The sequence below is a fragment of the Nuphar pumila genome, chromosome 6 (genome assembly GCF_984573655.1).
Source record: "Nuphar pumila chromosome 6, dmNupPumi1.hap1.1, whole genome shotgun sequence".
Taxonomy (NCBI): Eukaryota; Viridiplantae; Streptophyta; class Magnoliopsida; order Nymphaeales; family Nymphaeaceae; genus Nuphar; species Nuphar pumila.
Window position 1 is genome coordinate 17,393,777 of NC_143254.1, and position 68,126 is coordinate 17,461,902.

At 36.9% G+C, this 68,126-nt stretch overlaps 1 protein-coding gene and 1 long non-coding RNA gene across 5 annotated transcripts; one reads left to right on the forward strand and one right to left on the reverse strand.

The window, feature by feature from the left end:
• The first annotated feature begins 9,533 nt into the window (after positions 1–9,533).
• On the forward strand, positions 9,534–13,504 carry LOC149834149 (uncharacterized). The gene is made up of 2 exons (XR_016432511.1): positions 9,534–9,932; positions 13,219–13,504. It is a non-coding gene; the product is annotated as an uncharacterized LOC149834149 (long non-coding RNA).
• A 6,361-nt stretch (positions 13,505–19,865) lies between these two features.
• On the reverse strand, positions 19,866–59,751 carry LOC149834150 (two-pore potassium channel 3-like). 4 transcript variants are annotated; one of them, XM_090011248.1, is made up of 3 exons: positions 40,222–41,591; positions 20,252–20,349; positions 19,866–20,176 (listed from the first exon to the last, which is right to left on the reverse strand). In XM_090011248.1, exons 1-3 carry the CDS (start codon positions 41,331–41,333, stop codon positions 20,133–20,135), a joined length of 1,254 nt encoding a protein of 417 aa, XP_089867374.1. In that variant the 5' UTR covers positions 41,334–41,591; the 3' UTR covers positions 19,866–20,132. The 4 variants fall into 4 exon arrangements, with proteins under 4 accessions (XP_089867374.1, XP_089867376.1, XP_089867373.1 ...); XM_090011250.1 differs by lacking the exon at positions 40,222–41,591 and adding an exon at positions 58,727–59,751 and having other exon boundaries at positions 19,866–20,349; XM_090011247.1 differs by having other exon boundaries at positions 19,866–20,349.
• Positions 59,752–68,126: the final 8,375 nt, after the last annotated feature.

Consider the following 68,126-nt stretch of genomic DNA (forward strand, 5'->3'; position numbering starts at 1 on the left):
GTGTAAGAGGCATCATTGTGTAGGTCCAAAGTTGTTCCATTCTCTGCTACCTCTTTTGAGGGATGGAGTGAGAAATTTTGGTGATATTTAAAGGGTGGGCGAAGAGAGAGAATTATATCAAGTTGGTGAACTTCTCACGACCCCCCACTGCCAGTTAAGCCGTCCCTATAAAATGGAGCAAAGCCTATTATCGATTTAGTTTGGGCTCTCAGCATGTAGGGCTTCACGTGTGCATCTGAATTCTCAAGCTTGACGGTCTCTTCTTCAATATGCAGCAAGAGCTAACGTGAAACCTGAGCTGATAGTGGGACTGGTTCTACGTTAGACCGCGAGCTAGGCGTGGTTAAGTGATCGGTTCCGAGTACTGAGTACTTTACAAACTACTCGAGCCACACAAAACACAGGAAATCACTACCCGTGCAGCGATCTTCTGTAAAACACAACATAGAAAACAACTGGTCTAGTCAAGTACTTGAGCCCATATAGTCACAAATCTTCCTTCTGACGTTGGACTACAAACTAGACGTGGTTAGGTGATCGGTTTAGATTATTTTGCAAAGTACTCGTGCCACACAAAACATAAAAAATCGCTGCTGTGTAGCGAATTTGTGTAAAACACAACACACAAAGCAATTGGTCTGGTCAAGTACTTTAGACCATATGGTCACAAATCTCCTTCTCACTTTGTTCAAAAATCTTGATTTCTTGGAGAAAATATCAGTATATAAAAACTATAAAGTATGTAAAACTGCATAGTAAACATATACAACTAGTATAAGAAATATGCAAAAAAGAAAAGCCATTTTTCGGACACAGTATTAAAGCTCATTAAAAGATAAAATATTATCAAAATGGACAATGTGTTGAAATTATCGTGTTTTAATGGCAAAATAGCGGTCAATGAGTTTATCACATTAAATTCATGATATTTCTAGCTACGCTTTAGAAAATAATTAGCAACATTAATTTAAGCCATCTTTTTTCAATAAAACTTTGAAAACCAAAAAAAAAAAATCTCTTTGCCAAAATATCAGTAAAATTACTTTTTTTTAAAAAGATGTTTAGAACATGAGCAGTTATCCATTTTTTCTTTTCGTAACAGATCTAGGGGAATTAGGGCCCTTTTCCATTTACAGACAGCCTTTAGCCAACCCAAACAGGCCAGAGGCCTGTTTATATACTACCAGGCAGTTTTTTAACCATCCATATACCAGTGGGGTTTGAACTTGCAACATTCCATCACATGGTGACTTGTACAAACAGCTCCTATCAGATGGTCGGCGTTGGTATCAGAATTTGTCTTTATAAAAAATTAAATCCCTTTCAAAAAGCACTCAAACATGAATTCAATTTTATCTTAGCTGGGGTTCAGATCACATTGACTTGAACTTCTCATACTTATACCTTACCTTGATTTTCAGAGAAAAAACTCATAAATATATCTTTTTTTTATTTTTTTGTAAAATTTAAAATGAATTATATATATATATAGAATTTGTTGAGTTTTTGTAACCCCATGTGTTGAGGTGTACAAGTTTAGACCCAAAAACTTCTTACAGTTTCCTATCAATGACAGGATCATGATGCAGTTGTCTTGATTTTTAGATTGTGCATGCAGATGGCAAGATTTTTTTTTTTAGGGCCCCCCATATATAGTCCAAACTTATATTGGTAACATAAACAGATTTTTATTTTTAGGGCTCCCCATACCTATTACCGCTCAATTGAATGATGAAGTACTCCAAACATATCTAGTGACAAAAAGTTTAAAACGGGTAAATAACATCAATGAAAATCTCATGCAATTTTGGTATTTTTTCTCGTTTTTATTGGTAACATAAATAAATTAAAAATTAGAACAAAAAACATGCAAAAAAAAAGTAACAACAAAATAAAATTACATAAAGATAAAACATCCCATATTTTTGCAGAATATCCATGGAAAACATAATATCAAGATAAATTCTTGATATTTTCATTAAAATTATATTATTGTAATATATTGAAAAATATCGCAACAAATTAAGCATTTAAAACGGTGACCAATAATGCACGGCAATATTTCCAAAATATCCAGCATATTTGTAACCGAGTACAAATATGAAATTTGGTGTAGAGGAGCAGCATGCATGGTCAAGCATCTTGGATGAGGTAGAGAGATGGAATGCCAATCTTGAGACCTGAGTTCCACCGTTTGTATGGAGGTGAGCTCTCTATCAATCTTGCTATTATATTGAAACCCAATAACTACACTCACTAATAATAACTCGATATCTTTTGTATTTAAAGTGTGATACAAGGGGGTGAGTAATGACCTTCACTATGATGGAAATCAAGGTCACCTTCCGTCATATGGCTGATAAACAAGCTGAACAAACTGAACAGGGCATGTTCATGGTTGACTCATTTACCAGTGGATTGTGCTTTTGCTTGTGTTTAGCCAAGCCAAGTTCTAGCTTGGCTCATCCCTGAGATGAACCGAACATGAGCTGTCTAGTGTAAAAACATTTCATGTTTTTTATACATGGAATATATATATATACTGTGAAAAGTGGTAGCTGCCTCACTTTTCTAGCTTACTACGAGCAAACCATGTTTTTAGGTTGTTTTTCGCTAATCTGACCCTGCAGATGTGCTCAGCATGTTCAATTTGCTAGGAAAAGACACTTAGATCATGCTTTGTTGATAAAAACATGTTTTTTTAAGCTTTGAATATTATGAAAATCTTAGACCATTGATTTTAAAACATTATAAAAACTGCATATCGAATTTGGACAATCCAAGAGTCTATTCCTATAAAATCAAACATGTAGAACACATTTCTATGATGGACAGATTTAAGTAAACCATGAAAAAACCCTTCAAAAACCTGGTAGGTTGGCAGTAGACCAGAAAAGTGATAGGCACACACTACAAGAAAATAGGTTATTGCTGACTATATTTATCATCGACAATATATGATTTATGTTAGCTAATGACATAAATGATGATAAATATTGTTGCTCGCATCATCAGCTTTTTACAATCATTTATACTATTATTTTCAATGATATTTATATATTGTCGTGTATCTAAACATAAATTTGACGATATGATATGGTCAGTATAAAATGGTCAGCTCTAGAATATTGTCGATAATAGTAATTAAAGGCGACAATATTTATCGTCAACTATATTAATTAAAACTGATGATAAATATCATCGCCTATATATTAAAAGTCGATGATAATTATCGTCCTCTATATATTAAAAACTATATATATATATATATATGTGTGTGTGTGTGTGTGTGTGTGTGTGTGTGTGTGTGTGTGTGTGTGTGTGTGTGTGTGTGTGTGTGTGTTCAAATAGTTGGTGATAAATATTGATGGTTATATTAAGAAAACTGATGACAAATATTGTTGTTATTGACTTTGATATAGCTGATGATCAATATCATCGGCAAAAGTCGCTTTTTTTAAAAAAAATATTTTTAATGGCCCAGCTTTTGCATGGAATCGTGCAAATTTGTATATAACTTCTGCATAGTTTGATGAAAATTCGCTCAATTAAAAGAAAAATAGTATGAAATTGTGTGAATTTGCATAGAACTTTCGCATAGTTTGATAAAAATTTACTCAATTAGAAGAAAAAATTCAAGAAATCATGCAAATTTGCATAGAACTTCTGTATATTGAGAAAATTGCTTATAAATATCGTTGCTATTAACTTTGATATAGCTAGCCGATGATATTTTAAAGTCTTTTTTTTTAAGTATATTTTTACTAGCACAGCTTTTGCAATGAATCGTGTGAATTTCCTTGTTCTTACATAAACTATTTTCAATTATTATAGAATACTTTAATTATTACATAACACTTCAATTATTACAGAAAAATATAACACTTCAAACTCTACTATTGTAGAACACTTCAAACTTTAATTCAAATTTTAGATTTCTCTGTTATTATATATAAAATTACTCTTTAATTCAAATAACCATGCATACATAATTAAAAACAGTTCATAACAATAATTATTACAATAATTTTAATAGTGCACAATAAGAAGTTTCATTGATAACCAGCAAAATATAAAAATGTGCACTATATCCTTAGACACAAACATCTTATGTTTACTCAACAAAATAGTTTGTTTTTGCTTAACCTAAATGGTAGAAATAAAAATAAACTTTGATTATTACAGACTCCAAATCATCAATCAAACACTAAAATACATCATAAACTTTTTTTCATTCTTTCTTTTTATAAAGAAAAAACAAGGACAATGCAAATGCATCTAAATCTAGGCAGAGGATCTCCATACATGTGTCCACACCTGCATAAAAAAATGAATATGAGGATCTCAGTGCAATGTTGCAGGTTGTCTCCATTTTTCTGTGGTATAATGATGTGCATTAAAATCCATGTTTCTCTGTTTAGTCTACAGAGATTCAGAGTAGAGATGACCTCAAAAGATCCGATGAATATAAGACAATAGAATAAAAATATAGATATCATATTTCTTTGCCACAATAAGGATGAAAAATCCCAAAAAAGAAAAAACAGAACCCTAAGAAATCACATGAGGAGGGGGTGAAACCTTTACTCTGATTAGCGGAGTTGATGGATTACTCGAACTCCAAGTTGTGGATGTGATGATTGACGGTGGAGAAGAGGTCATCTAGAGCAATGGAGGGATCAGGCTGAGACAGAGATCGATGGTGACTGAAGAGAGCTGGTCATCGATGCCAGTGACAGTGATGGACGAAGGGAGCTTAGAAGAGAGAGAGAGAGAGAGAGAGAGAGAGAGAGAGAGAGAGAGAAGGAGGGTGAAGAGAAGTGGGATGTGAGGTTTTCAGGAGGAAATGAAAAGAAAAAGGGAGGGAGGCCTCCCGCATGCAAAAATCTAAAATTTTAATATTAACGATAATATTTATCATTATTAAGAGTGATGATAATTATCATCGATTTTAGATTTATATTAACGGTGATAATTATCATCGATTATAGATTTATAATTATCATGCATTTTCATATTTTTTTTTTCTAAAATTTTACTGTACGGTACGATCTAGATGCATGATTTTATAGAATCAAACTCTTGGATCATCTGATTACAATGTATAAGAAAGATCTCTTAAGGCTTGAAAATCAACGACTCAAATTTTTTATAAATATATAGAATCATTAAAAATCACATTTCTTGATCTGATTATGGTGATCCAATATTCAATTCCAAGCAAGTGGACCATGTCGAATGCATCCGCAGGGTTAGATTTACAAACAAACCCATGAAAATATCGATTCATAATAGTTTACATATTTTGTTTGTTTACGTATTCTAATTTTTCTTGATCCAAGGTAACTAAAATTTGTAAAATGGTATGCACTGAGATTTTTATAGGATTTTTTTTTTAAATTTCAGCATACAAATGCGATCTAGATGCATGGTTTTATAGAAAGAGACTCTTGGATCATTCAATAATGATGTATAAGAAGGATCTTTTAAGGCTTGAAAATCAATGGCTCATAATTTTTGTAAATATGAAAGCATAAAAATTACATGTTTTTATCCAATTACGGTGATCCAATAGTTGTTTCCAAGAAAGTGGACCACGTCGAATGCATATGCACAGTTAGATTTGTGAAAAAAAAATGTATGAAAATCTTGGTTCATACCAGTTTACATATTTTGTTAGTTTACATATTTCACTTTCTCTTGATCTAGGGTAACTAAAATATGCAAACTGGCACGCACCGAGATTTTTATAGGTCTTTTTTTATTTTTTTCTAAAATTTCAGCATACAAATGCGATCTAAATGCATGGTTTTATAGAAATAAACTTGGATGATCCTATTACGATGTATAAAAAGGATCTTTTAAGGCTTGAAAATTAATGACTCAGAATTTTGGTAAATATGCAAGCATAAAAAATCATATTTTTAATTCGATTATGGTGATTCAATAGTCGATTCCAAGCAAGTAGACCATATTGAATGCATTTGAAGGGTTAGATTTATAAAAATATCTAGTAAAATATCGGTTCATACCAGTTTAAATATTTATTTTAGTTTTCTTTGATCCAAGGTAACTAAAATATGTAAACCAGTCAAATATGTAAATTGGCATGCATCGAGATTTTTATAGGCTTTTATTTTTCTAAAATTTCACCGTACTAATATGATCTAGATGCATGGTTTTATAGAAATAGACTCTTGGATCATTCAATTATAATGTATAAGAAGGATCTTTTAAGGTTTGAAAATCAATTACTTAAAAATAATCAGCATATTGATGACGGTAATTATCATAGTTAATAGATTACAAGTAATCAATATATTGACGATGATAATTATTGTTGCCGATAGATTATAAATAATTAGCTTATTAACAACGAATGCTTGTGAAAATCGTAAAATGTCACATAAGTTGATGCAAAATTCATTTTCTTCGTGAGAATTCCATTATAGTATGCATAATTACATTATAGTGTTCGCAATTTCGTTATAGTGTGCACAATTTTGTTATAGCATGCATAATTTCATTATTGTGTGCGCAATCCTTAAAATATTTTTTTGTGAAATTCATGAAGATTTTTGCATATTGTCGACTTAAAGCGATGTACAATTCCGTTATAGCATGTGCAACTTCGGTTTAGTATATATATATAAGTGATCTGTGCAAGTCTAGATGTAAGGGATTTTTGCAAGGATTGTCATGATTTTAGTACTATATGTGCAAAAATCATGAGAGTTTTGCAAAGATTGTCGAAAGTTTTGCATCGGATATTGTGCGAAATTAGGAATTTATGCAAAAACATTGTATGCATTTTGTTTCTAGTGATATTTATTGTACATGATCGTCATTTTTTGTTTAAAATCACTCTTAGTTACTCAATGAAATAAATTATGTTAATTATTTATAATATATCGATGATGATAATTATCGCCGTCATTATGTTGATTATTTATAATCTATTGACGGCTATGTTAGTTTAAAATCGATGATAAATATCATCGGCATCTTATAGCCCGACGATAATTTATCATTGGTTTAAGGAATCACATGCCAGGTGTTGTTCTATGTGCAGTATCATTGGATTGTTTCCTTTTGGTTTTCATATAGTCAAGCTAGCGGATAGCCCATGTGAGATTTGGACCCCTGATGACTATGATAGTGCTATTTCAAAGTGTGCTGCTTCATTTGGTGCATGATTTTTTCCTATTGATCGGGGAAAACCTAGCTCAAGTCAAGTCAGAGATTAAGATCCTGGTTTTGGCGCAGCTGAAAGACCCTTGTACGGGCTCTCCCTACCCTTGAGATCAGGTGCAATGTGATTGCATTGATCCCCCCACATGCAGCTGACAGGCGGTATCTCAAATATGGCCGGTGACTAGGTAAGCAAACTAAAAGTGTGACCTGGGTACGCTTATTGTGAGGGATCAGGTGCAATCACATTGCACAATTGCAGTGTGCAGCTGCACCTGATCACCATCCATCGGGTGTTGGGGGCCACTCTGACAGGTTGTATGGAGGGTGATTAGGTGCAGCAGCACATTGCATTTATTCCCTTAGTTGTCTCATAACAGGTGAAGACTTTTCAAACGATGGTTACCGAAAGCAGCTCCCTAAGGAGAGAAGCGCCATGCTTTTCCCAAGAAGGGAAAGTGTGGAGGAAACTCACTTTTCACTTGAAGAAAGTGTGTTTCCCACTCACTTTTTAAACCGCTTTCTTATAGCATTATTTTTGTTTCTCACTCATTTTTCCTTCTCTTTTCACTCTTCTCCCTAGTTGTTCCTTTACATTTTCCTTATTTTTGTGTTTTTCATATTATTGTTATTATTATTTTTTGGCTTCTCACTCGTTTTCTCCTTGTTCCTTTCATGTTTTCTTTTTCACTTCTCAAAGATAATTTTTGAAATAATAATTCTAAATCATTATGATTAACAATATTAATCCAACTTGAAACTTTGTTTTGATCAATGGCATGTTTAAAAACAAAAAACATGAAAGTAAATACAAAATAGATGATCAAGATCACAAAATAAATAAGTGGAGGAACTCCATATTGATTGTGTTTGACATAGGTATAGCCCTTCCCATTAAGTGTCATGATGTTGTTGTCATGACCAATGCCATGTGTGCTTTCATGTTTTAATTCAAATTTGTACTTAAAACATTTATAATTCCAAATTATACCTAATTTTATCTTAAATATCAACAATTCATACCTTGGTAATTATTTGCTCTTTAACCATATTTAATGGTTAAACTACACTAGTTTGACCCTCCTTTTTTTTAGGGAAAGAAAAATATTTCATTTCAAATCTCTTAAGGGAGGTGTAGATCATACATTTGCGGCCCCACTGGTGGATTGCCCACACTGTCTCTCAAAAAAAATCATCCAAACCGATTGATCACATTCATTTAACAGATCCCAAAGCCAATGCTTTGGCATACTGGGATGGGGCCTAAGCCGCCAGGTAGGCGGTTTAGGTTCAAATCTCATGGGTGTCACCCTTTGCGCAAGCCAAAATGTGGCGACTCTCTTGAGAAAAGGGGCAAGCCCACTGACTTTTGCACTAGCAAGACAGTGACCATAGCCAGTGCGGCTAGGTCTCTGTTTCTAGGGGCAGTTTCTCCATGTAAATTTAAAAAAAAAAAATCCCTGAACCGTCGACACAGCAGCACAATATTCATATTCCCAATATTTGTAACCCTCAACTCGTCTTGATGGATCGGTTGAGTTACCAAATCCTAACTAACCAAATGAATCCTCTTATTGTCATTCACCCCGCAACATAAAAAATATCTAAAGATCGCTTAACAATTTTCATGGGCAGAAGAGAAACTAACATAAAAAATGATGGCATGGCACTCCAACACAATCTTTGCGATTTGACCTGCCCAATAAATATATATATATATATATATATATATATATATATATATATATATATATATATGTGTTGGTGGGGGGGTGGGGAATGAAAACCTCTCCAATGAAAAACCTCTCAAACCTTTTCAATAGAATTTTTTGGTGTTTATTTCAAAATTTCAGCAAGATTGATTTACTATAAATTGACACTTGGATCATGAATTTTAAATAAAACAATGGTATTTTGGAGCCTCAAAAATTTGTAAAAATTGTACACCGGTGATTTTGAAACTTATAAAAACCTAGCCATGCATGGGAATCAAATGCTCCAAGAATTGATTCTTATAAAAATAAACATATAAATCACATATGTACGGTAAAATTTTTTAAAAAAATAACAAAATTTCAATAAAACCTCCATTGTGGAGGTTTTGAAAGGGTTTTTCATTGGGGAAGTTTTTATTTCCCTATATATATATATATATATATATATATATATATATATATATCGTCCTTTTAAGACAAATTTGCCAATTTGACTGAAAATAAGAAAGGCATGCTTTTGGTTAACCAAAAAATAAATGAAGTACACATTTTGAAGTACAAAGTATAAGTCTGAGCTGTTCGTTGGTGTTTGGTGCAGTACCCAAATGGTAAACCTAAACGGAAAACAAAAAGGGTTCGTTTTTTAGAGAGAGAGAGGGTGGGGGGAGCATTTCTCACGCTGCCCCTGCCGTTACAAACCCAAAAATACAACATTTTGCTGAACGTTTGGTCGTGCTCCGAAGAGATTATCAGACTGCGTTGTTCCTGTAAATGGGGATGATACACCATCCACCATTATGGGGAGAAATTAAAATCCCTATAAGCTCCCTTCTACTTCTTCTTCTTGTTGAATGTGGTCAGAACGAGCGAATAGTGAGGGAAAAACTGGGGTTTTCGAGGTAGCGACAATGGCATCGTCTCTGGCTCTCGGCCGCCGGCATCGGTCGTCGCTCCTTTGCCTCGTCTACTGCTGCTTCTGTCTATGGAAGGGACGCTTGGAGGAAAAACTGGGCGTTGATGATGATGGTGAGGTTGATTGGAGCCTTGGAACTTCGTATTTTCTTTTCCTTTCTTAGGGCTTTCGTTTTCTGCATTTGGAACTCTGTACCTCTTTTTGCCCCTTGTGTTTGTTGTTGAGTTTTTGGATTTCGGTACTTTTTTTGGGTTTATTCTTGTGTTGTAGAAGCTAAGAACTGAGTTGAATGTGGAACATGTTCAGAATGGTTGTTGGAGGCAATCATATTGTTCTGTTGTTGCATTGTCTGCTTTAGTGCATTCTTCTTCACTAGGGTTTCTTGTGTACATTGAGATTGGCATGTTCTTTTCGCGTTCTGGGTGTCGCAATGCGATAAATAGCATAATGCAGAGTTTGTAGAAAGGCAAATTATTGTGACTGTCGAGCTTGAACAACTCCTCGGAATGAAACCCGAACCGCGGAACTGATTCTTACAAGGAATGAATTATTGAACCAGAAATTCAGACAGAAAATGTGCATCAGAAAAAACATTTACTGAGGCTTATACTAGTGATGCCTTCAGACCTACGCATTCTTCTGCTGAAATGCTGGGTAATTTTTGCAGAATTAGCTTGGCGTCTGTCTTTTGAGTAATGTGACGCAAAACTTGTCGGTCAAACCTCTCTCCTAAAGGTAACCCAACATCATTTAAAGGTGGACTTTTGGACCCTTTGCAGCATCTTCTAAAATTCCATTTGGTTTCAAAATTTCTTAGGCTAATATTAGTGGAACATAGCATAAATTGCCCATATGTCAGGATGAAATAATTAAAGGTGTGCATCTCAGACTGAAAATCTTGGGAATGTGAAGACCGTGTTGGCCATCTTCAGACAGAATTTTTTAAGCAATGAAAGTGTGATCCTTGTTGGTCATTAAGAACATCACTTCTTCTTCATGTTTGTCGAAAAAAAAAGTCAGGCTTATTATCAACTGGAATGGAGGTTGAAAACCCCTATAAAACTTAGGCTATCTGAGAAATGCCACGTTCCTCTGATCTTAAGGTTTAATGCCTGCAAAGAATGCAGGCCTATATTCGCTGATTTCTTTGCTATTTAGCACAGTCTTATTCTTCTTGTCTGTTAACCAGAAGGAATCAATTTTTTTTTGTTTGGGCCAGCATTTCCAGGAACTAGTTGACAAACTCATGCAATAGTTGGCACATTCTACCTTGCTGCCCTCATGATTGGTCGAGATATGATATCTTGAGGGACTGTGACAGACCATGAAGCTGCTTCTTTTTCAGATTGAGGATCAATGTTGAGAGAAAATTATGTAACATTCATTTGATGCTAACGAGTCTAACTATATCTAGATGACGCATGTGCCTCATTCTTTGGTCTATGTTTTTAATCCATCTAAAGGCTGCCTCATTATTTTCTCGGGCCTATGAATAATGTCAACCTATCTAGTGTTCTCTTTTTAATTGTTTGTTAATATCCATAGATGAACTTTTTATTTGGAAAGAGTCATCAAAGTGACTAATAAGAAGTGGATGGTCCTTGCTGCACTTTAAGATTTCATCACCTTTAGGGATTTTATTTAATTTTGGCACATTATAAAACTGTTCTGATTGCTGTGGGTTCATGTAAATTTAGTTTCTCCTTTCTAGGGAAGTTATCATAGTGGCTCAATTATTCGGAAGTAGGAACTACTAATTGCTATATATTTGGCAGTTTCTCAATATTCTTGGAGTTCCTATTAGGTTTTTACAATATCTTAGTATGTAGTTTCCTATATCGAGGTCCCAATTTTCTCTATCCCACAGGAGTTTTGGACTCGGGCGTTTTGGCATTCCTAATAAGGATGTCAATGGATCGGATTTTATCCAATATCTGATCAAATCTGGATCCGTTTAGTTGGATTTGGCTAGCCAAAACCATATCGAATTATAATCGGATGAGGACTGAAGAGAGCTGGCATCGACGGTGACTGAAGAGAGCTGGTCGTTGGATTGCATACCCATTCCATTTGCAGACTTGTATGCTAATAGAATTTAATTTGATCAAGCAAGAGCAATTCGAGTTGGAAAGTTAACCTTAATGGCTGCAAAAGGCTGTGTGTAAGTCTTGAAGAGAATTTCCTTGGATTCAATAAAAGAAAATATTTGCACTGGCATGATACAAAATTGATATTTAAACCAATGATTGCATTATTTCTAAAAGTTTTGCTTTTTATATCTTTTAACAAGTTATTCTTGCTTGCATTTCTGTCTGATTTACTTTATTCACTCAATCATGTAACTTTCCACATATTGTCTATCTGCCTGATATCGTGGTGTTTTGTGTGTAAACTAGCGTAACATATTCTACTGTAATTCAGCATGCTAAAGGTGTGCAACATCCTAACACCTTGGCTTTGACTTGTTTTCAAAACTGTCGCTTCTCTTTCATGTCACTTTCTGCATATTCTGATTGCATGTATTGATCTTCTTTTGAATGTCACAGACTCCCAGTTGTTGAGTCAATCTATGCAATTCTGCTATGTAGATGAAATTTTGCTTGTTATGATGTTGATATCATCACCTTGTTAACAAGTTCCTATTATATATGTTTCCATGCAAACTTTTCCCTATGACATTAATATGATGATGGTATCCAACCTTGTTTCCTCTCATGGTATCTACACATACTCCTTTGTGACTCGGTCTGTCTTCTCCAGCAGGCTAGTATGCACTATGCCTGTCCTCTCTATTTAATCTTGCTCCTTCAAAGATGTCCTAGTGTTGCTGCAACTTAAGTTTGCAATGGTGTATCATATTGAGAAAATAATTAAGCAATTCCTGCCGACTTTTTGTACAAGTAATTTTCGGGGTGAGCTAATTGGCAACCTAATTATATATCAGGAACCACACCTTATAACTGCATCCAGATTTTGGTTGTCGCATTTGTTTGTTTAAACTTCTAGGAAGTCCTTAACTTTTCCTTGTCGTTGCTTGATTTTTGGCTGTTAATGATTGATAAGCTTGATCAGTTATGGGGGTTGCTGGCAGTTCTGTTGGACTCTACACACCATATTACCAGTCTGCTCCCTATATATAAGTAGCAAACGCTGAAACAATGCACATTTATCGACTCTGTCATAGTTGAAATTAGCTGCATTTTTCATGTCATTATGATGCACATCAAGGGTTTTAGTTGATATTGCATTGTTATTAGTATGTGTCATTCATACCGAATGCTAAGTGAGATGATTGATCTGTAAGTTTTAAATAAGGAATTTCCTACACGTGAATCATACATCACAGACTGTTTTCTTTGCATTTATGATGATTGTTTTCTTTTTGTCATCAAATTGTAGGATTGAAGGTGAGATAGACGGTTCCTATGAAGATTGCTCACATATTGCATTTATGAAAGAATTATGTAATTCTTTCTAATATGGAAATGTATTAAGGGGGAAACATCATCAAAGTGGGAATGAAGCCATTGGTCCGGAGCACTTTTATACTGTACGATAGTAAAAGTTACTTCCATTATTGTGGGTACTTTTGAAATATAGAGGGTGACGAGTGGAAGTACCATAAGATATCTGTCCGTCCTTTTGATTCTTTTATAGTTTATGATTAAAACATGCTTTTTTTTTTAAATTGTTCCTTTTGTGTTCTCCTGATTGTTTCAATCACCTTGCCTACCATACTTGAATGAACTGCTGACTGCTTTCAGGAGAGGTAATTTTTCACCTTTGCTTTTATTTCCTGAAACACTGTCATGGTCAGGAAGGACATGGTTAGTAGGTTCATGACATACTGTTAGTATGTACTTTGTAGTTACATGATTATTGAAGCATAAAGCAGGTACCACAATGAAACTTTATGTAAACTTGTTCCATTTTGTCAGATGTCAAACTTCAGATAGTTTGCCTGTTTTTGTATGATGTTAGAAACGTGAAACTCAATGTCCAAACCGTAACCTTGTATCTCCATCATATTAGGAACATTTGGCTTGAGCCAGCTTCTATCAGGGAAAAAGTGGAAACAGAAAAAGCCATTAATCCATCAGCCTTTATCTAAAATTTAATCCAACGACTCTAATGCTCCGCTGAGATGTGTTTAGTATTAGAGAAGGATATATATTTGCTACAATTGATTGTAGTGCAAGTTGTTTTAATTCAATCTAACCTCATCTATTCAACATGGTTCATTTTAGTAGGAATCGACGCTTGGGTAAGTATGGTTTTTTGAGTAAGAAAATTTGATGCGCCGTTAACAATACGTAGAAACATCAAATTCTGGCGATCCAAAAGCTGATCCTTACTAAATAGAGGATTTATATCAATTCTATGAGGTTAGATCTGTATTTTGAATATAAGTACCATTATGCAAATCTGAATCTGGTCCAGCTCGGAACCAATTTTAAGATGCACATTGACAAAAGAGTGTCAGATTCAGATCCGATGTCTGACTGAGCCCAACCTGTTCTAACCAGAAAATTAAAAGGAGGGATTTTCTGCTGGCAGAAAATCTATTTTATGCCAATGAACTCAGTGAACAACGGGTTCTTTGTCTGAGCATTAAAAAAGTGAAATGACTGTATTGTCCTTGCAAAATAGTTTGCTTTTTGAAATGTCCAACAATTTGCAGATATCCCCCACATATACAAAATCTTCCTGTTCTTCAATTTCCACGTATTATAATGTGGGGTAGGTCATGCAACAAAGATGGGGAGGGGAATGATGGAAGAGGATTGGGTACTCAATTAGGAAGGGCCTTTTACACTACAAAGTTGTGCAAACTAACCAAAGCACATGTAAGTATACTTAAAAGTATTTGTTATGTTTTTAATATAGGATTCTAAACATGAATGAAACTTCATACTATAAGTATCGTGGTGCCCTTATGAAGACGAAGACGAGGAGGTGGATGTGGTTGTCGAAGCCATGAACCTCTCGAGAAAAGACATTTGATTACATAACATAAATGAAATTGCATGTCAAATGGTCCATCCGTTTAGGTATGCTTAGCAACAACTTTATTATCCTCTCGTAGTTAGTAGAAGTGTCTCAACTTTTTGAATAATCGGTCTCACAATTACCTCAAGATGTTTTTCTTTGAACTTGAAAACTAGCATGACAACGATGATGACATCAACTTGTATTACATGGTACGTGCTTACTAGAAGAACACAATTGCTGACAACTAACAGTTGCCAAGCAGTCCCTTCGCAAAGAGAGGCATTGAGAAAGATAAGAAACTTGGGACAAAGAGTCTAAAATACAAAAGGACTGCAAGTAGAGCATATGCAAAGTTAACTCTTGCAAGAGGTGAAAACCATATGATATATGAGCTGCTTGAAGCAAAAGAGGTTACTATACGAACTCAAACAACACTACTCACTCATAAGAATAAGGAGCTTTAAGAGCAAAGAGCAAGAGGGCAGGATATGCAGCATCCACAAAAGTCATAATCGTTGGACTTCTCGCAGTTGTGAGTTGATATAATTTGTATACACTTGTTGTAAATAATTGTAATTGAGTTAATAGTATAACATGAAATACTTTTGTTTGTATGTAGTCTTGTTAAAGGTGAATGTGTGAATGTTTAATTGTAGTGTTATAGGTGAATATGTGATTGTATGTAAAGTGGATGTGTGAATATGTGAATGTATACAAAGGTGAATGTGTGAATATTATTGTAAATTTGAATGTATATACAACTTGTGTGTAATTTTCAAATGTGATTGGAATATTGTGAATGTGTGAATGTATATATAGCAATTATTGTGAATGTGTAAACTGAGGACATTGGCACTGAGTGGTTTGTGAATATCCTCATGTCGTTCACAATCTTTGTTATATAAACCTTGACAATTGGACAACATTCATACATTATAGTGTGTGAACCTCAGGATATTCGCAAATGAGGACTTAAGCTAATCAAGTAGACAACATTTGCATATCAGAGTGTGTTCACACATGAAAGTGTGTGAATGCCCTCATGTCATTCGCATGCTCTGTTATATAAACCTTAATAATTGGATGACATCTGCAAATTTGTTACGCAAACATGCGGACCTCATCCTCATAAAAGATTTGTGGAGGTTGGTACATTCGCATCATATATTTGTGAACTTACTCTTGTATTTGTAGAGGTAGTTTTTCAACTTAAGTTATTATGAGATCTACATGTGAACTATCACTTGTATTTGTGAATTTCCTCTATTTGAGAATTATATCTGCAAATTTTCTTCATTGCGAAGTATAACTTATATTTGCATAACTTTGTTATTATCATCCACAACATAACTATACATTACAATTTACATTAATAAATATAATATACAAAACATCCAAATTGTGTGAACAATTCGATTGCATATGCATAACTTTAGTAATTAATAATTGTATTAAATTTAGATTCTAAAAACTATAAAACATTAGTAATCAACAATTTTTACAATTGTGTAAACTTTACAAAACATCTGATTAATTTACAATAGTAATCAACAATTACACCCCAGAATTATTAACAGCTCAACTTCCTTATCAAGGTCTTTTGGCACCTCTTTCTTCGCTTTCTTTTGTGCATTGTCCTCTATCTTTTGTTTGGCCTTTAGACCTTTTGTGGTGGTTTTGTTTTTTCTTGTTGCGGTTCTTTCTTATTCTTTACCTCCTATTTTGACTTTTTTTTGTGAGCAACCTCATTTTCATTCTTTTTCTTTATTTTTTCATAGAATTTAACCATATGCTTCCTGCAGTCTGTTGCATCCGCTTGAAAAGAAATATATTAGCAAAAGACCAACTAGCTTACATCTAAAAAACACAAAACAAAACATATAAACATGTACCTGCATGAAACTAAGTTTCATATTTCTATCCAAGTACCGCATGTGCAGTGTGACAAATATACCACAATTAATCCAATAACATATATATGTATATATTGAGTTAATAAACTTAAGCAAATTAATTACCTGTTATCTTGTTGAGGAACATCAGTCACATGACAGGCCATCCAATCAAAGTAAGCGTCGTAGCCAAATATATCTACGAAAAAAATAAACTTGCAACCCAACATTAATCCTACCTAGTATTTTATACAAAGGTCACATGGAACCATGTGAACTTCCTTTCTTTTTTTCTTTAACGGTCACTTAAATATATGTTTATACTTATTTTTTTGCAGTCTTCATAAAGCGGACAAGTATAATTTATGTGAACCTCCTTTAATCGTAACTTCACAAATAATGAAATAAAATCACATATTTTATACTAAAGTTGCTAGAGACCATGTGAACCTCCTTTAACCCTCTCTTTTTATGAAGTTCATATTTAGAAATAAAGTCTGCAAATTAGGTACTAAATTCGTAAATCATGTCATTGTAAATATGCTCTTTATATGCATATTTTCTGAGAAATTTGCATATTTTTTATACATCACAAATATTAGAGATGAATACAATGCAAATTTTCTTCTTATTAATTGATTTTCAAACAAACATTAAATGTGACCTTCATTGTATAAAACTAGGGTTTTTCGCACCCCAGGGTCTTTTTTGCATAAACTAGGGGTTTTATGGTCCCCAACCAATGGTCATCAACGTGCAGCCCCTTGATAATAATTTTTGGTGGACTCCAGTAAGGCAAGGAGGATGAAGGCGAAACTACCTTATATTGGAGGAAAGAGCGGTAGTAGGGTGGACAAGATGGTGAAAGCATTTTTGCTACACTTTGGTTTATACTTATTTATCGACACTGGTAAAAAGTCGGTCCATACATCATACATCAAATTGTTAGAAGAATTTGATCGCGTTGATTAATACGCATGGAGAGAAGTCATACTTGCACACCTATATGCAAGTTTGAGTAACACGAGGAGTGAAAGAAAAAACTTTACCGAGATGTTGATGTTGTTGGAGGTATTTATTTGTTCATTGTATCTAAACTTTTTTATTTATAGTTATTCTTATACTTACATATTATGTTTTGATACATATTGTGTATTAATCTTTGTTAATCATTGTTATGTAGGTTTGGATATGGAAGCACATATCCATTGAAATTCCCCAGATGTGTAACATTGCTTATGAATTTCTACTTGCAGCAATGTGGAGTCGGTCATATAATGAAGAGGGTCGGGATCGAAGATTGGTGGGTCCTCGTATGTCACATGTTGATTGCATTACATTGCTTCGTAGGCTGCCTAGGGTAAATGTAAGTATTATGGTTGATATTTCATATTTTTTTTAATAAATGCATTTTATATGACTAACTATAAAGGAAATATAAGTAAACTTGTGTCCTTATGAAGGCACATTGAAAGAAGAGAATGTCGATATGGTTGTGGAGGCAAAGGACATTGCCATAAAAGACATTTGGTTGCACAATATGAATAAAGTTGAGCTCCAATTGGTCAGTCGAGTCATTCGGCAATATGGGTTTGTTCAGTAACCAACCAATCATCCTCGTACAGTTAGCAAATTTCTATCTCACACCATGAAGGATTACCCCCACGGTATTCTTCTTTGGTAGGTTGTATGTTCTTCAATAGAAAATAGGGTCTTTCAAGAAAAGAAAAAAGTTGGAGAGAAACATAGAAAGTGCATAAGTGGATCAGAGAGAGTTGGCTCTTGCACTTAAAGAAATCGGCATGTTGAAGAATATGGTACATTCTAAAGAGGATATGATACATACTCAAGCTGGCCTTATAGAGAATGCAAATAAGATCATCGAGAAACTACGATCATCGCAATCACAACATCCTCAACCATAAAAATTTATTTGATTATTTTTTGTTTTTTGTATATATTCGAAAATCAACATTATAACTCGTTGACTTACTCATTGATTTCTATATAATGTTTTTTGAATGTTTCTATGAATGAATTTTTATATAAAGTTGTTTGTTTGTCATTCATTTGTATATAATGCCATTGATTTAATGTTTAAATGATTTGAATGTAAAACTAAAATAACTGTTCTTGCACTTTAAATTATTTGAATGCTTAAATTGAAAGCAATGTTGAATAATTTGTATATAATGTCATTGTTTATATGTTTTCAAATTATTTGAATGTTTAAATGATTTGAAAGCCTATTTGCTTACATTCGTGATTATTTGGGTTGTTATATGCAAAAATCCACAATGGATTTATATATGAATCAAGAAATTTGCAATAAATAAAAAATTTCACATATTTGTCACAATTTCATAAATATTTTGATATTTGGAGATTCACAAATAACTTCATCCGAGAGCATTCAATATATGTGAACAGTAAGATATTGGTGAAATTAGTGGTAAGTGTTTCACAAACATATTTTTGCAAAATATTAACGTATACGCAAAAGAGTATGATATTTGTCATTTTGGTGGTTTCAGTTTCACTGAGATTTTGCAAATAAATTTATGTGAATTCATTAGGTCTAAATTCACATAAAAAATTTATGATTTTGGATTTAAGTGCGTATTGAACATATTCAACGAGTATGATATTTACAATTTTTGTGGTTTCAGTTTCATCAAGATTTCGCAAATAAATTTATGTGATTTCATAAGGTCTAAATTAACATAAAAAATCTTGTGATTCTGGATTTAAGTAGGTATTAAACGGTATAATTTTATCAAAAAATGCTTAAATTCATAGTTGCGAAAGGTAAAAGTGTCCTAACGATGTTGAATATTTATAATTTTAGATATCAAATATCAAAAATTGTATCATTTTTAAGGAATCACATCAAATTACCCATACTCCTTTTAAGTGGGAATTTGTGATACTCGACAAGCAAAGTGATATATCGCACGAACTTTATGAGTTTCGCACATGCAAGGGTAAAAAGGTCCTAACAAAGATGGCTATTTACGGTTTTGGTCATTGGACGGATTTTGACAAATTACGGGGGTTTTATATAAACACATCATTTTTATCGTCCAATACGATCAATTTCTGTTTAATAATTCATTGTACCGAGACACTGCAATGACCAATCAAAGAGAGAAAAATCAACAGTAAGCGGAATTGGTTTTCTTTCATTAACTAACATATTAACAGATTACCTTCCTTTTTAATATAGAGGACTGAGATGCAACATAAAGCTACCATTGCTTTATTGTTTTTTACATGCTCTTTCCATGGAAAAGAATCAATATGAGAAAACAAAGGCTCTGTGGTGCTCTCCTTTCACTATAAACTGTTTCCCTTCTGAGAACACTTCATGTTGCTCTATTGAAGATAGAAAGAATACACATGCCGGCCGCACTGCACAAGGGGATTTTACTACAGTTCAGCCTTTTCTTCTCTATGGCATACTGGCCGTGCCTCTTTAATTGGACAGAAGCAAGATGATCAGTGATGACTCTCCATGAGATCTGAGAGAGTTATCTTGCCACAGTTACCTGTGTCGAGCTGGTTGAACTGGTTGCAGATCTGCACAATATCTTTTTCTCCAATTTTCCCCATTTCTTTCAATTTGTATATGACATACTCAGACTTGCTGCAGTTTAAAGAAAAAAATTGTAAATTAGGTACAACCAGAAAAACTACATCACGAGTTAGAGCCAGTTAACCATGCTGGATTAAAAATATATATATCAGTAATCAGCATATAGTATTGCACTGGATTGAAATTTTCGATCTTGGATACGATATCATCATGAACAATAATTTGTGGAAAATATACTCTAAGCAAATAAGGCCTATGCATTACATGCTAGGTATAATGTGTAGAAAATAGAGGATGCCCTGCATTACATGCTGGGATATAAACCATCAGTAACACAAACTCGTATATTCCTTGGCATAATGGACCAAAAGCTTTATCAATATTACAGAAGTAAATTTAAGACTAGTTGAATGGTCTTCCTCCAAAGAAAAAACAACGGCTTGCAAGAGAATGGTCATAGATGGGTTGGCCCCATGCATTGTGCGTCCTGGCTGCTAGATTGTGTTAATTAGATAATTAAAGTTACACGGAAATATGCTTCGTAAAACAAGTAAAATGCTAAGCCATTTGGAAAATGATAATTGTTTACCTGCAAGGCAAGCAGGAAAAATAGTTTGAATATCCAAATTAAGACATGGTATGGATCGCATCTCACATTGTAAACCCTCATGGTGCTTTTGTCAAAAAAATAATCAGCTTCAGGTTCACGGCTTAATCCAACCAAAGCTGGAATATTCACTACTTCAAACAATAATTAATTATAGAACCACCAAACATCTCTCTCTCTCTCTCTCTCTCTCTCTCTCTCTCTCTCTCTCTCTCTCTCTCTCTCTCTCTCTCTCTCTCTCTCTCTCTCTTATTAGTTGGTGATCGAATATCACATTCATGCATGAGGTGCCAGCCACATTTGTCCAACTCATGACGTCCATCATGAAATGTACCCAGTGATATGACACAGATTTCATCACCAAAATCGAATCATGTTGAAAGGCATTCTATCCCAACCATGAAAACAAGCCAAAATGAGATATTATGGTCAGACAAAGATCAGTTCCTCTGCATTCTGATCTGATCTGCTGACAGCCCTAAACTCAGATTAGCCTTGAATTAGGAAAAAGTAGATCAGTAATTCAAGTTCTCTTGAAATAGTATGAAAATGGGATCTATATCTATGGCATCAATAGAAAAGCTAAAACTTGAAAGAAAGCTAGCAAGTAAAAAACAGTCGAAATATGAATTTATTCAGTATGTATGCCACTGGATTAGAGTATCACAACAGTGGCAAATTGGTAAACTCTCTGTGGTACTAATCAGGATCTTCCATTTACCTTAGGGTCATTTAAAGGCATCTAATTCCTGTCTGTGATTTGCAAAAACAATTTTTAGTTTATTCCAGAACCTAGTCATTTGCATGGTAAACCAAATTAGCACACTTAACAAAACAATATAAGCTATATTTCTCCAAAATAATAGCTTTTATCCTAAATTTTATTGAAAATTATAATTTTTTCCTTCATATAATAGAGTAAAATACATCCCTCTCAATTTAGGGGTGCACACGACCTGGGCTTGAGCCGAGCCCAGGTTCAAAAAGCTCAGCTCGAATTGAGCCGAGCTTGAAAAGTTATGTACAAACTCAGCTCGAGTTTGAGTTCGAGCCGCATTAACTAATATTTTAAAAAAAAATCAATTGCATAAAGGAAGAGATTTGAACCCAAGACCTCATGCATACACAGTAATTCACATTACCCACTTGATTAAAAGAAAGTTTTGTGTTCAAAAGTCAACAAAAACAATCCATATTCTAAAATTAATCGACATATGATACAATTAGACGAGCTTAATCGGGCTAATCAAGCTTAATCAAGTTTGAATGCCTGATCAAGCTTGGCTCGTTTACTTACTCGGACGAGTTCAAGTCGGGTTTAAACAAGTCAAGCCCGAGCCGAGCTCGAGCTAACTCAACTTGTTGTGCAACCCTAGATCCATCAGCCCCAAACTCCAACCTCCATGTATTTATTCACCCCCTTCTCAACAAGCCATCTTCTCCAAAAGCAGGCAACCTACCAGGAATCATATGCAAGCAAAGGCAACATATCTAGAATCACACTGTCAAGCAATGATCATAGGGCATAGATGGACAATTAACTAAATGTGTAGGATATGAAGAATGACAAGATCAAGCTAAAAGCCCCTGAGTAGGAGATGGGTGTGCATAAGAGGAAGGTGATGCCCTAGTTTTACAGCTTGTTGTCTTTAGTGATGATATCAACAAAGAGGTAGACAAAGGTGGGGAGGGTCATGGTTTGCATTTGTATATTTGTATGTGTAGGGATGAGCAAGAGGGGGAAGAAAATGAAGCAGGAAAAGGAGAAGGAAAATTTGGATGAGTTGTATCTAGAAGCAGATCAGGTCATGTAGAACATGAGCGTTTTTGCTCATGTTGACATCGTGGCCATCCGATTTGCATTTTAAAAAGCTCAAAAGTCAACAAAACCACGTGGCATTCATCCAAAATGCAAACAGACGGCCACGATGTCAGCATGAGCAAAAACGCTCATGTTCAGCATGACCTGATCTGTTTCCGTTGTATCTAGTGACACCATTGTTGTTGAAGTAGAAAACAGGAAATGGCACAGAAGGGCATCTGAAAGACAGGGGACCACCTGTGATGATGTCAGAGAGACCTTTGTTGGGATGTTGGTGTTGAAGTGGGAGGATAATAGTTTTGATCCAGTCTTTATTTGAAGCAGAAGTTCCTTGGCATCAAAGTAATATAATATAGATGAGTAGTCAACAATCGGGAGGAGAGGAGAGAATTTGATAAGGGAAATTGTAAGTGGTTAGAGAGAGAGAGAGAGAGAGAGAGAGATCTTGCATCCAAGATTGCAAGTAAAATCATGATAAGAAAGATGGAAAAAGTATCCAGATATTTATAATCTATTTGCAACATATTACAACTACATTATTGTAATTTACAGCTCTAAATTTCAGCTATTTCATATGAATAATGGATAACTCAAACATTATCTTCCACACGAGTTTAATCACCCCCTGTATCAAACTATCCACCATGTTGGAACTCTACCTTGATCTATCAGCCAACTTTACATCGAATTTTAGGTCTGTCAACACTTGGAAGGGGTCGAACTCGCACTCTCCCTTGAACTGTCTGGTGTAAACAGAATGCAGTTTGGCGCAGTTGCTGAAAACAGACTTTGGAAAAATTGTTATATCTCTCAGTTACCAAATCCAATTGAAGCGAGGTTCATGGCACCTGAAAGAAGACACTGGAAATTATATGCCTGCCAAAATTTTATGAACTTATATGGCACCGTTTGAGCTAGGCGAGCTCGTGAAGTTCAGCAAAATTCTGTGATTGTGATACTATTTTTCTGTAAGAAATTTTCTGAGCACATACTATTTTTCTGTAAGAAATTTTCTGAGCACCCTGCACTAATCAACTGATAACTCGGGTCATACAAATGAATTTTTCACATTTCAAATTTGAAGGATCAAATAGATAAAATAAGCAATCTCTGAAAGAAATTTTGGGTCAAATTGAGCTAATATAACCCCCAAAATGATCAGATTATCAGACAACAATTTTCTGCTCCCTTGTTTCTAGTGGAAAAATAAGCACTTTTGGGAATCTGGTTAGATCTCCCACTTTCGGGCTCTAATTTGTACATTTCAAAGTTTGATCATCTAGACATCTTAAGCACATTCCAGAAAAAAATTGAGTTCAACCCAAACTATTTTGACACCCCAAACTAACTATAGAAAAGGAGTAAAATTCTATGACTGAACAGGAGACTTCGTCTCACCGGAAAATGGAAGAATTTGCAAACTCTGACGAGATCTCAGTTAATTATGATAAAAAAATCAATTTTTTTTGTTCTAAATTTTCAGATAGCACATCCCAGAAGAATCTCCAGAACAAAATTGAGTACAAAGTGACTTTGTTTACCCCATGAAAAGCTTGACACAACTTTACTGGAAAAAACCGCTTTTCTGAAAGAAATTTTCAGATAGGCCTGAACTTGATCGTGGCTAAATCTAATTTGTCTTGCAATTTTGTGCAAATTTTGAGAGCACTATAGCTTCTAACCTCATCAACAACATCTTAGAAGGTAAAATTTGATATGATCTAGGTCGATCTTAGGTCTGATCACAAATTTACTTCAATTTCACTAAGAAAAATCATCTACTCAATGGTCACTGGATTCTTGATGCAGATCGATCTTGTAGTTGCTAGATCTGATGGAATTCACCTCCAATCTGACCTTTACCACCAAAAATCCATCCGATCTGATCTGAATCATTGATGATGCAGTAGAATTCTCCATGATCTTGGCCAATCTAGCTTGTAGATGCCATAATCTTGCTGGAAATGGTTGGATCTTGCAATCACCAACTAGATCTGGATCACAACACCATTGTGTTAATTTTTGCTCAAGAATGGATCTAAACTGCTTTGATACTCTAAATGTTAATTTACCATTTCTCCAAGAAATCCCTCAAAACGCGATCTAAGAAATCAGTAGAGCAGCGAGAACCAGTGAATGGATCCAGGTTAGTGAACGGTTCTATGGCTAGGATAAAAAGATTGGAGTAGATGGTCGGTGTGCAATAGATGAGGTAAAGTTTATTTTCCTACAACTAGGGCAAAATACCTAGCTATAAAAGCCCAATTCTCCTATTTGGATGTAAAAGAGGCCTGCCAAGATGAATTCTTGGAGAATTTCCCAAATAATTTTATTAATGATTGATATCCAAAATACAAGCATGAATGGCAATTTATGGCCCCATAGGAAGACTTTCCTCACAAGCTACACCTAGGTGGCTTCCTCTAGAAGCTATAAGGACTCTAATACTAGTATAGACCACCATGTCCATTACAATGAAGTCCCAAGCCCATTACATCAACTCAAGTAGACATACACCCTTATGCAGGAGATCCAACCCATATGACCCGAACCACCCATAAGGTGTACATGTAACAATGTTTGAAGGGGGGAGGAAAAGCATACATTTATCCTTTTCATTTCCTGGAATTATGAGAATAGCAAAAATTATGTGCTCAAGAATATGTTTAGGACTTAGGCAGCCAGAATTAACATCACATCCCTCCATAGCACATCCAATGAGGGCTTTAGTGAAGCCACTGTATTCATAAAATCTCTCTAGATAGTTTCTCTGGTTCCTTGTCCATAACACCCTATATTAGGAGACAGGAATTTTTACAACAATTCTCATATCATATCCTGCTCTAGAAATTATTAAAATATATACATATTTATATATGTATATATTGAATTGTTTATGTATATGTACAGATTTATATGCTTACATGCTTTGTAATTAGTAATGTCCTATAGGGGCATTTTTGTCATTTCCTTATTATGTAACAGGAGCTGTCCATTAGGGGCAGCATTATACTTTTATTTATATATATATGTTTTTTGTTAATTTTGTATTTTGGCCTTTTCACATTTGTGAAAGGGTATTCTTGTAAATGGCCCTTGGAGCCGTTGGGGGGTTCCCAACGGCTACAATTAAAGTCGTTGGAGCACCCCAACGGCTCTTAGAGACTTGTAAAGGCCTTTTGCCTCTCTTTGGCATGCTTGTCTCAAGCATTTTCAATATAAAATATTTTTTACATTTTGTGTTCTCTTCTCTAATACTCTGTGAGTTATTTGTGCTAGCCTTTGTGGTTTATTGTATTTTGCCCATTTGAGGCATTTATGTTTGTGCACTCTTTGTAGTTTGTACTCGTACATTTGGTTTCAGAACAACTAGGTGCTTACACCCTTCAACCTTATTGTTTGAAGTGCTTGTAAAGGTTGTACTCAAGCAAATCTCTCTTCTTCATCTCTCTTCTCTCTTTTTCTCGTCATGGCCGACAAAGATGAAAAGATCAATCTTTCATTCAAATTAAATGGAACCAACTATATGATGTAGGCGTTTGTTATGAAGAACAACCTCAAAGAAAAGAAACTTTGGGGCTATGTGAGTGGCATGATTCCCGAGCCACAATTAAAGCTCACTAAAAAGAAAGGAGGTCAAGAGAGAGCTCTTAATGAAGAAGAGAAGGAAAAGACAATCCAAGAATATTAATCCAAAATGGAGGATTGATATTGACATGGTTCATGAGCAACGTTGAGCTAAAAATTTGCATTAAACTTGCAAAATTTAGAAAAGTCAATGAAACTTGGATTTTTATGAAAGGTATGTATACACAAAAAGACCTTGCTAGGCATTTCTTCTTGCAAGAAAAAGTAAGGTCTACAAAGCAAGGTGATGTGTCTATTTGTGATTACTTTGGTACCTTATCCTCATTGTGGGATGAACTTGTTCTTCTTGAACCTCAATGGAAAGGAGGGGCTATTGAGATGAGGCAATGTCAAATAGAGAAAGAACAATTCTTTTAATTTCTTCACGGCCTCTATCCTTAATTTGAGCAAGTAAAAGGATCTTTACTTCATAGAACTTTTTCTCCTCTTAATGAAGCACTTGCCGAACTTTGCCAAGAAGAGACTCGACTTTCAATGAACAAGGAAGTTGATAGACTACATGCGGTTTCTAGATCAGGGAATAACATAAAGGCATATAAGCTTCCTCACTTTGGGAGGAATAACTATGGTGGAAGGAGAAAAATTATGTCACTTTTGCAATGAGACGGGACATATCAAACCTGATTGTCCCAAACTTAAAAAGAAAGTGGCTTCTGTTGGAGAGAAGTCATTCAAAGCAAATGAAGAATTAAAGAGGGACAAACACATTAAAGAATCTATCATCAACTTATGAAAGCTCTCCAATAATTTATGGATAACAACTCTTCTATCACATCCACTTTCGTTGTCGTGGTCTCATCACCTCCCGATATATCTTCTTGGATACTTGACTTGGGTGCTTCTTTTCATATAACTCAAAATACCTCTCTTCTATCTGAATAAAGCACCAACTCTTTTAAATCCTTTGTTTCTACCACTGATAGTACATCCTTAGATGTTAAAGAAATAGGAAATCTCAAAAAAAAATTGAGCAAATCAAATGATTTTTTTTCAAAAATTAGAATTATTTCAAAATTTAACTTAAACATTTTTTTGGTTTCTTAAATATTTTATCATAGTTGTAGAATATCTTTTTCACCCACGGATTGCTTTGTGCAGGATCTCTAATCCGGGAAGCAGATTGGGCAAGGCCATACAAGAGGGGACATCTACTATATAAATTTTTTGTCTTTACCTTTCAAATCTTTTGTAATCATGTTCAATCTAAGGATGTTATCACTTGTCACAAAACACTTGGTCATTCAAGTGCCATTAAATTGTATCTCTTTTCATTCTTGAAAAAAAATTGTAATGAAAAGGAATTTACTTGCAACGATTGTATTCTTAGAAAAATGCATTCTTATCTTTTTCATAATAGTAAATTTGTTTCTTGTAGAAGAAGATGGGATGTACAGCCACCTGTGTGTGTAGAGAGAGAGAGAGAGAGACAGTTGCACAATAGAAAACACGTTAACATAATTGATTAGGGCTTCTCTCTATATTAAATAGAGAGAGGCAAAAAGAGAAATTACATCTAAGTCCTTATTAGGACAAAATTTCAAAAGACCTCTAATATAAAAGAACTTAAACAAAGAACCACTTATTCTCAACACTCTCCCTCAAGCTGGAGCATAGATATCAATCATGCTTAGCTTGTCACAACATTTTGAAAAATTTGGCCTAGCAAGAGGCTTTGTAAACATATTTGCAACTTGGTCTTCCGACTTTAGGTATTTGGTAGTGATATGACCAGCTTGAATCATATCTCTTACATAGTGGCAATCAACCTCAATGTGTTTTGTTCTCTCATGAAAGACAGGATTGTTTGCTATATATGTTGCCGCTTTGTTATCGCACATCATGGTCATTGGAGAGGGAACCTTCACCTGGAGATCATGAAGAACAGTGCGAACCCACATCAATTCAGCAGTTGTTTGGGCCATAGCGCGATATTCTGATTCTGCACTCGACTTGGAAACCACATTTTGTTTCTTACTTCTCCATGAAATCAAGTTGTCTCCCAAAAACACACAGAATCCTGTGGTAGACTTTTTATCTACTACAGATCCAGCATAGTCAGCATCAGAATAGTCTACTATCTCCAGAGTTCCACCTTTCCTGAACAATAACCCTTTTCCAGGGGATGATTTTAGATATCTGAGAATCATTATGGTTGCATTCCAGTGTACCTCAGTTGGTTTGTCCATAAACTGGCTAACTTTGCTTACTGCTAAAGCAATATCCGGCCTGGTCACAGTTACATATAATAACTTCCCTACTAAGGAGCGATAGCTTTTGCTATCAATTGGTTTTGACCCTTCTTCAAACAACTGAACTTTATGGTCCATGGGAATATTTGCTGGTTTAGCTCCCAACATGCCTGTTTCCTTTAATAAGTCAAGAACATACTTCCGTTGAGACAAAACCATCTCTTCACGGCTCCTAGCAACTTCTATACCCAGAAAATACCTGAGTGAACCAAGGTCTTTTGTAACAAAGTGTTTTTGAAGATGAGCCTTTGTGGCTTCAATAGCTTTCACATCATCTCCTGTAAGAATGATGTCATCCACATATACCACCATAACAACTATGCCAGAGCTAGAGTTCTTTATAAAAAGTGTATGATCTGCTGCTGATCTATTAAAGCCAAAGCTTGACATCACTCCAAACAACTTTTGAAACCATGCACGAGGACTTTGTTTCAAGCCATAAATAGCCTTTCTCAATCTACACACCTTCTGACACTCCCCCTCAACCTCGAATCCTGGAGGTTGTTGCATGTAAACGGTCTCAGATAGATCCCCATATAGAAATGCATTTTTCACATCTAATTGGCACAAGCTTCAACCATGCTGAACAACTACTAAGAGAACAAGACGGATGGTACCCATCCGTGCAACAGGAGAAAAAGTTTCAAAGAAGTCAATTCCATAAGTCTGAGTATACCCTTTCGCGACTAATCTGGCCTTGTACCTTTCAATAGAACCATCAGATTTGTACTTTATTGTATATACCCATTTACATCCAACAATGTCAGCATCTGTTGGGGAATCAACTAGATCCCAAGTATGCTGAGATACTAAAGTTGTCATTTCTTCTTGCATAGCCAGCTTCCAGCGATTATCAAGTTCTGCCAGTTGATAGTTCAGAGGAATAGTTTCAGCAGATAAGGCTGAAATAAAAGACTTCATCTGATGTCCAATTCTGGTATGGGAGACAAAATGAGATATGGGATATAAGGTACATTGTCTTGTCCCCTTTCGTAGAGCAATAGGCCTGTTATCATCATCCTGAAGATCACTATTGTCAGTAGAACTTACCTCAAGAGAAGAAGAAGATGAAGGCTCTTGCGGAAGTGGAGCTCTACGCACATATACCAATGGAGGATTATTAAATCTGGAAGAGGATGAAGTTTGGTTCGGTAATGAGGGCACAGATTCCAAAGGAAAAGGAGGTATAGGTAATGGAAAAGACTCAGCTGGATCAACCTGCAGCGGAGAACCGGAACTAGAGTAATATGGAGAGGATTCCAGGAAAGATACATATGCACTGACATACTCTCGACGAGAAATAGGATCATAACATCGATAGCCCTTTTGATTTTTTGGATAACCGATAAATATGCATTTTGTAGCTTGAGCGGCTAATTTATCACGGCCAGGGCCAAGTTTGTGTACAAAACAAACACATCCAAATATTTTTGGTGAGAAAGAAAAAAGTGAGGCATTAGGTTTTAGGATATGTAATGGAATTTGATCACCCACAGAAGACGAAGGCATGCGGTTGATCAGATAGCAAGCAGTGGTAATCGCATCACCCCAGTATAACGCAGGAACATTGGATTGAATCATAATGGTCCTGGCAACATCAAGGAGGTGCCGATGTTTTCGCTCAGCCACCCCATTTTGTTGAGATGAATAGGCACAGGAAGTTTGGGGTTGGATGCCATGATCTTGGTAAAATTGTAACAGACCTTTTGATTTAAACTCGAGAGCATTATCAGTGCGAACAATCTTGACAATAGATTCAAACTGAGTTTTTATTTCAAGAATTAGGGATTTGATAATACTTGGAACTTCAGATCGTTCTTTTATTAAAAATACCCATGATAACTTAGAGAAATCATCAACAATAACAAGATAATAACGACACTGAGTCCTAGTAGGAATCTTACTAGGACCCCATACATCTGCATGAAGAAGTTCAAAAATTTTATTACCAGACTGACTCTGACTCGAAGGGAACGAACTTCGATGATGCTTGCCCAACTGACAAGCTTCACACTAAAATGATATGGTGGAAGGAATCTGAGGAAAGACCGACCGAAGCTTTGACAATGAAGGATGACCAAGACGACAATGCCACTGAACAGGACTGAATGAATGTTCCACTGCAGCATGAACAGTACCCATTGGATGATATAGGTAGTAAATTCCATTTTCTTCATAGCCTCCACCAATCTTCTTCCCCGTCAGCAAATCCTGAAAATGACAATCCATTGGATCAAATATTACTCTACAGTTTTGTTCTTTTATAAGGCAACTAACAGAGAGTAAACTTTGAGGAAAGTTTGGAGCATGAAGAGCATTTTTCAACTGTAATGAAGAGGATATAGAAATATTTCCCTGACCAACAACCGGAGAGGAGCTCCCATCGGCTAATGACACTCCAAGCTGAGCCTTAATATCCTTTAGATCTGAAAAAACACATGAATTTCCATACAAATGTCTGGATGCACCAGAGTCAATAACCCACTTACTATCAGTCGGATGAAGATGATTTCCGGTTGAATAGGCAACACCAGCTACAGGAGGGGTGGAACTCAAAGGTCGAAGAGCTATCAACTCATCATATTCCGCATGACTAAGGGTGATACTACTTTCATTTTCAGCGATATTCTCTTGTACATTTGTTGCCTCGATAGTAGTAACATTTGCTTTTAGAGTATATGACTTTGATGAAGAAGAGGTTGGCCGACCATGCTTATCCCAGCAACGATCTTCTAAATGTCCAGATTTTCCACAGAATGTACATTGAAGCTTTCCTCTACCTCCCATACCACGTCCACGTCCTCGTCCTCTGATATTCTGAATATTTCCACGCCCATAACTAGATGGGACAACAAGAGCAGATGACTGAGTCACAGGTTGAGATAGTGGCAGAGAAATCGCAAGTCTACTCAGACGATTGTAAGCATCAGCAAGAGTGGGAACATTTGATCCAGTCAACATTTAAACTTTTGCAACAGAAAAATTTGAAGAAAGACCTGTAAGAAAACGAGCAACCATGGTTTGTTCTTGATAATCCTTTTGCTTCGAGCAACAAAGAGGCCTGTGAGCATTAAGTCTTTCAAGCGCAGCTTTGACAGAGGCATAGTACTGGGCCAAGGTCTGATCTCCCTGTTACAAATTATATATTTCCTGTTCGACTTGCAGGATACGACTCACATTCGTTTCTTGTGAGTATGTATCACGAAGATTGTCCCACATCAGTTTGGTTGTATTATAGTAGATCAATCCATCTGCAATATGGGGTTCGACACTATTCATGATCCATGACATAACTATGTCATTATCTTCATCCCAAGTAACATATTTTTCCAATTTCTCAATGGGTTCGCCTTTTAACAAAATATGTTTTCGACGATGTCCAGATACCGACATCATAAAAGTTCTGGACCACCTGGCATAGTTGGTTTCATTCAACCTTACGGAAGAGCCATACGAGAAGGGGTTGGCAAAAGCCTTATACTCCCCAATATGTTCCAAGTAACATATTTTCCCAATTTCTCAATGGGTTCGCCTTTTAACAAAATATGTTTTCGACGATGTCCAGATACCGACATCATAAAAGTTCTGGACCACCTGGCATAGTTGGTTTCATTCAACCTTACGGAAGAGCCATACGAGAAGGGGTTGGCAAAAGCCTTATACTCCCCAATATGTTCCATTTTGGAATCACATTTCGAAGTTTCAGCCATACTGAAGATGTGATCCAAATTAAAAAAAAATTACCTCACTTGAACAGCAAGTGTTCAAGAGGAATTTTCAACTCAGCAGGAAATCACACCTGCTGTTTCCACAAAAACCAGCAGCCCACACACAAAACAAAATTCAACACAGCAGGAAATCACACCTGCTATTTTCCACGACAGAAGGGTAACTTAAGCTACCATGCTTCTTTCCAAAAAAAACTCGACACAACAGGGAATCACGACTGCTGAAAACCATATTCTGAAATAAACCAACCCACTAAAAACAACTAAAGTTCAGGAATCACGAACATTGTTGCGCCCAAACACATCACGACCAATGATAGAATGCAGTCGCAAAACAAATATTCACTACACCTGCTGTTCTCCAACATATAAGGCACGACATCCAGTAAGTCTTCAGGGCACAGTTAGACAAATCAATTATATTTCGATCACAAGCAATCAGCACAGAAAATAAATTTGTATTCACGGCAGAATTCTGATCACACGCAATCAGCACAGGAAAGGACTCAGCAAAATTATGATCGCACGCAATCAGCACAGGAGAGAACTTCAGCAATCACGGCAACACAGGAAATGAGGATTTATGCTGCTCCCAAACAACAGGAACACACCTCGACAACTCACGAACCCAAGAAAAAAATCTCACGTCATGGCAGGAACAGGACTCAGCAACACAAGGTCGCGGCAGGAGATCCAGATGAGGAGAACAGATCTAGATCTTCTCCTTAGATCTGACGACAGATCTAGGTAACATCCCAGATCTGTTATCAGATCTTCCCAAATCAAACACCACCAAACCTGATTTTAAGAAGTCGTAGGGTTATTGCTCCTCGTTGATGAAGATCAGTCCTTGATCACGTTCCCGAGATCGAGGGCTTTGATACCATGTAGAAGAAGATGGGATGTACAGCCACCTATGTGTGTGTAGAGAGAGAGAGAGAGAGACGGCTGCACAATAGAAAACATGTTGACATAATTGATTAGGGCTTCTCTCTATATTAAATAGAGAGAGGCAAAAAGAGAAATTACATCTAAGTCCTTATTAGGACAAAATTTCAAAAGACCTCTAATATAAAAGAACTTAAACAAAGAACCACCTATTCTCAACATTTCTAAAAAACCTTTAATGATATTTTTTTTATGATTATACTAGGTATACTTTGGGTGTACTTCCTTAGGTTCAAATCCGATGTCTTTTTCATTTTTAAATAATTTCATATTCTTATCAAAAACCAATTTAAAACTAATATATCTATTTTTATATCTGATTTAGGTGGTGAATATATGTCAAATGAATTTTAAAATTATTTTAAACATAATAAAATTATTCACCAAATATCTTGTCCAAAAATTCTCCAACAAAATGGTCTTGTAAAAAGAAAACATAGACACATTATTGAAACAAATAGGACGCTTCTCACTTCCAAAAAATGTTCCTAAATGTTTTTGGGCCGAAGTCGTGCTTACTACTATATCAATAAATGTCCTCTTCTCTAAAAAAATATTTTGATCATACATGTCAAGAGCATAAACAAAAAAGAAGAAAAATGAAGAAAAAATAAAAAGAAGAAGAAAAAAAAAGAGTGAAGGCGGAAGAGGAGGAAAAAGGGAAAAAAAGTGAAAAGCAGAAAAAAAAAAGAAATAATAAAGGAACAAAAGAAAAGGAAAAAAAACAAAAAGAAAAAAGAAGAAAAAGAAGAAGAGGAAGAGGAAGAGGAAGACGAAGAAAAAGAGAACAAGGTGGAGGGGTGCAAGAAGGAGGAATAAGAAAAGGAGAAGAAAAAATAAGAAGGTAAAAAAGAAAATGAAAAGAGGAAGAAAAGGAGAGAAAAAAAAAGAAAGTATTTGGACTGAGAGGAAGAAGAAAAAGATAAAGAAAAGGAGACCTAAAAAAAGAAAAAAATGGGAATCATGTCCCTACAACTAGGCGCCACCAAAGCAGTCTAGGTGATACCTAGGGGAGAAAATAGAGCCCTACAGCCTAGACCCATAAGCTTAGGCAATGGCCTTGTGCGTAACCCGCCTAGGAGTCGCTTTTGACAACTAAGCTTAAGAGAAGTGGAATAAAAGACTATAAGCATGTGTCCACACTGTCTCCCATCGATTAGAAGTTGTAAAAGGATGAAGGAAAGTCGTATGAAGACCCAAGGTTCTATAGAAGCATAGTGGGGGGGCTCCAGTGCTTGACATTTACACGTCTAGATATTTCATATGCAGTCAATCAGGTGTCACAATATATGTATGATCCCAGAAATGCTCACATGGAAGTCGTGAAGCATATTCTAAGATACGTTAAAGGAACTATAAATGATGGTCTGAGACATGTGAAGGAATGTGATAATCCCTTCATTGTTTTAGGTTTTATTGATGTTGACTGGGCATGAGATCCTGATATAAGAATATCAATATCAAGATATTGTGTGTTTCTTGGGGAAAACCTTATATAATGGAGCAGCAGGAGGCAAAGAATAGTTGTGAGATCTAGTATTGAAGTTGAGTATTGTTCCATGGCTTCACTAGTAGCAGAAGATACCAGGATAAGACACCTACTTATTGTTTTGAAATAGAACTTAGGGAGATCAGTGATCTATTGTGATAATCAGAGTACAATAAATCTCCATGAATCCCATCCATCATGGAAAAATAAAGCACATTCAAATTAACCAACATTTCATAAGAGAAGATAGAAGATCAAGAGGCACGGTTGGTAGGATCGGAGAATCAGGTGGTTGACATCTTCACTTAAGGTCTTTCAAAGGCAGAGTTCTGGTTTCTCAAGGGAAAGTTGTTCATGATTGAGAAGATATGTACAGCTTGAGGGAGGCTGTTAGGAATGGCATATCTTGTAATTTATTGTTTATGTTGTACTCAAGGGTGTCATGGGTATACTTTGTAATTTAGTCATATTGTATTGTTATAGGGGTAGACTGGTCTTTTGTCTAACCCTAGTGAGATGTATATTATATCAGTGAATAGAATAAAACCCACAAAAAATCAGACATGGGGATTGACTGCACTCTCACCCTATCTCCTTCCCACTGTCCTCAACATTGGAACTCGTGGAGGTTGTTTTTGTTACTAGATTTATACCTATGTCACATGGGTGCGACACGGGTGCGGCTGAATTTCAAATTTTTTGGACACGGGGACACGAATATATATATATATATATATATATATATATATATATAATGCACAGTCTTTAGCGGTAAAGATTGGTAAAGACTGTGCCCAGCACAATCTGGTAAAGACTCTGCTCTACACAGTCTTTCTCTCTAAAGACAGAAGTATATAAAAAATATATAAAAGATATTTTTTTTAGTTTTTATACATTTTTTGTCTTAAAAATGGACAAAAATAGACTCGATCAACGTTGACCGAGTCCAAAACAAGGACGGACTCAGCCTCGACTCATTGACCGAGTCCGACTCGGCGTTGACCGAGTCTGGGCCGTGTTCGAAGCCGCACCCGTGTCGGAGCGTGTCGACTCGGGTGCGGCGCCTCCTTAGCCAAGTCCGTGTGACATAGATTTATACAAGATCTTCAAGCATTTGTCCTGATTTGACTTAAGGTTGTATTCTTGAAAAATTAGGCTGGACCTACATTGTTAAAAACAAATGAGGTCAAAACCACAAGGTAATTGTTAAGATTAATGTAATATTTTATAAGTATATATATATATTGTTTAATATATATTTTATATATATTGTAATAATATATATATAATATATATTGTAAATATATATGTTAGGAGTCAAAGTCAAACTAGCTTTGACTCGCTCATTTCTTAATGAGAGAAGACTTTCTCTCCTTTCACTCTTAACTTTTCTCTTATTCTCTCTACTTCTTTTCTCTCTTTCTCCTCTATAAATAAGGGTGTGTGTGAATGTGTAAGGTTGAAAGAGTGATGGGTAGTATTAGGCTTGTGTGTTGAGTGTATTTGTAGAGAGGTTCAAATGTAATTTTTCTTTTATATTTTTAGTATCTATTATGACTAGAGTTATTCACTCACCAATGTAATTTTTCTTTTATATTTTTAGTATCTATTATGACTAGAGTTATTCACTCACCAATGTAATTTTTCTTTTGTATTCTTAATGTCCATTATGAATAGAGTTATTCATTCACATTTTCATGTATCATTTTAGTTCTCATGTATCATTTTAGTTATCATGTTTTTGTCCAAATGTATTATGTTCTTGGAGTCCATTATGGAGTGCTTTGGGATCTGTGTCATTCCGTGACATGGTATCAAAGCAAGGCATCATGATCTTGAAAAAGATTTGTATTTATGAATTGTACGGATTCAAGGATTTTGCATTCCGGTGTGTATATTTGTCTATCTATCTTTATATGTATGGTAAGTGGTTTTTCTAAATGAGTTATGTTAAAATTAAATGTTTTTCTTTGAAATTAGAATATGTAGAGATTGTTATCTTTTGATATATGAAATATATGCTTTGAATTGTGAATATGTGGTAAAAAATTATATTTTGCAAAAAATATGTGATTTCTTAAAATCCTATATGTATTCATATTAAATTTCATGTTTGAATGTCCCTTAAAGTATGTGTATCCATGGATTATCTTGGGATTGTTAATATATTGAGACAACATATGAGATGGTTTATATATTTTCAAAGGTGGTAAAAGTTGAACTTGACTTCTAATGCAGTTCAGTTTAATACTAATGATATAGCAAATTTAAAGGTTGCTGAAAGAATGATTCAAAATCAGCATAAGTGTTTCATTTGGTGTTTGCGCAGCAAATTACTTGGATCTTATGCTTGAGGATATTCCTCTGGCACCATGTGATGGGTACATAACCGAAGAATATTGAGACAGGTTATCAACTTATCATGCTTACAAGGATCTGTTCAGATTTTACTCTAAAATCAGATTTGGGTCGGACTGGAGTTGGATTTTGTCACATATAACTGAGTCTGAACCAAATATCTAATTGGATATAAGAACTTCAACTGAATCTGACTAAACAATATTCAGTTGGTCAGATATCTGAACCAAAACCCCATTCATTGACATCTCTCTCTCTCTCTCTCTCTCTCTCTCTCTCTCTCTCTCTCTCTCTCTCTCTCTCTCTCTCTCTCTCTCTCTCTCACACACACACACACACACACCTAAACCAGGAAAAATCTGTATCTTATAATATTAAAAAACAATTACAGCATTGGTATTAACAAAATATTAACACAATCATAATTTTAGAATATTCACATATTATATCCTGAAGTTCACCAAACATCACAATTAACAAAATTAGAGCACGTTGTTTGCAATCATAGCTCTTAACATGAAATAAAACCTGTAATCTATGTCACATGGGTGCGGGTGCGGGGGTGCGGCAATTATACATACATACGTACATACATACATACATACATATATATATAGTCCAAAAGTTGGACATAAATGACCCTGGGTGTGGTCAATGCACCCATGGTCAGGTTGACCACACCGGGTGCCGCACCTGCACCCGCATAGCGTCGCGTCGACGTGGGTGCGGCACCCAGTTGGCCGAGTCCCTGTGACATAGCCTGTAATATAAAAGAACACAGAATATTAAAGAAACACACAATGTAAAACTAAAAAAATGTTTCTCTTATTTTCAAAGATCATTTAATTATCGTACTTCATCCTATTATTGCCTTCCCAACAAGATATATGATATATCAATATTTTCCTTTTTTTTCTTTTATTGACTTGTTGGTATGGTGGGAAACTTTCTTTTAGCTTTGTTTCTTGAATAATTTTCTCCAACTTTTGGTGGAACTGGAGGGTGTATGTCTTCCTCTGGTAGTGGAGGTCGATATTCCTCAGTTTTTGGTCATTTTTCCTCAACATTTTGCGGTCTTGTCAATAGCAATACCCTCTTATTTTCCTGGAAATCCTTTATGATGCTTCTTTATATTAGTCTCGTGTAACAACAAGACTTGGCTTTACATGGTCCCTTGTGCAAAAAGAGCTTCTTTGAGCACATCCATGTTAAGAAAAAAGATCAGTTGAAGAACTCATGCTTGATGACCATGTATTTCTAATATAAGATAAGACCTAGGCAGAGGTTAAATCTTTTGTAAATTTTTTATTCTTTTTTATGTATATTCTAACATAATTTGCTATCTATGTTCTACATGTAATCTTTCAATGTGCACATATATCATTTGCACCTTGGAGACAAATACAAAAAAATAAAAAAAAAATGACATACTGCTATGAACCCATTAACTTTAACAATGTAGATATATTGGATAAATGAGCGCAAAGAGAGTTTGGAGCATGATGATGCTAATTGAAGGCAGTTGGAAGTTCATGAAGAGGCAGGACCTATGTCACTTGGGTGTGGGTGCAGGTACGGGTACCAGTACGGAGTGTACGACATGGCAATTCCAAAAAATATGGGTACGGAGCACGGCTAAATATATCTAAAAAATATATTATATATCTAAAATATACTGAAAATATATCTTATATATTGAAAATATAATATAGGACACGAAAAATGCCATGTCCAGGTACCAGTACCCATGTCGACACGGGTACAGCACCCTAAGTGCCGTGTCGCGGTAACATAGGGCAGGACCTAAGCTAAAGGAAGATCAGAGAAGAGATATGTGAGAAGAAGATCCTTTATTTCAGTATAATTTTCACTGTGATTGATGAAAACTGAAAGAGAGAGTAGCAATTTAAAGGATTTCTTTTTCCTTTTTTATCTGATTGATGGGTGTTGTTTCTTATGTTATATTTGTTATTTATGTGTTTATGACTTTTTGTTGTTGTAATGTATTATTCCTTTGTTGCTAGTTATTTGTTGCATATCATTACTGTATCCGAGGAATTATTCATGTTATACATCTAAGATTGCTTGATGTTATAGCTTTATCGCTTAAATGCAATTTTTCCTTTTTTATTTATATTTACTTTTTTATTTTCTCCTTTTTGGTGGTAAAATCTTACTATACAATGTGATATGGTATGATAAAATCCATATCTTAGACCCTTCCAATACACCTTATGACTTATGAGACCATTTTTACAACAATTGAAGAAATGATGTTGATGATAAGGATGATATAGAATGATTTATACTTCCATTGGAGATTGGGATGGCTCAGATTGAGGCCTCACATGATGGAATAATAGACACACTCTTATACTTGTGAAAAATCGCAGTACATGATGGTGAGAATGCATATTGTTCCAATTCAAGACACTCGAGTGAAGTTTCAGACTACTAAGAGACTGATATGAAGTTTGACATCAAGCAAAATGAGTGGCAGAAACATGTTAAATGGAGATGTTAAATATCAACAAATCGGTCAAAAGGCAACAAACAGAAATAAGGCGTGCTTCAAGATCATAATGAAGCATCAAAAGAAAACTCATAAAGCAGCCAAAAAGGTGCAGCAGAACATGGGGCAATCAGGTGCTGAAAAGCATCCAAGAAGGTTTAGCTGGAACCATAATCTTGTCAATAGATGAAGGAGCTACGAATTTAGTTGCTCAACCTTCAAAATTTCAGCTGCAGCTAGTGATAATAAAGCTGTGGTTTGAGTAACTACTGAAGCACGCGAGGATGATGAAAATCATCAAAAGATTGGTGACAATACGATTTCCAATCAAGAACAAAGATGTGAATCACACAAGACATACATAAAAGATTAGCTCGAATAACGACCAAAGGCAGCAACATAGACGGAACAAAACTGATAACCAAACGAAACCGATTCCGATGACTGCCAACAAATCAGGACACGTAAAAGCTTCCTAAACTCCGGTTAAGAGAAAATGGGAGTTCTGAAGAAGGTGGAATCAAGACTATCGAATGCGGAAACAGAACAGAAACCAACGAACCTGACAAAGCCGTTGTTATCGATATCAGCAGCGAGCAGATCGCCGACGGTCATGTCCCTATGCAACACCCACTTAGCTACCGATCGGTGCCTCCGATCGATCCTCCATTCTGCCAAGTAAAGGAATGCCCGAGCCACCGCCAACGTCGACACCAAGAGCCACACTGATGCAAACATCCGGCCGGGCAGCGACTTGAACGCCCGGTCACCGTACCCAACGGTGGTTACAGACATCACGGAGAGGTAGAAGGAGTCCAGCCACCCCAATTTCTCGACATACCTCAGGAAGATGGTTCCAACGCCGATGCAGAGGATGACGACGCAGAGGGCCAGGCCCATCTTCATTCTGATCCTCATCCTCCCCTTCTTGACGTCGACAATGTAGTTCCGGGCGACCTCTCCCTTCAGGGCGGAGCTCAGGAGGAGACTCTCCTGAAGATCGAGGACGTAATTGACCATGCCGGAGAGGAGGATGTCGATGAATCCGAAGCCGACGAGGACGAACATGATGGAGAAGAGCTTGGCAGAGGGGGAGGAAGGGGTGATGTCGCCGTAGCCAATGGTGCACATGGTGACGACGCAAAAATAGAGGGCGTCAACGAAGGGGTTGGTGTCCTCGCCGGAGAAGTGGCGCCGGTTGAAGAAGAAGACGAGGACGCCGAGGGAGAGGTAGAGGATGAGGAGGAGGACGGCCTGACGGATGACAGAGAATTGGGGCTTGGGGATGGGAGCGGCATGTGGGTTGCCGGCGGCGTCGATGACGGAGATGGCCGGGGCGGTGCGCGAGCGGTGGAGGTTGGTTCGAGGGTGGTGGTGCTGTTGCTTGTGGTTGGGGTTGAAGAACCGCGACAACGGTGGCGGAGGTGGTGGTGGTACTGAGGAAGATGATGAAGAGGAGATGTTGATGGTGGTTGTGCCGGCGGCGGTGGAAGAGGAGGGGACTTCTTCGGAGTTCAGTACGGAGGGGCCGAAGATGAGGAGTTCCTTGAGGGAAGGAGGGCGGAAGGGGACGGCCACCTCGTCGTTCTCGGGGAGTGGGCAGAAGGAGCAGGGTGATAGGGCGTTCCTCCTCCGCGGGCTGTTGAGGAAGGGGATGAGACTCTCATCATCCATTTACAGTGGATGATCTCTCTCTCTCTCTCTCTCTCTCTCTCTCTCTCTCTCTCTCTCTCTCTCTCTCTCTCTCTCTCTCTCTCTCTCTCTCTCTCTCTCTTTTTATATATGCAAAACTGAAAAAGAGTGTTTCCCCTTCCTCTCTTATGAGAAAGAGGCGGGAGAAGAGATGGTTATTTGATTGGGGAGACACCAAGATGATGGGATTGCGGGGGGTGTCATGGATGAGAAAGAAAGAGAGACTGGTGCAGGTTGTGTCCGTGCTCCAGCGAGTCTCTTCTGTTGCGAGAGATGCGCATGTTTTATGTGCTCTGTTACCACGATTTTCAGGGTTTTTTTATTTTATTTTTTGAAAAATTTCATGGTAGGATGTGATTACGCTCGGTTTCATGAAAAACGTCTCATGGATCATTCAATTTACGATTTATAGGAAGGATCTTGCTTACAGATTTCATAAATATAAATATTCAAGTATAAAAGTTATATTTTTTTATCCAATGATCTAATAGTCAATTCTTAGCAAATGGGTCGTGAATGTAAGTTTAGATTTAAAATATATATATATATATATATATATATATATATATATATATATATATATATATATATATATACAAATTTCTATTCATACCAAAAAATGGATTTGGTTGGTAAACATAATTTCAGTTTTCATATATATATTAAATGATATGTGTTTAATGGTTTTTTTTTCCTTTTTTTTGCAGTTCCGACCCCATAACTGTGTTGTGCATGATTGATTTACCAAGAATTCACACGAGGATCATGTGTTTTTTATAAAAAAAATGAATATTGGAGCATCAAAATTTTATAAAGATATTAGACGGTTGAATTTTTGAACCTTATAAAAACTCACTGATGTGTCGGAATCAAACACTTTAAAAGAGCTGATTCCTATAAAATCAAGTATATAGATTACATCTGCAGAATTTAATAATAAAACAAAAAAAATCTGAAAAAACTGTTAAGCATGTATCATTTAGCATATTTCATTAAGCAACTATATATATACATGCAGATTGTATGTTCTCTGTGTTAGAGAAAGATTTTATTTTTTCTTGTATCTTTTTGTTGCTTTTAGGAGAGGAGCAGCATCAGATTGTGAGCCAGAAAGGTTGTGGTGGTGAGAATGAAACCAACTTTGGGGAAGGTTGTTGGTGGACAATGTCCACGGATGTATACCGTTGAAGAAGCTGACACTAAAAAAGTCCCTTTCTCAATAATCACGTTCGAGAAGGAAATGGTGGGTTCGTCCATATGCAGCCTACGTTTGTTTTACGTAGTTTTCATAGGAAAGTGCTGAATTGATGACCTTTTCCATTATGGGTGAAACGAATATCCCGCATCATGTTAGAAGTGCCATGTTGGCATAAGTAGGTCTTGAATCTTTTGCAAGAAATTCTTTTCAAACCTCTTCTTATGAAAGGCTTTCTTGAGAAAGCAAAGTTGGCGTAGATTTCTAGAAATTCGTGCCCTCTTGGGAAGGAGACTTCCCTTCCATGAAAAAAGTATGATGGTGGCCATTTGTTTCGTTTTAGTGGAAGGAGAAGCTAAGTGAGATAATGGAAGGAAACTCCTCCATGAGGACAGAATCCAAAAACTCATGTCAGTTCAGCATTCTCATAAAAAGTTTTTTTTCATAAAAGTACGAAAGGATTTCCTCATGAAAAGAAGGGGTGAGAAATGTCAAAGGCCATGCATACAATGCTGACACTTTTTGGTTGATATGCATGCCGGTTTATTTCATTTATATGTTTTTTTTTATCACAAAGTCCTCGGCCGAAGATGGTAATCTCAGGAAGAAATCACCAACACCCAAGCCCTTACGAAGCCCATCAGTTAAAGGCACGGGCGGAGCCAGAAGTTTTTCGTTGGGTGGGCAGACTTCGGGTCTCGGGGACAATACTATGGGTCTTGAAAGACGATTCATTTATTCGAGGGACAGGGCCGGCAATCAAAGGAGGCAAGGAAAGCAGAGCCCCTGTCGACAATCAAGGGACAGGGGGGAAGGGCTCGCAGAGGCAAGGGGGGCGGGCACCCATGCCAAGGTTTCTAATTTGGGGGGGGGGGGGGGGGCACCCCTGCTTGATTTTTTAGAAATCGGCTCTTGGATCGTATAATTACAACATGCGAGCAAGTTTTTTTAGCATTTGAAAATAAATGGCTTAGAACTTTCATTAATATTCAAGTCTCAAAAAGTTATATTTTTTTGACTGGAATGTGTTGGTTCCTAGCAAATGTGCTATGTGGAACACATATGTGCGGTCAGATTTGTGAAAGTAGAATAGGAAATATCCAGTTTGTACCCAAATTGCATATTTAGTAGTTTGTATCATGTATCTATTTTGTGTGTGGTTTTTACTTATTTTTTAAAAAATGTTTTGTGATGTTGATGCATAGTACTTCAGCTAGCTAGACAAAAGGTATTTGTCTTTAAATTTTCTTTGCCAAAATTTTTACAGGATCTTTGGAAAAGAGTGACTATTTTTCAACTAAGAATGTTGCTGATAGCAATATGGGTGAATGGTGACTGACAAGTGAGAACACGTGTGTGCACCTGCGAGCACACACAAAGCCTTTCTTAAGATATTGACCTTTCTCAATGTTGGTTTATGCAAATGAGAAGATTGTCATTGTAAATTATAATGAGGACGAGAATCAAGTCTAGGATGTCGTGGTAAACAAGGAATTGAAGAAATGCTTTGCTCACCCATGCCCACCCCCTTGCCTCGGTTTCTAATTCTGGGGTGGGCGACTGCCCACCCCTGGCTCCGCCACTGGTTAAAGGCACCTGCACATCCGGTGAAAGCCGAACTTAGGACAAAAGTGTCAGCACCTTCTCCCCAAGCCCGCTGCCACTTGGGTGGCCAAGACAGGTGTTTCAATTATATGTGAAAGGGGTGCCAAAGTAACATTCATATAAAATCTTCCTAAAGCAAACGGACCCAATCAGGTTAACTTGTAAAACCCCATCTTAACAAGGGGCTCAGAATAGTAAACCTTCAGTAATACGTGTGTTTTGTTAGGGCTTTGGACCATGTATGGATCAAAAATGTGAACCTAATGCAGTAGACATGAGATTCTTGAAGAACCCTTTCTACTATTCAATATAAAATAACCCCATTGAAGGATATTTATTTTGATGACTTGGTATGGGAGATGGAAGAAGAATCACCAACTTAACCTGTCACCCCAAGTATTCTATTTGGTTATTTGCTAGAGTCCTCTTAAAACCCTCTCACTTAACTCAACTTGGAAGTGAGAAATACAACCACAAAATGATCATAGCATCATCCTCTTGACTTTTGAGGAAAATTCAATGCCTTGGTCGGTGTAAACACCTCAAAGTTTTCAAAATTTTGTAAATATTTTTTTTTTGCCCCTGGCCCCCATTTTCTGAATAATTGAGTCGATCTTGAGCTAAAATTCTATGGATTAACCTAAATGGGATGCATATACTTAATGAAAAGATGCATGTAGGAGGAAATATAATGTACATGTCTAGAGGTCTTGCTTAGGCCTAATGCAAGATAGGGGAGATATGTAGATGCTAAGTAAAAGTATAGAGCAACGAAGAAAAAAAAATGTTGGGGCTATGTTACAGGGAATGAGTGTGGTGAGGATTGAAGTGGTGTAGGTAATATATAGCAGGTAGGTATAAGGTGGGAAAAGTGTGGGTAGTAATGCTAGGAGAAGTGATGGCAGTAAGATGCTGAAGTGGAGTTGTAGCTGCAAAAGCTGAAGAGTGATTTCTAATGGTGCTATGGAAGTTGACGTGGTAATGATGTGGGTGCAGCATAGTTGATGTTTAACATAGCCGATGATTGTGCCAACCGAACTATTCTGCCACAGAAGCAGATTTTGAAGGTTTTGAGGGTTTATCCAACTCTCTAGGAATTGAACCAGATATAGAAATATATATTTTGCAGTTCACCACGACCCCTAACTCTTTGGGTATTGGACCTGACAACATGGCTGTCTAGATAGCAAGAGTTTGGAGACTCCTAAGCTGGTCTGGTGTTGTGGGAAAGGAACCAGTGATGAAATGGTGTTTACAGCACATGCAGGTGGAAAGTGCGATGGTTGTGAAGTAGGGTATAGGGAGTGGAGGTGAGAGTAATGTTGGGTCATGGGATGCTAGAGAGATAGGGTTGATAACAGTGTGATTGGAAGAGATGGAGGGACCATTGCAGCCCATTGAGTTGTTGTACTGGAGTGGTGAAATGGAGATGGCAGGTGTTGTATGAATAGTGACTTGCAGGTGGTGGGGTACTGTATTGTTGGTGTTTGTGGTGGGGGTAAAAGGGCAGTTGGCAGGTACATTTTAGAAATGCATAGGTATATGTAAAAGGGGTATACCCGCAGGGAAGCAGGTATACAAACCTGTAACCGAGTGTGACATTGAAGTCTATTCATATTATCCCCATGACAGTTACCCCCCAGTGGTATACTAGGTTCCACATAGCTAACGTAACTCTACCAGCATCAATTTTGAACAGACCACAAGGCAGTTCTCTCAGACCAGACATATTCATAGAGTCGATTTTATAACAAAATCAACCTCAAAGACATTAGCACTAAACTCCACAGTGAAGTTTGGAAATCTGAACCGGCAACAGTCTGGGATTTGGCGAATGAAAATGGAACCATAACTGACCAACGATGAAGGTATGCAGTAGCAATAGGTCACATAGTAAACAATTTTACTCTCTTTTTAAGCTATTGAATGCCTCGTTTGCAGTTTTTGTTTTAATTACAATCAAGGGGAAAATTAGTAATTGTAGAGGATCAAAAAACAAGGCTGCCATCTGAGCAATTAATTCTTAAGAAGTCAACTGTTTATCTAAAACATTTGAACCTTGAGGTGGTTAAACGTAAATTCAAAATGCATTAGGGGCCTATATGCAAATTACCTTTTTTTATGATCACACATTTTTTATGCACATCATAAGATGGTTTGAAATAAAGGGATAAGCGAGCCGAAGCATGGTGACTTCTTGGAAACAAGGAGTAAGCCCACACGTTGCCAGAACAGTGACTATAAGTACAGCAGGCAGAGCCAACGCGACTAGGTCTTTGATTCTGGAGGTGGTTTATCTGTGTCTATAAAAAAAAATGAACTGGTTTTTGCCATTACTCAAGGTGTAAAGCCAATTTGCTAAACCCTTAGGAAACTAAAGCGCAATTGACGAAGACCAAGACTTCTCATCCCCCAAAACGCCATCAGTCTTGGCCTACCTTCATGTAATCAGTCATACACGTTGGTGCATATGTTCAAAGTTACATTAGCCCCACAAGCAAGTTGGCATTTTTTTTTTCTTCTAGATCTAGAGGTTGTTGGTGAATGTATGGTGAAAAAATGTCAAAATCTCATTCTCACATGGAAATTCTCATGATATTTTGAAGTGTCAGATTTTTCTCAAGAAAATCTTGAGAAAATATCTATATACAAAAATACAACATATACAAAAATATTAATTAAAATAAAAATAGTTCTAAATTAATATAAATTCATATTTTTGTCAGGTTAATATAGTGACACAAACATGATATTGTCAAAATAGGAGATATTTTGAGAATATTACATTCTTTGACATTATATTGGATTTTGAAAAAAAATATTGTGATAAAATCATGATACTTACAAATATCATTGACATTTGTGATAAATGGGAAAAGTACTCTATGCCTCCCATTAGGCCCCCCCTTCTTTCTTTTGTTTGCTTTATGCATCGAAAAACCCAAGTCTAAACAGCTATTTTTTTTTATATACATAGAGAAACATTCCATAGGATCAGAGACCTAGTCGCACTGGCTCTACCTGCTATACATATGGTCGCGACACAGTAAAACTCAGGGCTTACCCCTTGCCCTCAGGGAATCTAAGCTATTTTTTTTATATACATAGAGAAACTTTCCATAGGATCAGAGACCTAGTCGCACTGGCTCTACCTGCTATACATACCGTCGCGACACAGTAAAACTCAGGGCTTACCCCTTGCCCTCAGGGAGTCTAAGCAGCTTTCTTATTAACAATATTCCAAAAACAAAATAGGATTAATATACTTCCTAAAATGAAAGCTGAAGTCATCTAGAGGCTTAGTGCCAAAGCAAGGGAATCAAGTTGAAGTTTATAAATCAACCAACAATTAATCAAACAAATAAGCAAGGGCCCTTAATACAAGAGCTTCAAACAACTGCTCTATCATTATAATTGACGTGGGGCCTTTACTTAATTTTTGTTCTTTTCACGGTCGGTCCCACATTTGGGAAAATTCAAATTTCTGATTCAACTGTACAAGAGCTTCAAACACCTTTTGTACCTTTATCCACGTTATATGATTTGTATACACAATGCTATACTAGTTATAATTCAGAATCATCATCACCAAATAATGAGAAAAGGACTGCAGGTTGGGACAATCACAACTCAGTCATGACTAGGGATCACACTTGACCTGGGCGGGGGCCAGGGATAAGGTCTCCACCCCTGCTACGTCTCAAAATCATGTCCTTTATTTCTGTACAGGTTTTGATTTTAACCTCCATCCCCGCCTCATGTTCTTCGTCCCCCCGTCCGAACCGGGTGAGGCGGGGCAGGGGACCGTTTTCCCTCAGTTCATTGTCATCCCTTAAGAATAATTGAGGACGGGGTAGGGCAGGGTGGGGATCGAAACGAGGACCGGGTAGGACAGGGCGGGGCGGGAGGAAATCATAAGTCTATCCTTGCCTCCATCCCGCATGGGTTTTGATTTTAACCTCCATCCTCACCTTCATCCCAATTTCATGTCCTCCATTCTCGGTCCAAACGAGGCGGGGCGGGGCGGGGCCCTATTTCCCCAGTCTACTGCATCCCAAATCATCCTAGAAGCCCTTTAAACACACAAATGAGTGACCCCTGTCCCTTCACCAATAACTCCATGAAAAGAAATCAAAACATACTCTGTGCGAAAGTGCTTCCCTAGCATACTAGATAGAAGGAAAGACCACCACTAGGTTGGTTCTAGAAAAAGCCATAATCTTCGGTGAGGCTAGTGGGGACCTCATTTTCATATGAAACACACTGTTTCATATGAAAAATATGGCCATGCCCCTAGAATCATTCAGGAGCATTCATTTCAGCACCTGGAGGAAAGAGTATGAAAATGGGCTGCTTTCCCACCTTTTGCGGTGAAACAAAACATGGTAACAGATCACTGTTGCAATTTTATGGCGATATTTTCAAAACCCTGTATAATCCTTGAAAAAAACATGACATTTTCCAAAAATTTCCTATTTTGAATATATCATAATATTATTCCGATATTAATGTGACATTAATTTTTTATATATTTAATTTGTATTAGATTTTTAAATGTTTTCTTTTATATTTTTAAAATTTATATGTACTGATAGTTTCTCAAGATTTTTTTGAAGGAAAACATTTTTTTAATATCGAGAGATTATCTCTTGCCGAGAAAATCCTCAAGTTGAGATATGTGACTGAAACAAATGCACCCTAACTAGAAACTACCACAGTATTAAGCTCCATCTCCAAGTTGACCATAAATGAAACAAATTGAACAAAAGGTGTTCAAGCTTGGCTTGTTTTACGTGTTACTCCACCCGAACTCAAGCTCACGGCGAGAATGAGTTAAATGAGCCAAACTGGAGCTGGTTCATTTACAAATAAAATATATTTTTAAAATGCAAATAATAGAATTTAGACTCTAAACCTATAGATTAAAGCTCAAAACTGTATCATTTATAAAAATAACTGCATTATTTCAAAGCTGTAAGCAACAGGATTTGCACTCTAAGATTATTGCTTACAAGATAAACACCAACGATCTACACTTTATGGTATAACACACACACACACACACACACACACACACACACACACACACATATATATATATATATATATATATATATTAAAAAGCTAAATGAGCCAAGCTGAATCAAAGTGGTGATTTCTCTCTATTATTAACAAGTGGAAAAAAACTCATTTTTTTTGCTTTTACCAATTGGACCTAAGAAACTCTCATGTTACCATGTCCTACTACATAAAAAATACCAAATTTTACTACATAGTATTAGGATAAGCCACGATGTGTGGTAGTTACCCACGTTTTTGGTAACTTCTCCTTTTGGTGTTCCTTCAAATAAACATACAGAAAATCAGGGAGAAAATGGTTACGCTAACCAATCCCCTACTGCAGCTATAAAGAGTGTATCCATGAGCAACCCTATATAGGCGAGCATCAAGAGAAAAACAAAGAAAAAAGGTTAAGAAAGAAAATACCTATTTCTGAGTTTTTCGACTAGAGAAGGAAAGAGGGATCTTGCTCACGGACTGCTGAAGGAGTCTGCGCTCATTAGAGGGCTGCAGTTCAGTTAAGGAGCAAAGCTCATCCCGTTCTAGCCACCAGCGCCAACCACTAGGCATCATTTGGTTCTTCAATGGTCGCCTCATGTACGCCTTCACTCTGTTTTTGTTATGTGTTGCAGAGGATCCCTTCATGGGGTTATGGGCCCACAATCACGTTTTTTCACTGTGTGGCCCTATTGGCATTTTTTTGGCGACTGACGCCATGAGGTGACAGTGTTTTTCGACAAAGCAGAGTCGTTGTGGGGCGATATTAGTCGCAGACGACAACAGCCGGCTATAAAAAATGCAGGGTAGAGGTTTTACCTACACAAAATGTTGGCAGTCGACAGCAGGTCACTGTGGGGCGACATGGTGTCTCCGATAGACGACGACTGTCACTGTGGGGCGATAGAGTAAAAAAAACTGCATAAGGTTCAGATTTACCTGTGGCCATCGGGCTGCAGGGTGATTAGCCATCGTCAGGGTTGCCGTATTCTAACGTCGGTGTCTTTCGTCGGCCTCCAGAAAGGGGCTTAAAATCCCCCTCCTTTTTTGCTACTTTACTCTATCGTCGGGAAGTGGGGTTGCCATGAGGGTATGTCATCGGGAAATGGCAAATTTAGATGGTCGATTCACCGGTGTCAAGGGTTGTCCGACGACATGCAACATTCGGCGATGTACGACTTCCGAGCACATTGGATTTCAGCCTTGGGGTTGTGTCGGGCAGCAGGCATTGTCGGAGGAGCATCGTCGACTGGGTTCCATGAGGGTCGCCGACAGGTGACATGGGTCACTGACAGGTGATGTCGGTCATCGGCAGGCAACATCGGTCGCCGACAGGCTGGATGGGAAAAAACCCCTTTCAGTTCTACTAATTTTGTCAACAGAAACCCTCGGGTTTCTGTTTTTTGTTTTTTATCGATGAAACCGGATCGGGTTTGAGTATGGATCTGATCTGGAAAGATCGGGTCCAACTCGAGTTATGTTTATACCGGGTCAGACCTGGATCTGGTTCATACCAGGTCAAACTTGGATCCAATTAGTATCGGGTCAGACCTGGATCTGGTTCATTCTGGGTTAGACTCAGATCCAGTTAATATTGGATTAGACCCAGATCTAGTTAATATTGGGCCAAACCTAGATCCAGTTAGTATTGGGTCAGACCTGGTTTTGGTTCATTCTGGGTCAGACCTGGATCCAGTTAATATCGGGTCAGACCTAGATCCAGTTAATATCATGTCAAACCCGGATCAGGTTCATGCTGGGTCAGACTCGGATTCAGTTAGTACTGGGTCAGACCCGGATCCAATAAGGATCCACACACTATTTGACCTGAACCGAATCAGGGACTGATTCAGCCCTTTCTAGGACCGGTTCAGAGGTGTTTTTTACCGGTTTCGAGATGCTAAGACCTTGTTTTCATAAATATAAGAAGATACAGAGATTTTGGCATACAATTATAGGGTTTTATGAACTTTTGCTCATACTTAGCACCAATTCATAAGGTTTAGAGCCGGTTTAGAGCCGGTTCAGACCCTTGGATGACCGGTTTGGGGTTGTTTTAGACCGGTTCCTACTTGAGAACTCAGGGTTTTACTCATTTAAGCTTGGCTTTTGTTATTGTTCATACATTTTATTTGTAATTATGCATGCATAAATGAATATATAATATTGACATCAAGGATAGCTAGATGACTTAATGAATTCATGTCACCAAAGTGACTGAATACACGTATGTTGTCAAATTTTTGTTCTATCATATAGTTTTAGCCAATATTATTGTTGTACTTAGATTCATGAAACAATAAATGACCCAAAGATAGTTATATTGTGTTTGGAATTTAAGTAGGGTAAAATGAGGCAAATATGTTGAGATACATCACACATGTGTATCCAAAGGTACCATGTGTTGATGGTCTAGCTTCACATGAGCCTCAGTTTTACCAACTATGATCGATAGGAGTAGTGATTACGCGTGTCAGAGCTCTTACCAAAGTAGAACTCTGATGACCCCCTACACTCACTCAGAAATAAACATATTCAGGGCCTTTTATAAGCATATTCAGAGTCTTTTTCCATCAGGTTTGTCTCGTATATATTTTCTTTTGATACATGTCTTGTCATGCAGTTTCTGATTCTGTGATTTTAGATGACTCAAGTTCTATACATTTTTTTGATGGATCTAATTTTAGTGATTATAAAGAAATTATTCTTTTTACATTAGGGTATATGGATTTAGATCTGGCCCTAAGGATAGATGAACATGTTGCCCTGACTGATCAAAGCACAGTTGATCAAAAGAGTGCTTTTGAGAAGTGAGAGCGCTCGAATAGGCTCAGTTTATTGCTTTTACAATCTAAAGTGGCTAAGAATATTTGCAGTGTTATCCCACAATGCAGGACAGTGAAGGAATTCCTGAGTGCCATTGAGGTACAGTTTGCCAGTTCCAATAAGATCAGGGTCAGTACCCTAATGTCAAAACTTATAACTATGAAATATCCTAGAGGGGGTAATATTCGCCAGTACATTTTGAAAATAAGGAACATAGCATCTCAGCTGAATGATATGAAGTTGGCCATTTCTGACTCATTCCTAGTGTATTTGATTTTGGCATCCTTACCTTTGGAGTATGGATCTTTTAAAATCTCTTACAACACAAATAATGATGAATGGACATTTAATGAACTTATGTCCAAGTGTGTTGAAGAGGAAGAGAGATTAAAAGGAGAGAATGTGCAAAGTGTATATATGGCTTCTCATGGCTCTAAGGTAGGACAAAAAAAGAACGCATTCAAGAAAAATGCTAAGAAGAAGTCAGCAGGAGATAAGACATCTTAGAGCAAGCAACCTTATTTTGCTCTCATAAAGTGCTTCTTTTGCAAGAAGAAGGAACACATGAAGGTGGATTGCATAAAGTACAAGAAATAGTTATAAAAGAAAGGTAATTTGTCATTTGTTTCTCATGAATGTAATTTATTATAAATTCTTGAAAATAGTTTATGGATTGAATCCGGTGCTACTGTTCATATTTTCAACTGTCCACAGTCGTTCTTGAACAGAAGGAAACCAACAATGCATGAAAAGAGCATCTATTCGGAGAACAAGATGTGTTTGCATGTGAAGGATGTTGGGACCTGCAGGATCACTTTAGATACAGGCGCAGATTTAGATCTTCATGATGTCTTTTATGTTTCATCATATAATAGAAACTTAATTTCAATTTCAAGATTAGATAAATTTGGATATTGCTTTAAATTTGAAAATTCTAAGTTATTCATTTACAGATATTCTATTGAAATTGCTTTTGCATTACTTTGTGATGGTTTGTACAAATTGAACATCAAGATCCAAACTCAAAAGTCTTTGACTTTTGAATACGCATTGGTTGGAAATAAATGTAGCATGATTAATGATAAATTCTACATGCTTTGGCATCGAAGGTTGAGTCATATCTCTGAAAAGAGAATAAAGAGACATGTAAATGAAGGGATCTTAAAATCTCTAGATTTTACTCACAATGACCCGTGTGTTGATTGCATAAAGGGTAAGCATACAAACACATATAAAGAGAGTGTTAAACGTAGTAGTGAGATATTCGAGATAGTCTATACGAATGTATGTGAACGTTTTACCCCCTGTTACATAGGCAAGAAATATTTTGTCACCTTTATTGATGACTATTCACGGTGTATGTATATCTACTTGATTTACGAAAAATCTGATGTTTTTCAGATGTTTAAAGAATTTAAGAAAGAAGTAGAGAAACAAACCAATAAAGTTATTAAGATAGTCAGGTATGATAGAGGTGACGAATATTATGATAGGTTTACTGAGATGGCAAAAGGAAAGATAATATACAATGTCTGGTAGTACCTACCAGAATAGTATAGCTGAAAGAAGAAATCGTATGCTTAAAGAAATGATCAAGGCCATGTTGAATTATTCAACACTTCATATGAAGTTGTGTCGTGAAGCCTTAAGGACTGTTATGCATATTTTGAATAAGGTTCCTACGAAATCTATGCCTAAAACTCCCTACGAGTTATGGGCAAGTAGAAAACCATCATTATCTTATATTCACATATGAGGATATTTTGTAGAGGCTAAGTTGTATAACCCCCACATTAGAGCCTTTGATCCAAGAACAACCAGTGAATATTTCATTAGTTATCCAAAGAGATCAAAATGATACAAGTTTTATTGCCCATCTCATTCACCACAGATTGTTGAAATGGATAAGGCAAAATTTCTTAAAGATGGTTCAGTTGGATTAAGTGCACTTCAAAACCTTGGTTTTGAAAAAATACATGATTCAGTTTCATTACCTGTTGAGGAAAACACCAAAAGATACCACATTGTTATCCCTAATAATGATGTGGTTGATCACCCGATTGTTGATGTACAAATCCAAAGTGAATCTATTGTGGACAATGCAGAAGAGCACGAACAGGATGAACATGTTCAATCTGAGCTTGAAGAATGACCTGTTTGGAGATCCACAAGAGTTAGAAAATTTGCCATGCATCCTGATTATGTGGTGTGCCTTCAGGAGTCTGATGATTTTATAGATATAGATGATGACTCGTTGACTTTTATAGAAGATGTTGAAAGCAAACAATCTTCACACTGGATAAAAGTCATGAAAGAATAGTTGAACTCTATGGCTAAAAAGCAAGTGTGGGATCTTGTCGAGTTACCTAAATGAGTAAAACTCATAGGGTGTAAATGGGTCTTTAAGACCAAAAAGGGCTTCAAAGGTGACATAGAGAGACATATGGCAAGATTGGTTGCTAAAGGGTTCACCTAAATGGAAGAAATTGATTATAATGAGACATTTTCTCCCGTCTCAACTAAAGAGTCAATGAGGATAATTTGGCTCTCATAGCTCATTATGACTTAGAGCTACATCAGATGAATGTGAAAACAATGTTCTTCAACGGGGATCTGAATGAAAAGGTATACATGGAACAACCTTTTGGTTTCTCTAAAGATGGTCGTTTGGTTTGCAAGCATAACAAATCAATATGTGGACTTAAATAGGCCTCCCGACAGTGGTATATTAAATTTTTTCAAGTCATTGTGACTTTCGGGTTTACAAAAAACATTATTGATCAATGTATATACCTTAAGGAAAGTGAGAGTAAGTTCATTATATTGATGTTGTATGTGGATGACATTTTGCTAGCAACCAACGATATAAAGTTACTTATAGAGACAAAACAATTTCTTGCATCACATTTTGATATGAAAGATATGGGTGAGGCTGCTTATGTACTTGGCATAGAGATCTGCCGAGACAGAGCAAAAGGCATTTTAGGTCGCTCCTAAAGATCCTACATAAATAAAGTATTAAAGCAATATGGGATGGAGAATTGTTTTCCTGATACAACACGCATATCAAAGGGTGACAAATTGAGTCTAAAGAATTGTCCACATAATGAAATTGACAAAGCACAGATGAGTGCTAATCTATATGCACCAGTTGTTGGCAACTTGTAATATGTGCAGACTTGTTCACGTCTAGATATTTCATTCATAGTAGGAATGCTTGGTAGATTCCAGTCTAATCCAGACATATCTCATTGGAAGGCTGCTAAGAAAGTCGTGTAATATTTACAAGAGACAAAAGACTATATGTTGTTGTATCATAAGGTTAATCACCTCGAGGTTGTTGGCTATTCAGATGAGGACTTAGGAGGATGCCTTGTTAGTAGAAAGTTTACTACTGGGTATGTCTTCTTACTTGTTGGGGGAGCGATCTCTTGGAGGAGTGGAAAGCAGACGATCACTGCTGCTCACACCATGGAGGCAGAGTTTATAGCATTGTACGAGACTACTTCGTAGGCCATATGGTTGAAGAACTTTATATCACAGTTAGAGGTGGTTGATTTTATTGAGAAGCCACTGAAGGTCTACTGTGATAATGAAGTTGCAGTGTCCTTTTCGAATAACAATAAAAGTACTGTGTCATATAAGCATATAGAATTAAAGTACTTTATTATTAAAGAAATGACAAAGAATCATCTAGTGCATATTGTTAATATTGGTATCAAAGAGATGATTGTTGATTTTCTTATTAAAGAGCTAGCACCGGGATTGTATTCCAAACATGTATTGAGGATGTGCTTGTTAAACTCTTTATTTTGACATATGCATATTAATAAAGTGATCACATACAGTTTTTTGATTCTCATTATAGTTGTTGTTAATCTCATAAGGATTAGAGATTTAACTAAGGATTTGTAGAATAGATTTTAAAGACCAATCTATTCATCAAGTAATTCCCATAAAGTTTACTAGTTTATCGTCGGAACAAGTGGGAGAATGTTGGGATAAGCCACGATGTGTGGCAGTTACCCATGTTTTTGGTAACTTTCCCTTTTGGTGTTCCTTCTAATAAACATACAGAAAATCAGGGAGGAAACGGTTACGCTAACCGATCTACTGTTGCAACTATAAAGAGGGTATCTATGAGCGGCCCTATATAAGCGAGCATCAAGAGAAAAATACAGAAAAAGGGTTAAGGAAGAAAATACATATTTCTGAGTTTTTCGACTAGAGAGGGAAAGAGGGATCCTGCTCATCGACTGCTGAAGGAGCCTGCGCTCATTGGAGGGTTGCAGTCTGGCTGAGGAGCGAAGCTCATCCCGTTCCAGCCACCAGTGCCAACCACTAGACATCATCCGGTTCTTCGATGGCCACCTCAAGTACGCCTTCGCTCTGTTTTGGTTATGCATTGCAGAGGATCCCAACACATAACTCTGTTATTTAGTTGGCCTTATTTTTGTTTATATTAATGCTATTCTCGAGCTTGGGTAAAGGAAAAGGTGGTGTAGCAAATAACTATGAAAACTTTCTGACACATTTTATAAATGAGTCTCGAAAAAATTAATTAATGATGTCAAAATATGATATGTTGGAATTGGGCGACTTAAAAAACCATCAAGCTTATTGTATGCTTGCATATGTTGTTTATCATGGAGTTCCAAGGAACAAAACTCAAACACTTTAGTAAGATAACCAAACTTCACGTTTGTAAAGATGTGGTATGCAGAGGATGCCAATTCCAAGAGCCATACCATCATGGAGTTGAGAGTAAAGCATCAATCCTCATGATTCAAATCTATATTTTTGTAGTTGACCACTTACCTACAAATTCAAGGTCTACCAGGTTTTCCTACAATTTCATATCTTATGTGGAAAAGTTTCACAGTTTTCTCGGGTATAGGGCAGCGGAAAATGTTGTGTATTTGCCATTGGACTACGTTGTTCTGCAGTGTATTTTAAGGCCAACCCACGATAGGTCTATGACCGTCCTTAAAGAAATTCTTATGGATGGTACATATATATGACTAATTGTGCCCACTAAAGTAGGTGCGTGGTATTGATTGCCTTTCTAGCCTTCGGCCTCAAGTCAGCAACGGACCGATTTCTTGGAGTGACTATGTTGTCATTCTTTTGCTGTTTTGGCCACAAAACACTAAAGCGAAGCGTTAGGGCTTTGCTCGTTGGATGATTTTTCATTCTTCTCGATTGGCACATTTTGGCATAGTTGGTAAACTCATGACTCGGGCTCGGATTGGACTCCTAGTGGGTCACCGAGTCAGCAGGTTGACTCAGTCACTCGGACGAGTCAGGACTCTAATTTTATTGTGTAAGCACAAGAAATAATAAAATAATTTATTTAATGGGTTGGATCGGCAGTCCTGAATCGTGACCCAGTTGGGATCCGATCCGGATCGACTTGGGCGATTCCCTAGTCAACTCACCCGGTTTGCATTTTGGTAGCTGTCAGATGGATGATTGCAGATATTGGATACAGCCATTTTTATGAAGTTTTAGATGTGACCAATATAGAAGGGGATACGGAACAAGAGTAAAAATGGAGTGTCCTATGGCAGTAATGTAGCCTATTCCCAACTTCATAAAACAGTTGTTTTTGGTGCTTGGTCATTTTTTCTTGCCAATGAAACAGACCAAGCTGGCAGTGCATTGGGTTCATGCCCTTTCTCCATGCCATGTCCCAACATCCAAAGCTTCAATGTCTTCCTTCTTAATGCAACCCTTGCCATGTTGCCTAGTGCAGCTCTTGGTGTTCCATGAACATGCCCATAGCCAGGCTTGTAATATTCACTCACCTGCCTTCTAAAGATACCTCCGGGTCCATTCTACCCCACTGATAATATCCTCTTTGCTGCCATCACCTCCCCACTTCCTAGACTCGACGTGTTTGGATTTAGGATGTGTTTGAATTCAAGGAATTTAGGCAGAATCATGATCCAATTCTAGTAAATTCTGATAAATCTTGAAGACATTTTTCAGCTACAAAGACTAATTTAATGGAATTGGATTCTGTTTCCACTGAATTCCCTAAATCCAAACACTCTAGGGAAATTGGTAGAACTGCAATCCAATTTCATTCCTTTAGCCGCTTTCCAGCCACAAGGAGGAACTTAGAGGAGTTGGATTTCAGTTCCACTGAATTCCCTGAATCCAAATTCCAAACACACAGTTAAGCATCACTAACTAAGCGCCGACCTTTGCCTTCATGTTGACCTTGGCTTGCAGGATGTGCAGTTTCCTCCCCAGTTATTCAGTTGACACTGGAAAATGATGTTTGGCTTAATCTTGTGGTTTAATTAGGTTCATTAATAAGAGTTTGGGGTTGGTTCATGAGAAAGGAGAGAGTGGATCTGCAAGTTACTCGGCCACATCTGTTTGCATGCGGACATGTGCACACACACACACACACACACGTGCCAGACCAATACAGGGAATGTGCCATATTCATCAAAATCACTGTGTTTCCATGGTAAACAAACAGGGCATCAGGCTCAAGTGTAAAACCCCAATTGTGTAAAAAAAGTTGACCTAAGTTTTGCATACTTTAAGGTAAAGGCAAGAGACTTGGCAAAAAATGATAATATATCTTTGTGTGAGAGTAATGTAAATCATGAAATATAGGAAAGGCTAGAAAGGAGCACTAAATAATAAGATTAAGATAGAAAAAAATTGAGGGTACCTTATGAAGCCATTGTTGTCCAGGTCTGCAGCAACCAGATCACTTGGTGTCATAGCCTGTTGGAGCACCCACTTTGAAATCAACCGGTTCCTCTTGTCTATCCTGAGCTCAGTCAGGTAAAGGAAGGCCCTAGCAACTGCCAATGTGCTCACCAATAACCACATTATTGCAAACAGCCTACCCTTCAAGGTAGTGAATGCATAATCTCCATACCCAACAGTGGTCACAGAGGTAACAGAGAGGTACACAGAATCTACCCAGCTCAGTCCTTCCAAAAACCGGCACGATATAGTCCCTACCGCGATGCAGATGACCACAACTCCTAGTGCCAAGAACACCCTCATCCTTATCCTCATTCTTCTCTTACTCATATCTACAACATATGTCTTGAAGATCATATTCCGACTATTCGTGTCCATCGCGTTTAGTAACAGTGACTCTTGCCTATCCAGCACATAGGTGACCAAGCCTGTGAGCAAGATGTCTATGAAGCCAAAGCCAATCAAGATGAAGATGCAAGTGAACAATTTGGTTAAGGTACTATTAGGCACTATATCACCATATCCTATAGTACACAATGTGACCACAGTGAAGTATAGAGCATCCACAAGGCTATAGGTAGACTTCCCCTTAAATTTATGGCTGTTAAACATATAGAACACAACTACAATTGATATATAGACTGCAACACCTGCAAAAGCTAGTCTTACTATTGATGGTGTAGGTCCCAAAGTTGGGTTGTTGTTAATTGGGCTAGGATATTGTGTCTTCACATTAGTGAACACTGAAGGTGCAGAGTAAGATCTCTGAGGCAATCTCTGCCTAGCGGGGGTGTCACTGACATTTGCAGTTTGCAACATCGACGTCGCCATTGACGAAGAATCTGATGGAGTCCGGGGTGGTGAGAGGGTAGTTGGCCTGTGAAGAGGACTCCATGGTTGAGGTGTGGACTGCTTGGGCGAAGGTGATCTAAGCAGTGGAATGCCAAGAGCAGGGAACTCCAACAAGAATTGTCTTCCTGAGTCATCTGAAGCGTTGTTCTTAGAAAGAAGAGGCTCGTCCATTCTCTTTGTTATAAGGGATTAAGGAGTTCTTATTGTGTTCCTATAATGAGGCTAAGAATGGCTGATTTTTTTTTTCGAAGGTTGCAAATGTGCAATCATCAGTTTCAGCTACTAGTCAATGCCCAACAGAGGGTTTCATCTGACATTCAAAATGGAAAGATTGGAGTATGATTTCTATGGTAGGCTGGAATTCCTTCCTACATGGTTGTAACTACCAAAGTGGTCCTATTGGAAAGCAGCCAACGTCCTTGCAATTTATGGGCAACCCAAGAAATTAAGAGCCTGGAAGATGAACAGACCAAGTGGCGTCCATTGCAGGGTTTTGTGTAAAACCTGTCCTTAAAAACTTTGGAAACAAAAAATGAAAAAACAAAAGAAGCTCCATATTTTTTAAGATTCAGCAGAAAACCATGTTTTTTTGGATGAAATGTTTTGAAAATAAAAATTATATTAGAATTTAGAAAAAAACTTTAAAAAAAATCATGGATCCAATTTTATTGGGTCTTGGGTCTGCATTAAATTGTCTTGAATTTGAATCCCATTTTTCCTATACCTTGACTTCATTTTCAAGAAAAAATTCCTCTCTCTCTCTAACCACATATATAGCTAAGGTTGATATTTTTTGCTATTGAAGACATGGAACTGTTGAGTATAAATCAACACCTTTTCATGTTTTTTAGTTTTTTGTATAGATGATCTTTTGGATGTAATATATAAAGTTTGTTTAGTAGAAAATGAGTTCTGAATCATGTGATTGTGACATATAAGCATGTTTTTTATTGGCTTAAAAATTAACAACTCACAATGCATTAAAATTTCATGACTGAAAAAGTTACATTTTTAAATCGAAATAACATGACCCAAGGTTTGTTCTTTAGCAAACAAACCATGTTGATAACATCTATATGGTTAGATTGAGTCGATAATGCTTGAACCTATGTTTTTCAGCTCAATAGTTTTGTGCCTTTAATAACACCAGTAATTAACCCCTCTCTCTCTTATATATATATATATATATATATATATATATATATATATATATATGCTTTTAAACTCTACATAAATAAATAAATAAATAAACATATATGTATTTTTTAATAAATAAACAAACAAACATATATGTATTTTTTAACTTCATTTTATAAAATTAAAACTGAATTAAAGTCGTCTATAGTTTTTACCCATTAAAGCTGTGAAAATTAATAAATTATACTTCTACAAATTATACTGTTGTTATATACCCTTCAGATATGATGACTACTTTGAGTAAAAAGTTTCACTATAAATGCATTTTAATTTCGACAGCTAGGTCTCTGATCCTGAGGGCAGTTTCTTCGTATAAATATAAAAAAAAAAAAGTAAAAACACAATATTTATTTACCTTTTATATCACTTTCTAATCTCTTTAATTGTTTCTTCTTATTCATTTCTCCTTGTGATTCTTAAACGCTTCACACATAATTCCTCCGCACTCACTTCTTGTTTCATGCATCGCTTCTGGTTTTATGTATGGCTTCTCGCATCGCTTCCTACCTAGGGGTGGCAAAACCTGACACGACCCGCCAACCCGCCTTTTAGGCGGGTTCGGGTTTGAAAAAAATGAACCCGTTTAATAAACGGGTCGACCCGCCTAACCCGTTTATTAAACGGGTCGGGTTCGTGTTAGGGGTATGCCAACCCGCCTGACCCGTTTAATAAACGGGTTAGGCGGGTGGATTGACCCGCCAACTCGTCTGCCAACCCGCCAACCCGATCCGTCAACCCGCCAACCCGACCCACGAACCTGAAAACCCGTTTACCCGACCCAACCCATTTATTAAATGGGTTGGCGGGTTGTGTCGTGTTACCCGTTTATTAAATGGGTCGGGTTCGTGTTTGCCACAGCTGACCCGTTTAATAAACGGGCCGGGTTCGAGTTGAGGTATGTTGACCCGCCAACCCGACCCAATTGCCAGCCCTATTCCTACCCCAAGCAATTATGATATCATGTGTATCACCAATAATTTTGAAGCTTCACACATTTCCTCCGCAATCACTTCTTGAGTCATGCATCGCTTCTCGTTTCATGTATCGCTTCTCGCATCCACTTCCTACTCCAACAATTATGATATCATGTGTTCAATCACCAAGAATTTGGAAGCTTCGCCCTAAAATGTCTTACACCTTTCATTAATGCCCAAAGGAGGCTTAAGATTTCTAGATAATTGTTATGAAGCACCCTATAATTAACTAACACGAACTTTTTATAAATTTCTTATAATTGTTTGTTTTATTCTATGGACCATGATGCAAACCATTGGTCCAGTCTTGCTGCCTGATGAAGTCCCAATAAAAATATTTTAAATTTTTTAGGACAATAATTCAGATGGTAAGCATCCAAGGCCGGTTTTGTGGTTCTTGCATTGCCTGTGCAAGCTGAAGTTTCACGTTCTACTAGGGATTTAAATAGTTCAAGCCGGGTCAGGATCAGATACTCGACAAAATCCAAGTTTGTTTTCTCAGATTAGGTAGGGAAACATGTTATTTTACATTCTGGAACCTTTATTGGAAAGGGGTATTTAGATGATGGTTTGTTTAAACTTCGTGTTGAACATGTTTGCAGTGATAAATTAGAAAATGATGTTTCATTTGATTCATTGTCTAATGTTGCATATAACATAGAATCATCTGACTTATGGCATAACAGAATAGGTCATGTGAATTTCAACTCAGTGAAACACATGATGAACTTGAAAATGATTCTTGAGCATTCCATTGATAAAACTAAAAAATGTGAAATTTGTGTGCAAGCAAAACAATATAGGAAACCATTCCATACGATTGTTAGAGATTTTGAAATATTGGATCTGGTGCATACAGATATATGTGAGTTTAATGGAGTGTTAACTAGAAATCATAAAAAGTATTTTATCACTTTTATAGATGATAGCACTAAATACTGTTATGTGTATCTGCTAAAATCAAAAGATGAAGCTTTTGATAAGTTTCTTATTTTTAAGAATGAAGCAGAAACACAAACTGGTAGAAAACTTAAAAGATTGAGGTCTGATAGAGGAGGAGAATATACCTCTAATAAACTCAATGAATATTGCAAGTCTGTTGGAATAGTTCATGAGTTTACTGCTCCATATTCTCCTCAATCCAATGGGATTGCAGAAAGAAAGAATAGAACCCTAACTGACATGATAAATACTCTACTTGGGAGTTCTGGATTACCTACCTATATGTGGGGGGGTGCTCTAAATACGACTTGTCATATTCTGAATAGAGTACCTCAGAAGCATAAGGATAGTAGTCCTTTTGAACTTTGGAGAAATAGGAAAGCCAACTTAAAATACCTTAAAGTGTGGGGGTGCCTTGCTAAGGTACTTGTCCCAGAACACAATAAGAAGAAGCTGGGTCCTAAAACAGTAGATGTTGTCTTTTTGGGTTATGTAGAGAACAACTATGCCTACAAGTTTTTAGTAATTAAGTCTGAGATATCTGACATAGATGTTAACTCTATTGTAGAGCTTCGAGAAGCTACATTCTTTGAGGATGTATTTTCCATGAAAGTTGGTGTACCTCAGAATCTATCTTTTTTAGATATACCTTCAACTTCTGGTTCCATTCTCGATCATGTGGAAAGAATGATAGATGTGGGGGTAGAACCATCTTGTTCTCATCCTAGACCCAGTGAGTCTGAGGAAGTGGTTGAACCTAGAAGGAGCAAGAGGCCAAGAATTACCAAGGATTTGGGAAGTGACTTTATCACTTACCTTATCGAAGATGATCCTCCCACTTTCCGAGATGCAATGGCTTCACCTGAAGCAAAGCATTGGAAATATGCCATCAAGAGTGAAATGGACTCCATTATCTCTAATGGTACTTGGGAACTGATTGACCTCCCTCGTGGTAGTTCCACAATTGTGTGCAAATAGATCTTTAAGAAGAAGTTGAAACTAGATGGATCTATTGACAAGTACAAGGCAAGACTGGTTGCTAAGGGGTTCAAACAAAATGAGGGAATAGACTATTTTGATACCTATTCTCCGGTTACCCGGATGACCACTATTAGAGTGCTTATTGTACTGGCTTCCATTTATGATCTTTCAGTCCATCAAATGGACGTGAAGACCGCTTTCTTACATGGCGATCTTGAAGAAGAGATCTATATGAATCAACCTGAGGGTTATGTGGCTCCTGGTAATGAAGATAAAGTTTGTAGACTTGTTAAGTCATTATATGGACTTAAACAAGCCCCTAAACAATGGCATGAAAAGTTTGATAATATTATTTTATCATTTGGCTTTGCTGTAAATGAATCTGATAAGTGTGTTTATTGCAAAGTTAAAAGTGATGGTTGTATTATTTTATGCCTGTATGTAGATGACATTCTATTGTTTGGTTCCAATATGAGAATTGTTAATGAGACAAAGTCGTTTCTTAGTAGTAAGTTTGACATGAAGGATATGGGTGTTGCAAATATGATCTTAGGCTTAAAGCTGACTCGTTCAGCTGAAGGGTTAACCATTTCTCAATCTCACTTTGTTGAGAAAGTACTTGTGAAATTTGGCTATAACCAAGGGAGATCTGTAGCAACTCCATATGACCCTTCTATCCCTCTTCATAAGAATACGACTGGTGTTCCTGTGTCTCAATTGAGGTATTTCCAGATTATTGGAAGTTTGATGTATCTTGCAAATTGCACGAGACCAGATATTTCGTTCTCCGTGACAAAATTAAGTAGATACACAAGTTGTCCAAATCGCACTCATTGGAAGGGTCACAGGATTGGAAGTTGAATGGTTAAAGGGACTTCTTGAGGAACTTTCTTTAATGTGCAAGCCAATTCCTGCAATATATGTGCATTGTGACAATATGGCCACTATTGCAAAGATTAAAAGCACAAAATATAACCAAAAGCAGAGGAGACACATCCAAATCAGAATAAAATTTGTAAGAGAACTGGTGTCTCAGTTAGTGGTTGTTGTGGACTATGTTGGATCTAAAGAGAACACAGCTGATCCATTAACGAAAGGACTAGATAAGTCTTTAGTCCTGAAATCCAGAGAGGGGATGAGACTAAAACCCATCAGTAGTTCATCTGCAGTAGCAACCCAACCTATCTGAGTGGAGATCCTACAAAGTAGGTTCAATGTGGTAATAATAAGTTGTAGGGTGAACTGGATAGCACCTTATTAAATATGATACTTTGTATATGTGTCTGTTCCCTGTTTATTCTGGAAAGGTGCTATAGCTGCAAGTTAAGGAAGAGTTAAAACTCTGAATGGGTTCAAAGCCTTCTAGGCGAGATGTTAGCAGTGCATCTTTGGAGAAGCCCACCTATGTGAATGTGACTGTGTGGCCGCAGTTTAAGAAATTGGGTTATTCCTGAAGTCACTCATGAAACAGGATTCGGGCGCATGGCCTTTAACGCGTCGCCCCTAAAGATTACAATCAGAACCTTTATCATGTTGTTGCTGATGGACACTCTTACACCAAAGGTTCAAGTTCAAGACTTCAGTTCACTTCGTTCCTGTGGGGGTAAAGTTAGTCAACTAAGGTAGTGGTTCAAACCGGAAGGTACCATTGCTGAAAGCATGATATGTCCTGTTGCAGATTGTCTCATTTTGCACCTTGGGTTCCTCCCGTTTCATTCTTTGAATTTGTGGGGGAATGTTAGGTGTAAGATGGAAGAGAGAGAAAATTCAAAGGAGAAACTGGGTTGTTTAGAGAAGGTGGTCTTGATGAGGTGGAATAGTCCCACATTGCCTATGCTTGAGTTTTCTATGGGCTTTATAAGCCACTTGTAAATTCATACACTTGTTCTTGAGAACAAGAGAGTGGGAGGACCACCACACACACGCGCGCGCGCGCCCGCCCGCCCGCCGTGTCGTGCCGAGCCGAGCCGGGTTCGGATTCGGGTAATTGGCCCTTTAGGACCATATCCAATCAAGACAAAGTACCTTTTTACCCAAAGTTTCTTTGGATATTTGGATTCGGTAACGGATTATGGGAATGGATAATGGGTCACGACTCCTCGTATTCCATGCCCGTTATGGCTCTTCAAATTCCATAACGGATCTTGATCTTTTGAAGTCCGTTAACTGATCATGTCTCCTCAGAATCCGTAACGGGTCCTTCCACGTTTCATAACCGTTCGTAGGTTATAAAAGCGTGGTAAGGGCTGGGGTTACGCAGAGGCTGAGACAGACGCATTTCTAAAGCTCTGCGATTTCCCATCTCCCCTGTTGCTCTCTTTCTCTTTTCTGAGTTTTCTCTGAAGGGTGTTCTGCAACATTTGGTTCGTGGAGGTTGTTTTCGAAGGACGATCCGCCGGAGTGCACCGTTCGGTTCGTCGTGGCTATTGTATCCTGGGGGAAGGACGTCGGACCCTGATTTGTACTGTATGTGGAGGCGAATCTTCTCTAAGGGGAATACTTTCGTACGCCTTAGCCTGTTACATAATCTAAACATGGTTTTATTGTTTTCTTTATGTTCTCTGCTTCTGTTTGCTCTTATGCTGTCGTCTGGATTTTGGTCTGATGCGGAAAATGTCATGCTTGCTCCCTGTTATTGTTTCGATTGTCTCTTGATCATGTTGTATTTACTGTTTTCTATCGTGTATTATATCATGATGACGATTGTGAAACTGTGTGATCCGAAAAATGATCCAACATTGTCCATCCCCAGCTTGAGACTCTCTCTATACCAGAATATGAGAACTGAAAATATGGGCATTTCCGACACTTTTTTGCAAATCCAGCCATGTGGATGTGCTTGGCATGATGAATTTGCTAGGAATCAACCATTGGATCGTGTATTTTTTATGAAAAATATGATTTTTGAATGCTTGAATATTTATGAAGAATATGAGTTGTTGATTTTAAAGTCTTAAAAAAATCTCATTTATGCATCAAAATCTGATGATTCAGAGCGTGTTCTTGTAAAACCAAACATGTAGATCGCATCCACACGGTTAGATTCAAGAAAAAAGAATAAAAAATTCATGAAAATTGTGGTTCGCATATTAGTTCTCATATTCTAGTGACTATATATATATATATATATAATGGTCAAAGTGTTTGGTTTAATTGCAATAGGTTTTAGAGATCAAAACTTCCTGCTTTCAACTTTGAAATGATGTCTCTTTTGTAATCATATTACTTCCAGTTCTGACAAATGTATTCTTTGTGTAAAGAAGCCAACTTGAGCTCGGCTCACTTAGCTCGGGTTCATTATGAGCTCAAACTCAGCTCGGCTTGCCACGTAGTGAACCAAATTTGAACACTTCAAGCTCAGGTCTTTTTGGCTCAAACTCACCTTGTTTTACTTTCTTCTCCAAGAGTATTGACAGTGTCATAAAACATTAAAGAAATGAGCTAGCAACAATGCAATGCCGTAGACCCAAGGGGTGTGACGTAGTGGGTTGGGGCCTAGACCCTTTTGATGGGCAGTTTGGGTTCAAATTTCATGGGCGTCACCCTCCTGTGTAAGCCGAAGTTTGACGATTCCCTGTGGTCAAGGGGTAAGCCCTTGGAGTTTTACACTGACATGGACAGAGACTGTAGTATGGTAAGCTGGTCTCTGCACCTAGTGCGGTTTCTCCGAGTAAAAAAAACAATGCAATGCCGTGTGAAGACCATTTTCACATGTAGGTGGGGGAAAGGCAAATGTCTTTAGAAATTGCAGTATGACATTCCAAGAGTAGACTTAATTTTTTTTCATGTATTTTTCGTGGCAACAAGTTTTCTTTTTTAGATTGGTTTTTTTGCCACACGACAGCGGTGGAGCTAACAGCAAAGAACACATAAAAATAAGAGAGATATTTTTATTAGGTCTACATTGATATTTTTATTAGGTCTACATTGAGATGAACACGCTATGCTTTCAAAATAGGCGATATTTTGCAAAATATTGTTTTTTCAATGTAATAGATGTCAAAAATATCGTGTTAAAATCACAATGCTTTCAAATATTACTGATATTTGTGACATAGCTTTGGAGGATTATGGACTGGTGTGGAATCTTATTTTTCAATATTATTTCCATACCTACTCTCCAAAAATACATTATTTCCGTATCAAATGGGGCTGCATGTTTTTTCATAAATTTGATTTGTTGGAGAAGGTTTTATATGAATGGAAAGGTTAAAACCTTGATAAAATAAACCGACAATGACATAGATGGCACTGACTTTTAAAAGGTAACGAGCTTTTTTTTTCTCTCTCTCAGTTTGTTTCTGTCTTTCTTTCTTTCTCTCTCTTCCTTCCTCCTCCTCTTCTTTTTCTTTTTCTCTTTGTCCTTTTTTTTTTAACCAATTTTTCTTTTTGTTATAAATGATAGTTTAATAT

What these genes read in the sequence shown, in the direction of transcription:
- LOC149834150 (XM_090011247.1), bottom strand. Translation starts at nt 41,333, where the DNA reads ATGGATGATGAGAGTCTCATCCCCTTCCTCAACAGCCCGCGGAGGAGG. An exon ending in GATAACAACGGCTTTGTCAG is followed by an intron (nt 20,350 to 40,221) that starts GTTCGTTGGTTT and finishes TTTAAACTGCAG; the next exon opens with CAAGTCTGAGTATGTCATAT.